Below are 60,948 nucleotides of genomic sequence, written 5' to 3' on the forward strand. Positions count from 1 at the left end.
TTCAAACTATTCTGTTACAATTCCTGTAGAAAGCATTTAACATTCCCTAACAAAATTCTCTTGATGAGTATTGATATTTCACATATGTTCATTATGCATATAACACAAACTTACCAGCCCTATGGAAATGAATATAGAGACAGGCAAATCTGACTGTCCTGTTGCATCAGTAATTCTCAAATTTTGGTCTATAGCTATCTCTAGGATCCATAAATTGCATAGGAATTTTGTTTAAATCTCTTAAAGAGAAACATCAGTAGTGTTTTTACTTAAATATGCAATAGCAATGGCAAGTTATTTTGACAGCTGGTATTGGCCCATTGGTCAATGATCCACTTTGCCAGGGTGTGGAAGTTTTAGCCTTTCAGTGCCTTTCTATTTCTAAAGTTTGGAATTAATAAAATAGACAAAAGATAATAACTGAGTTTCTTTGAATATAGTCAACTCTCTGGTCAGATAATTTATGAAGTCTGGAAGGTAACAGGTAAGTACTGCATATTGCAGGTGGATAAAATAGGTACTATGTCTCATGAAAAATAAAAGTTTTTTCCCTAAGAAAATCTTTAACAGAAATGTTATCATGAGTGAAAATTTCACCCTAAGACAATATACATTTTGGTAAAGGCATACTCAGGAAAATAGAGTAAAATCTGAAGGCTGGATGTCACTGCAGGACACACTGTGAACCTCCTTAGAATTTATTGTGGTTTGAAACTGTTAGGTGAAAGGAATCCAGAAACCAAAACATGAAGCCAAGCTCACTTTGTACTCCACTGTTTCATTTCTCTGCACATTTCCAAGTATTCCAATGAACAAAGAGCTGCATTTTAGCATAAGAAATGTTACTTGCATTATTTAAAAGTGCAAAACAGCAATATCGACATAAAAAATCCGGTTCAATCTTGCACTATCAAGCACTCCATTACAAGGGTCATGAACTCCAAAGCAGCTGCTGAGGACTGCTCCTCCAAACATCAAATGCTGGTTTAAGAGCTGAAATGTTGTTTAACCTTTAACTGTGTGACATTATTTACAGGGCAAAGTACTTTGGGGTCCCAATGTGGTTATCCCTTGCTGTGTGTAATGTAGATGTTAAAGAAAATACCATACAGAAGTACAACACAAGACTTCCTTAGCCAGGTTTCACAAACACAAACAATTAAACCATTGCTTAAAGAATTCCTTTGAAAGCTTTTATGGCTTCCACATTCAAATTATAGACTTTAAAAATATTATTTTAATTTCTGTTTTTTCAGCAATGTTTTTTATTCTGTTCTGATCGTTAATTGCTAGTTGTGCAGGATTTGGGCAGAAGTAATGGCAAGTTTGTAGCACTAGAAAGGAAATTTAAAAGTGTTGAAAAAATAGACATATCTAGAAAAACAATAGCATTATTTTATAAAACTGCAGCATCAAATAATAGTGTCATTATAAACAAGAAACACATGGTTTTTTCATTTACTTGCTTGCTATGCTTTTGCAGAAAATGAAAATACATTTTTCTGCTTTGCCAGCAGCAAAACTTGAAATGAAAACCTTTCTGTCCTCTCTGTTTATCCTATCTCCAAGTCCATTTAGAAGTGTTTTATCCTGAGCAAGGGTCTCTGGAGAAGTATTATTGTGCTTGGAGACCACTAGGGTAAATAAAGACAGTTTATTAAGAGCATCTTCATTGTTTGGGGAAGAAAATTTGATTGTGCTGTCATACAAAGGTAAAAAGTAGAAGCATTCCACTCATTATCAGCTCTCCTACTTCTAGCTATTCACCTGTTGAAGAATTTTAAAAAATAATTCAATTTTTTAAAATACTGTTAGATAGAAGTAAAACTTGGCGTTAAACTTCTTCCAAGCCATCCACAGCTGACCTTAACGTCCCTAAGTTTCTTTATATTTCTCCATGCCTGCAGTAGTGAAAAGTTGAGGGGTGTTCTTTTTCTGTTGGCCCAGCCAGTCTTCTCAGTCCTTTTTCTACGTTTTCACTACAAACTGTTCCACTTTGAAGAACAGTCTGCATTGAATCAAGTTCTACTTTTATATTTGCTTCTTGGAAGTCCATTATCTCAGTTCCTTTCAGTAATTCAGTATCCTTCTCCTCGGAAGTAGTCCCAGTGGGAGGAAAAGTTCCACAAAGGCATATCCTGCTGATCCATATGCAAGCAGAAGTTTATTTTGGAATTCCATTCTCTCCCTTTTGCAAACTTTTCAAAAAACTAACAAACAAGAGATGCTGGGGCTCTGATAATGTTTGATTGCTGAAACCACTTTGGTATTGAATTTATTGTGAATAGGAAGCCTCCCTAGAGACACAGATGTAATGAAAAATATATTAAAATTAACTAAAGGTTCTCAGACATATTAACAATATCAAACTGCAATCTGCCAGTCAGTAAACATCCACAAATGTTAGTTTTCTTGTTAATGACAATATTTTAAATTCTCAGCCGTTTATCAAAACCATTATGGAAGCTGCAAGAAAGCAGAATTTTTTGGTTCATGATTCACATCCCCCAAACATTCAGCACTTACTCACAGTTGTCGGCTTATTTCCTCCTAAGGTTTTAACTGAGGTTTACAAGGACAGTGCTAAACCTAAGACAGGATAGTATTTCAGAGTGGACAATTACCAACTTGGCTAAATGATCGTAAATCCTAGACAGATGAATGTATCAAAGATAAATCCCAGTGTTAGTAGGAAGAAGCCATGAGAATAGAAACAGAAGCAGCACCACCCAGAGGTGGGAAAAATAGCTCTTCAATTTACAATGATGTTTCCAAAAGGGTTCTCTGGAATAAATCCAACATGAGAACCTTCAGATATGTTGAGTTTCAATATCTACTTTGAGATGTCAAAGTGAAAGGAACAAAAGTCTTTTACAGAAACAATCTTTGACACAAAAAATACTAACCCTTCTAATACAAAATGATAGCAGAAGGGAATAGAGAGAAAATATTTTACACATATATATATTTAGAATGCTATGTACTTAATTTATAATATTTTATACAAAAAGGTTCCACTAGGAAAAAAAAAGGAAAATTAAATAGAAAATACAGCAGGGTCATGAAGAAATTACATACAAAATAGTACAAAGATGAAATCCCCTTGGTTTAGCAAAGCTTATATGAAAGCTTTAAACAGCAAGGAACATACAGTATTCCAGTATAAAACAAGACCTTGGGAAAAGGTCTCCTCTCTTAGCCACAACTCACCATAGCAGTATACTTACTATGTAACTTTTCATAAAAATAAATCTGCTGAAAGGTGCCTAAAAGCAGAAAAAATGAGAGGCTGAATGGAAAAGTGGCCTGAAGAACCAGGCCTGAGGATCAGAGTAAGTACAATACATACACATGTAACTGTACACAAAACCAGATAATATCGGGGGATTTTTTTTCAGGTCACACTTAGAACATAAGTATTTAAGTAATACCAAAAACCTAGCAAGAACATTACTTTCCCCCTCATCTTTCAGAGGAAAAAGTTTGACCATTTTAACAATGCATTTGTACTTAGATAAAACTTTTTGCGTCATGTCATGAAGCAATGCTATTTCCATTTAAATTGCAGTACATACTAAATGTCCTAAAGATAACTGAGCATTATGTATTTTTTTCTTTGCATTAAAAAATATATAATTTCTAAAGAAATAAACTTTTGTTGCTCAATTTCTGGGAAGTTTTAATATTAAAAAATATAAAATTACCTGTAATTAGGTAATATAGTTAGCAATTACAATCTAGTTTTAAAAAGGCAATGCACATTAATTAAAAAACATCTTTTAAGAATCTTTGAGGCATGACTTAATTTTTTTAACCACAGCTTGTAATTTTCTAGGGTTTATTATTTTCTTTTATTTCCTTGTTTTCTTTCTTCTTTGGAAAGAAATACACTTCTTCAGTGTATTTAATCCCAGCCTTTTGAGATCATTTCACTAGAACAATGTCATTCTCACCATCCTCTTGTCCAGTCAAAGTAGGTGTTTTTTCTACATCTGTCTGTGTTCTCTGAGGATAACCATAGTAGATGCTTGATTCAGGAGATGCTTGGTAGAGGAGCTTTTCCTGATCTCTGTCTCAACCTCTGACTCAGCTATCCATTTCTTCATAACCTTCAATTCTTTCATGCTGGTTTTGAAATTAGCTGACATATTTCAAGTAGTTTCATCTTTGAAAGTATTCATCTCTAGAGCCGAGACTAATCTTTTAATCAAACTTGTCTGTTAAAAAAAGGAAACTTAATTTATTTAGATGTTCATTTGAAATAAGATTTTTATATCACGCTCCCTTAGTTTTAATGGACTGGATTTTATTTTATATAAAGTTGTAAAGGGAAAAAAAAAGAGTGACATGGGGACTACGCTGGTGGAAAAAAAAATATATTATTTAATGGGAAGAAAGATCTGCATATCTCAGAATATGTGCCAAAACAAAGGGATCTGAAAAATTAATTCAAAGTTATTTGAAGCTCATAGAGGGCTAAAATCAATCTTCCCTAAAAATTGTCCCAAGAAATTTCAATTAAATTACCCTAGTCATTGTAGAAAAGTTACATTTTTAAAATAAAATATATTTGCCACTGGTGGGACATTTACAAAAAAAAAAAATGAATTGAGGCATATTCAGAAAGCAGAAGAAAAGACAGGAGGACTCTGTATAATGTTTAGAAGTACACACGTATTATATGGAAATACAGTCAATATCTGAATGGAATTATCCACCCTTGTACTTTGTGCCCCCATCCCTGAATTGCCTGATGAAATAAAAAATGAAAGAATAACTGTTATCCCCTGGTATTTAATTGTTATTAATTGTTAAGCAAGTATTATTTGCAAAAACAAATTTATCCCTTCTCAGTCTTTTTGTGATTTCCAGTTCACTAAATTGCACTTTAATACTAGGCATAAAACATCTTTGTTAAAGAAATTAAAATGCAACTGCCTGAAATTTATGGGGGGAAACACTTCTTACTAATAATTGACAGAAATTTAAAAATAAATGAAGCATCAAATAATTTTGAAAATTTTTTAATTAGACTCTGAGAGAGCATGGGAAACCGAAAGATCCTTGATTTAGAGCAAGCACTACTTAGTAAAAACGAAAATATCAATGATTTATCAGAACAAGAAAAAAGTCAGCTTAATGCATTCAGCTATCTGCACATGTATGCAAATTAAATGCATGCTAAATGGAACGCTTGACTTTTCTCAACACATTGGAATATGCCAACACTGACATCTACTGGTGTTAGCCAGGTTTGGGGTAGTTTTTCTGCAAACACTAAATTGGTAATGAAGATTTTTGTGCATTCATGGAACTAAAGAGTTGTACTTCTGTTAGTTGCAATTTCACTGTCAGAGGTATATTTTAGAGAATTTATATATTCTCATTTCTGCTGATTGCAAAGAATTTCTATTTAAAGACCTATTTAAATGATCAGAATATTAAGTGGCAGAGGGGAGAGGGTGTCTCAACATAATTGAGAACCAGCCACTTGATTTAACAAACAAAATGCATTCTGAAGTGCATTTGGGCATTAAAAAGGAATTCTTAAAATGTAGTACTAACCCATAAATTGTAGATCTTACACAGAAAAAAAAATGTAGGTCTAGTTTGTTAACTCTTTCTGGAAGGTTCTGTTTTTCAAATGGAAGTTTTTACCTATTTCTTAAGGAAAAGAGAAACAACAACTGAAATTCTAACTTCTGACAAGCACTTTTCTGACAAGTTTTTCTTTATATCTAAACATTTGGTGTTTTATTGGGTTTTAGTGGCAAGGTTTTGGTAGCAGAGCAGCTGCACTGTGACTTCTGTGAGAAGCTTCCAGAAGCTTTCTCCAGGTCTGACAGAGCCAATGCCACCTGCTCCAAGATGGACCCACCACTGGCCAAAGCCAACACCATCAGCAACAGTAGGATAACTTCTGGGATAACTTATTTAAGAAGATGGAGGAAAAACATTGAGCAGAAACAACTGAAGGCAAAGACGAGAGGAGTGAGAATATGCGACAGAAACAGCTGCAGAAACTGCACACACCAAGGTCAGTGAAGAAGGAGCAGAAGGAGGTGCTCCAGGTGCTGGAGCTGAGATTCCCTGCAGCCTGTGGTGCAGATCATAGTGAGGCACGATGAGCCCCTGCAGCCCACGGCGGATCACAGGGCAGCAGTGACCTACCTGGAGCAGGAGCCCCACACACTGGTGGGGAGGCCCAAAGGAGGCTGTGATCCCGTGGAAAGCCCACACTGCACCAGGCTCCTGGCAGGAACTGTGGTGCTGTGGAGAGGAGCCCATGCTGGAGCAGGACTTGTGACTCAATGGGGAAGCCATGCTGGAGCAGTACACAAAGTAGCCTGTGGGATGGACTCCTTTTGGAGAAATTCATGGAAGACTGTCTCCCATGGGAATGACCCCATGCTGGAGCAGGGGAAGAGTGTGAGGACTCTTCCTCTTGAGGAGGGACCAGCAGACACAACAAGTAATGAACTGACCTCAATCTGTGCTACACGTCCCTCTGTGCCACTGGGGTGGAAGAAAAACGTGATTCCAGAGTAAAATTAAACCCAAAATGAGGGAGGGGTGGGGAGAGGGTGATTTTAAATTTTGGGAACTTTTCTTAATGTCCTATTCTGATTTGACTGGTAATAAGTTAAACTTTTCTATCTCCAGCTCAGTTCTATTTTGCTCATGATGCTAAATGGGGCGATCTCTTCCAGTCTTTATCTCAACCCATGAGCCTTTCATTGTATTTTCTCTCCTCTGCCCAGCTGAGAAAGAGAGGGATCAGGCAGCTTTTGTGGGCACCCAGAATCCAGCCAGGGTCAGCCCACCACAGGTGGTTCTGACTCTTCAAAATGTGTGTCTGCACAAAAGGAATGTCAAGTAAAGCTATACAAGATACAAAAAGGTATAAAACAATCAAAACATTCCTTATAACTTGATGGTTAAAAGTGATTTTTGAGGCAACAATGCAAAAGAGCTGGGCTTCTTTTAGGGCACTTTTGTCATAAATAATTTTTCAATTCAAGGAGTTTATCCTAAATAATCAAGTGTGAGTTAATGTAAAACAACAATCAGACTTTTCATTTCTGAAAGAGGGAAACAACGTGGGGGAAAATTCCAGGTAATAATAATACTGATCTAATATTTTTCCATCTGCTAGTAAAAAAATGTTAAATCAGAAGTTTCAGGGAGATGCAGGCGTTCCCGTATGAATGAATCTTAATAAACATAACATGAAGATACAAATCCTGTTAAAATTTTTGTAGGGTATCTGTGAGAAACTAGTTTGACAATCATATATAGCCTTATTAAAAATATGTTTTGCTTAATACTGGTTTTCATAGCTTAAAAAGTCACTTTTTAACTCTCAACTAAGTCCTGTAGAGCATGCAGGCATGCCAAGATTAAACAGGAGCACAAAAACAAAACACCTTTGCTATCTGATTAATTAAACTTAATACAGTCAGTCTCAGGAGAGAATTGTAGCTGACCTTGGGAAGCTTAAATCTTGATAAATTGATATATCCTGGTCTTGAAGGCATTTTTTTTCAGGTATGAATGAAAAGTTAAATGCATTTTTAAGCCTGTGGATCTCTTTCATAGGGAAGAAAGACTTTACAGCAAGAAAATTATTGCTTTCTTGATCTGAATTACCATAAAATCCTACAGCTGTAGGTGTCTTTGGACTTTGTTACAGTCAGAAAAGATTCTTTCACAGAAGAGCTCAGAATTAGGGAAAAAGAATAGATCTGTTGCTGTTTAAACTTTTAACGAAGTCATTTGAATTTTACTATCTGCTACATGGAAACCATGCATACCCCCATGCATACAGATCATTTGCATTTGTGAGATTATGTAATTTCAGGGAATTGTTCAGTTATGAAACGTGAACAACTTTAACGGAATTAAATTAGTGTCAGGTAAATGACCCCTTTGACCTTCAAGGCTGGCCCGAGACAACCGGCATTTAAAAAGAGAACAGGTGATTGTAGCAGGTGCCACTAGATGGCAGTGCTCCAAAGAAATTGGTTCTGTGGATTTCAAGGATTAAACGAATTCAGCAAAGAATTTTAGTATGAGCTCCTTTTTAAACTTTAGTTCTCTTCCTTTCTAGGGAATGTAGCTCTCAAAGTAAAACTTTTTTCCCCAGAATTTTCACTAATTTATAAATTTTAAACTCACCTCCTTTTCCTCAACCTGTTGACTACTTGAAAAATCAAACCACTCTCATCTTCAAATCCCATCCTCCTATAGATTCTACAATTCATCTCTTCTAGTTCTACTCCCATCTAACTCCTTCAACTTCCTGCTTATTTTAAGGGGTTCTGTCCTTCACTCTTCTCTTCTTCTTCTATTCAGTATCTAGTAATTTCTAGTTGAAGACCATATACAGGTGCCCTGTCCATGGTAATCAATTATGGTATGATTAATCACCGCTCTGTACCAACAAAAATGTCACATGATCTTTCTCTTAGGGGTGTGAAGCTGCCACTTTTAGCTCAGCAAGGCTGACAGACAAGAATCTAATGAGCCTTTGCCTTTTCAACCTTCATGACCTCCTCACTACTTTATTTCTTTATTCACTTTGGGTAGCACAGACTCAGAACACAGCTATCATTCACAACATTCTCAAATCAAACTCTTTTTCTATTGTCTCCACAAAGCTAATAGTCAGATATCTCATTTCTTATCCTGCTTGCTGCAGCATCAGTTTCTTTAGCCTAGACAAAAATCATCTTGCTGTGTTCAGGGTCATTCAAAGTGCTACCACAAAGATCATAGTGCTTCCTTGGACAGTTATCCCATTATTTAAAGTAACAAAAAGAAAAAAAATATTAAAAAAAAAATGCTTCTTTGCTTTCAAAACCTTCATAGCCTTTTTTTTTTTTTTTTTTTTTTTTTTTTTTCATCTCTAGAACTGTAAAATGATAATGTCTACATCTGTGACTTCTAAGTCCATCAGTGAAGTCCTATGTTTGGGGGATTCCTTTCTGAACACATTTTTGCCCACCCTTATACTGCCTCTCACACTCAATAAGTGCTGACAAAAGCCATTGATTCTCACAAGAATTTCCTTAATTCCTGTCCCACCATGCCCTGCAAAATAATTAGTGACTGGGTTATTGGTATGCTGAGACTCCTGTTTACGATGCTGAGCAGAGTCCTTATTCTCATGGAGTCTGTATATTCTATGAATATATCTGTCCAACAGACAGAAAATGCTGCTGAATCAAAAACAAACACTCTAACAAAGGCCATAAATTATATTTATATGGTACCCAAATTGCTGACAAAAGCAGAACCTCACAAAAACCAAAGGGAAACATCAAGGCCTAATCCTGTGCCCTGAAATAATGCCATCCTTGATGCTTAACATAATCTTGACTACATCAGAAGAATTCAATTACTAAAAACATCAATAAAGCAATTTGTCAATTCATATTTTAAAAGCAGAGAGAAGCATCATTATTAAAAAACATGACCTTCTAAATAATACAGATAATAAAATTTCATCAGTATACATGCACCGAGCTCAAAATTGGCTGGATGAGGCTCAGGTTATACCTCAGAAAGAAATCTAGTTTTGATGTGAAGGCTGTAAATAACAGATCACTGCAGAATATGCTACTTTCATTGCCATACATTGAAATATTACAGCCACTCTCAATTTGCCTAGACTGAAGCTTCAACTACTGAATCGCTTATGTTTTTGTTTAGCAAATCCTGTTGCATCAGGAAATATGCCATACAGATAACATATTCAGCTCAACTCTGTCTCTCTCTCTGTCTCTGTAAAACCTACATAATGCTCTTTTAAGTCTTAATACAGAACTGGTAGTCGTGAAATAGAACACACAGAGGAACTGACACTTCTGCTTGCTTCCCTGGAACACTATTTGAATGCTCTGTTAGGTGCACAACATTCCTGAAAACATTCCTATAGAAGGGGAATCACAGATTTAGTCAACAGGAAATCAGCTGCCCCTCTCTAGAGCTTAGGTCCTCCAGGAGCTGCAGGCAGCTATTTCCCTCCAATTCAAATCCAAAACATGGAGTCCTCTTCTAATGGTTGATGCATCCATACTTTCCAGAAAGGGCACAGTGATTTTTCTTTCTTTTATAAGAGGAAAAAGGGCAGAGATGTGATTTCCACCTCTTTATGATATTATTGAAACAGAGTCAGGGTAAGAGAATTCATTGCTTATCTGAGGATTCAAAACTCACCACTAGATTATTTGACCATTCTGGCTACAGGAAGTTGTGTTGTTGAGCAGAAAAGAATGCAAAAGTCATGCAGCCAAGAGAGAGAACAAGTGCTGACTTGACTATCTCACTTATTAGAGCGCTTACCTGGAGCAGAAAAGCTCTGTATAATTTTTCTAATCCCAAAACTTCTTTTCTATATTATTGGTAATGTCTCACTGTCCTATTTTAAGATAAACATGTTTAATTTAAAATTCAGAGATTGTTACAGAGACGTCTTCTGTTGCTTATCTTTCAAGACTGTAAAGCTCCTTTCAGAATTACTCCTTTTCAGGATACAATCTCCCCTCCTACAAAGTATGACCCTAATTCCCTATTCTTGTCCTTATGACCTTGCATTTGGCTGCACTAAAGTGTGTGTTTTTCAAGAGAACCCAAGTTAACAAGCTACACAAATTGCCCTGTAAAACTGACCAAGCCTTATCCTTATTTACCACTCTACCATTCTTTAGTCACTACAGATTTTATTAGCAATAATTTGGTATTTTTGGAGCTGGTCATACATAGAAACTCAAAGTAGCTAACTTCCAGTCTCAAAAACCATCAAGAAAAACTTGAGAGCATTAAGGCTCCAATTCTGAATTTTTTGATAATACTATCTATACAAACAAAAAAAAACACAAAAAAGAAAAAAGTAATAAACAATGAAAACAAGAATATGCTTCATATTAATTCATATGCACATTATTGAATACAAAACACATTAAATAATAAAAAGAAATATTTAGGAATGCACTATCATCAAAGATAGAGCTTGGTATATAATAACATGATAAAATGGGGTAGGGTTATTCCAAAATTAATTTATGTCTCATCACTTTTTGTAGAACAAATTGTTTGACAAATCCCTTCTTACATGTTATCTCAGCCTTAGAAAAATTAACTATGGTGCATTTTGTTCTACTTCAGCTTCTCATTCATTAAGCATTCTGCAGTTATCGCATGACTACCTATTATATATGCAATTAATATTTTGAATACAAGTTTATCTAGGTCCCAGTTCCATATGTGCTTCATTTTGTGCATGTGGGAGCTCAAGAGAGCTACACTCATTTAGTTAAAGTTATGCTTGTTCCTAAGTGTTTGTAGAGTCAGGACTGAGGTAGGACTGTGTCTGTGATAAAGAGCTGGTGCGTGTGTACTTTAAACCTTTAACTACTGCAGAATTTTACATTCACAGAAGGCCTACTGTATTTGTTTAGTATTTCTTCTCATTTCAATGGGACCTCATGTGAGTAGAATATATTAATAACCTAAATTGTGGCATATAAATTATATGTCGACAAATTACAATTTATTTTTAAAAACAAACAGTACGTTTTACATTCTAAGCAAGACACAAGTCGTTTAGTACCCTTCTTCTAGTTATTTTAGAACACATCTACCAAATAAGGGAAATTTTTCAAATCTTCTTCTTTGTCATTTTAAAATTACAAAATCCTGAAACACCAACAATGTTATTTTTCAACATGTAATCCTGTACATTAATAAAGTAATTAAATCACAGAAACTCTAAAAATAAGTAAGTTCATACCTTTTCCTTTCAACTGGCTCCTTCAGTTAAGGTTCTTCCTCCTTCATGTCCTCTGCTGTAAATAACATATGACTTCTTCTCTCTAAAACATGATAAAGCTGTTGCAAATAAGGAGGCAATATGAAAGTAAGAAACTTTCAGACAGATGATGAATGCCTGTATAATTTTGACCTCTAAAAATAAAAATAAATAAATCAAGAATCTTAATCTCTAGATTCTTATGTATGTTGTTTGATCAAATATTGCATCATGACATACATCAGACTGTATGTATGTAATATATGTATGTATACTAATATATGTATTAGTATATAAACTGCAAACAAAAAAACTTGGTATAAAGTGACTGGTAATTTTTATTTGAAGTAGAGGCCATATTATTTAGAAAAGAAAGGCAGGTAAAAGCTAAATTATTGGTAATAAATCTAAAACAAAAAAAATAAGTGCAGTAGTCAATATTTTCCTGTCTCAGCTTAAGAAGGTCTTTCCTTTGTTGCATTGAAAATTTAAACCAAGTAACACAGATTTACAGCCTAAATTGGGTATGTGAATTAATGTTCTGTGAAAACATTAAATATACATTAATCTTTAAATACTCTCTCAGGACAGAGTACCTCGTAAATACACTTAAAATTTTGAATTATTTCTATGATATGCTATCACTTGGACTTCTTCCTAGATTTTCAATTCAGCTGTTGATTTTAGAGGAAATATGGGGTCTTTGACTATCTTTGAGAAGTTAATAACTGAAAAATTCTGCTATTTAACTCTTCAATCTGTTATACTAAAGGTGATGAAAGTTTATTGACTTCCACAGGCCATGGATCAAATTCTAAAAACAGTCTCTGGCTACTGTATGGGCTCTACAAAGTTAATAAATGTCTAATGTGCAGACAGCTACAATGTGAAGAGCAGTATATGAAAAATGCCTGAAATGTAAAAAAAAAAATCAGAAATGGTTCCAGAAATATATGATACTTTAATTCAAGTTCAGAAGTGCCTTCATATTTTAGGAGCAGATCCCAGACTTAAAAGGTTGAAATTCCATTTTGAAATTACAGTGAACTGTTTTTAGGTTTTACTATGTTTCTGTGGTTCTCCTGGGACAATGATATTTTCAACAACTTGTTTTTTTGTTATAAAGACCCATGCCTTATGCTATAAACAGATATTATAAGAAGGAAATCAGCAACAAGTACAAAATTAAGTAAAAAAAAAACACAAGATGGATTTATCATGCATCATATATTCATGTCATAAAAATATTTTATATTTCCTTACATTAAAAAGCCCAGCAAGAAAAGGAGTCACACATGTAAAGAAAAAAATCAGTGTAATACAGTAGAACTTTGACTTATCATCAAAAAATTATGATGTGAAGTATATATAGGCACATGACCACCCCACAGGAAAGACTGTGAATAAATCTCTTTATTTTAATTAAAACTGCTCAAAATATTTTTTTCAAGTCATTCAACTTTAATATATAGAAAAGTGCCTAGTTACCTTATACTTCAATACAACAGTTTCACAGATTTTACAATCCAAAGCCTCTACTGAAATCACTGGCTTTTTTGCCTGAATGGAAATAGCATCAGGATTGTGAAATAAAATGTGAAAGTTAAACATAAAAATGAAATATCCAGGTGGAAAAGCAAGTCAATCATATAATTCATTAGATTGATTAGGATTTAAGACATTCTTACAGCAACTCCATATGATGCAAAGGATTTTTTTTTTAATAATTGAACAGTTTAGCAGCATGACTAGAAATAAGAAAATAACTGTTATAATAGAATACCTGTTCTGGTGTGTGAGATCAGAGATCAATGCTTTAATAAGTAGATTCTATTAATTTAAAAATAGAAAGAAATATTTCCCACTGCTTTTTTAACTCGCTAGCAAGCATATAATCTTCATAAGTGTTTGTAGTAGTTTAGGATGCTCTAACACAGTTCACTTTCCCTACAATGTAATTATCACACAGTTAAAATTTAAAAATAAAGATGTCAAAAAATTTAACTTTGAAATTACAACATTTAGAATGATTTCTGTAAACAGTGGCTGGCAAAATAATTTTTAGATTAAATTTTTAAATTTCTAGGGATTTTTTTCACTAAGTTTTATCATTTACTTTAAATAAATACAACCAAAACCAATTTGAACGCTATTTTAATTGCATTACCATTGCTGCTCTTGTGTAGAAGTTATCGTTTCATTGAATGAACTAAATGAATGCTTTATCAATGTAAACTGAAATATTTGGGGCATGCTGCAGGTAAAGGTGAATGTTTTTACAGCACACACTCTCCTAAAACAGACTATTTATCATTCTTTGGAAAAGGGGACATGAAAAAACAATACGATGTGTGTGGCCTACATTACCTTCACTTAATGCACTAAATACAGGTTTTTTAGAAAATTGTGCAGTTTCTGCACCATTGATAATCTGACAGTAAGTATTTATTGAAGGTAAAACACTCATTGTCTGTTGACACTATTTGTTTTAATATATAATCTTGCTAACCAAATGATCTTTAAGCAATGCAGATAAGCAATGGCATGCAAAGGGTCACTTAAATGCCAATTTGACTGTTTCATAAACGTAAGCATTCTTTTCCCATGACTATTCTCAGCTACTTAATTGAAAGTATTATCCATTTACAAACTTAAGACCTGCCATAAAAAGGCTCTCTTCTGTATCCAATAGACCTTTCAGGACCCTAAGAACAACAAAATCTAATAAATAAAGGTTCTTTTTCTTTTCCTCTTTTCTTTTAGAGAAGCGAAGAAGTAACCTATGGTACATCTAAACAAAGCTATCTGTAAAGATCTTATTAGCAGTGGGGACCATAAAACTGAAGAGTCTGACTTGGCATGAGATGGACAGGATCAGGTAAATTAGGACACAGTCTGTACTGCTTTTGTAATCCGCCCTCCTACAAGAGAATGAGAGATGCACCCTATGACAAGAGCAAGGTAATAAGCAGTTGTCCTTAAATTACAGCTCTCCATGTAAAATCTCCTGAATTTCAGACAAGCACTGACTGTAATACAAATTCAAGTTAATGAATTTTTAATACATCTTCTCTATTTAAAGATGATGACTTACAGCTGGCATTGCTTATATTAAATTTGTGGTATTTTCCATTGTTTGTTTTTAATTATTTTGATTAGATTATTCTTGGAATTGTATGGACAAATGCAAACCCCACATAAGCAACTTCAGTTTCTGCTGCAGTCAAGAGAAGTTTCATCTGCATATAACAGGACTGGATGGCTCCTATGTATTTTAAAAAACATATCACAACTATTTCAAGGAGATAAACAGAAAATTAAACTAGAGATACCAAACTAAATCTGATCATTTAGATCAGGAATTGTAAGTGTTCAGATCCAAACTTGAAGGGTGGCATTGTTTCTTCTCTAAACATGGCAATATTGCTATGCACCAATAACTTCATATATTTTCAGTATTTTTTTTATAATTATGTAGTTAGTTTTAAAAATTACTTGACATTTGAAGCCTAAGGAGCCAAAGATTATTGCAGGTCATACTCTTGTAGCTCTTTCTGAACTTCGTCTGGTTTAATTTTTTACATTGCTTTTCTTTCTATATATAGCACATCCAAGGATGGAGCTAAAATGTTCATGAACAGCAGATAAACACAGTATTACCAACTGCTGAGTTACATGGATATTTTCACACCCCTCTGGAGTAGTACAAGGAGCAATGGCACACAAACAGCTCTGACCATCAGAAAAATGTAAATAAACTAAACTACAGTGGTTTACAACTGCTGTCATTACACATATCACAGCAGTGCCCACAGCTATTCAGTACAAGGAATAAACAGAAAAGTATAATAAAACTAAATTTCCAGTGTGCTCTTCATAGATTGCTTTTTTCCTGAAAAGTATATAAGATTGGTGTATTTCAAAATATTACAATGTGAATAATCAAATTAGCATCAAAATAATATTATTATGCAGAACTATTAAACTCAGAAGACTATGAACACATCTGCAATTTTTGTTGTGTTTTTAAGCAAATTCAAACATACATATAGTTTAAAGGATAATACTTCTTGAAAGTTTCTTCAAGGTTGCATTTACTAAATAAAGGAACTCCAGTAGCAATATGTAAGGAATTCCTACTGTTTTCATCCACAGCTGCTCATTCCTAATTCTTAGTTGTGCTTAGTTTCACCAAAACTGTTTTTTCACACAGCAAAATAAATAACAGGTACATGTTGAAAAAATAATAATAAAAAAGAGTTGTAAAGACAGAAATTAATCTAGATCTCTGATTCTCTTTGTAGAATCAAAGGAATTTTGTCTAGGACAGCTCATAGTAATGCAGGAGCAAAAGCAAACAGCAAGGAAAAGGAACGACTGAAATCATCACTGCTGCCAAAGTGTCTGCATCTGTTTCACAAAACCAAGCCTCAGAATCTCCACCCTTGTGCTGCTTTTGCCATGTTGTGATGACCTCCAGAGGTCTAGTCCAACCTCAGCGATTTCAGAGCTCTGTTTCCTGCAACCTCTTAAATATCTTAAAAACAGACTGGCAGTGCCATCAATAGAAGATTCTGCTGAACTCCACCTAAAAGCTTGTATATGTAACAAAACAAAACAGGTTCAAGAAAATAAAGAAGTATAATCATAGCATCAAAAAGAAACACAACAACACAGTGGGGAAAATGAAATTTGCAGTGCTTTGTTTTGGAAAAAATTCTATCTTAATATGAAAAGTAGGTCCACTTTTGAGCCCAGCTCTTCCTGCTACACCATGGTAATTACTTCTGCAAGTCTGGGAAGGCTATCTTAATCTATAGAAACCCAAAGAACCCAATTATTTTCTTAAAAATTGCCTTTCTAATTTAGATTTCAGCCACATATCTGGTTAAATGAATCATAAAACTATAGAATTTTATTATTCTTTGTCCATTCACGAGCTTTATTTATCCTAGAACATAACTGAGCACTATATTTATTGACAACTTCAACATTTAAGTTCTTAGAAGCAATCACTTCAGGGAAAAATTGTGGCATCTCATATTTAATAAACAAGAACATAAATAACAAAGTAAAAAGATACTAAGAATAGTAGAAGATACCTAAATGAGTCACTACTCTGTGAAAAGTCTTATTTAAAATTAAAATTGCTTCATATGTTGTCAGTTTATTTTTGAAACAAACAACAATGTTTATGTCAGTACATCCATGAAAAAAAGACAAAGGAACAAGGTCAGATGTTTAAGCTTATCAGAGAAACTGAAAACTGATCAAAATTTTACACAGACTGAATAAGCTAACAAAATTCTACACTACAGAAAAGCCTTAAATTAATATGTTTACCTGAAAATGTATCAATAAAATGCACCAAATATAAGACTATGATATTTTAATTTGAATGTCACATAAGTTTCCATCATGATCTCCTGTCAGATTTAAAGGAAAAAAAACTAACCCAGTTAGATTCATTGCCATTTCCAGCTTTTGAAATGTCTAGATACTAAATAATTTTTTTAAAAGCTATGCAAGTGACATCCAAAGAAACAGAAGATACTCAAAAACATCTGGTGTCTTAGACACCAATATAGCTATTTGAAACAGCTATAAAACTAAAACTACAGCAGCTGCTACTTTGAAATTGTGATTCAAAGTTCTGTGATCTCACCTGTTTTGTGAAACAAACCATGGAGGGGGACTTCAACACTCTCTTGTTAATGAATAATGGAGGCTATACTAAGCAGAGGGGAATTCCCTTGAAACTAAAGTCAGAGAACATAACCCAACACACTTACTATTACATGGCCTCTTTAAATTTATATAATCTCATATTCTATTCAATTTTCTTTGTAGAAACACCAGTGAACTAGCACACAACCTTTTAAATCAAAACATTTATGCAATTCAGTTGCAAATGTAACATAAAATAACAGCGACTAAAGCAAATAGCGGCATTTTCATCTGACTGCTCTGTGTATAATCAAATTTGCAAGTTCATCTACACACTCAATCAATTTTTCTTGAAATTGCATGGGCTCTACAGCCCACCAAGCAAAGCAAAATAATGTTGAAATTATACATCACAACAACATGCCAATTAATAGTCTTCTACGGAAATACTAATATATAGTACATTGTCATTGTTTTCTTTAAAAAAAGTTCTGCCAAGGATGCATTAGAGCATTTAGCTAGTTCATATGAGTTTTTAAAACCATTTCTCTTTTTTTTTTTTTTTCTAAAAATTTATCTCCATTCATCTTTCTGTGTGTAAAAGTGAAAGCATGAGTCACTTTCATATTGAATAATAGATTTGAATTATGTAGTACTTGGGTTAAATACAACCAAATGTATGTTATCTTGTCAGGTGCCAATCTTGTAAATTACTTTCTCTTCTAAGATCACTGAACACACATTGGTGAGCATTGTTGCAACAATAACATCCATATATTACCAAAATGTCAAGCTGCCCAAAATATTTAATACTGTCTAAGAAACATCATCACAGTATCCCAGTACTGTTAAATGACTAGGAAAGTGTTTTGCTGTCAAATATTACCATATAATTTAGAATTAATAAGTAATCTTATTATATTCTTTAATATTGTAAAAATTACCATCAATGACACTGTAATATGTATTTTTAATACATCATTTGGCATATTTAGATTAGTAACCAGCAGATCAACAGATGTTGCACAGTATGCTCTTCAAACTACCTGCAAACATCGTTATTAATGCCTTTTTTGGCTCAGTCTTTGACAGTAAGACTATCTCCTCTCCAGATACCAAGCCTCCTAATATGAAAGAAAAAATGAAGCCCCCATAATCCAAGGGAAGAACATTAGTGACCTGATACATGACTTAGACACATAAAAGTTTATGAGAACACATGGGGTCCACCCAAAAGTACTGAAGGAACTGATGGAAGTGCTCACCAGGCGGCTTGTAATCATTTACCAGCAGCCCTGGCTAATCAGGGAGATCCCAGTTGACTGAAAGGTAGTAAATGTTATGCTCTTCTACAAGAAGGAACTGAAGAAGGATCCAGGGAACTACAGGCCTGTCAGCCTCAGTGCCCAGAAAGGTCATGGAGAAAATCACCTTAAATGCCATCATGTGGCATATACAACCAGGGGATCAAGCTCAGCCAGCACGGGTTTGTGAAAGGCAGGTCCTGTTTGACTCATCTAATCTCCTGTGACAATAAGTCCTGTTTGGTGTGAAGTAAAGGTGGTTAATGTTGTGTTCCTGGACTTTAGTCAAGTTTTTAACACCATTTCCCACAGCAGATTCATGAAGAAACTGGCTGCTCATGATTTGGACAGATGCATTTTTCACTGGTTAAAAACTGACTTAATGGCCAAGCCCAGAGACTGGTGGTGACTGCAGTTGCACACACCTGGTGGCACACATGCTGTTCACCTGGGCTTACTATTAATGTCAGTCCTGTTAAATATCTTTATTGATGATCTTGATGAGGGGACAGAGTACACCTTCAGCAAGTTCTCAGACAACACCAAGTTGGCCAGGAGTGATCTAGGTAGGAAGGTTTTAGAGAGAGATCTGGACAGGCTGGATCAATGGGCCAGTATCAGTTGTGTGAAGTTCCATAAGGCAAATTGCCTTAAATTTCAGTCAACAGTCCTGCCCTTGTGTCACAATTACCCTAGGCAGTGCTAGAGGCTAGGGGCAGAGCAGCTAGAAATCTGCCCAGTCGAAAAGGGCCTGGAGGTGCCAGTCGGCAGTGGCAGGACATGATCCAGTGTGTGACCAGGTAGCCGAGAAGGCCAATGGCACCTGGTCTGTATCAGTAGGGCCAGCAGGACCAGGGCAGGGATTGTCCCCCTACACTGGACACTGGTGAGGCCACACCTCAAGTTGGGGCCCCTCACTGCAAGAAAGACTTGGAGGTCCTGGAGCATGTCCAGAGAAGGACAGCAGAGCTCATGAACCATCTGGAGCACAAGTCTTGTGACAAGTGGCTGAGGGAGCTGGAGGTGATTACTCTGGGGATACGGGGCTGAGAGGAGACCTCATCACTCTCTACAGCTACCTGAAAAGAGGTTGTACTTAGGTGGGAGTCAGTCTCTTCTCCCAGGTAATAAGCATTAGGACAAAAGGAAATGGCCTCAGGTTGCACTAGGGGAGGTTTACATTGGATATTAGGAAAAATGTCTTCACAGATAGGTTTGTCAATCTTTGGAACAGGCTGCCCAGGGAAGGGGCATTCTTGGAGGCATTTGAAAGAGGTGGCACTCAGGGACATGGTTTACTGGAAGTACTGGAAACATTTCTGACATGTAAACAGACAAATACTGTAAGGAAAATTTCAAAATGCAATTGCAATTTTTTTCTAATTAGGAATTTTTTTTTAAGTAATATAATTTATTTTTCATCCATTTTCTTCAACACAATTCTAACCCATTTAACAGGAGTAATTTTGCTACCACAAAAGCTGCTAGGAAATATTAATCCTTCTCTGTAGAATAATGCCTGCCAGCTGAAACTGCTCAGGTGACTTAGGGCTCAACAGCATGTCCAGTGTAGACCCATGGCAGAATGCAGTGCAAGGACTGATGGAGAATTTCTGTCATCTTCCTGTGACTCACTCCTAGAGATTCCCTGTCTCTTACTCTTCAGAATAAACTGTGTGCATCTTTGGCTCTTGGCTGACCAGGAAAGTTGGCTGCCAATGCCCTGGAATTCTGGACACATGCCTACCTCTCTCAATTTTCCGTTCAGCTTGAGGAGACAAAATCAGGGCCCAACTACAAACAGGGGAAGGAGCTAAAAGGCAGCTGAAACAAGGCCCTTAGACATCCAAATGTTTTCTCATTTTGACTAGACCTCTGCTTTATGATAACTAGACCTTGAAACAACAAACTCATTAATATCGGGCCATCAAAAAGTATTCCATGTGTGTCTGTCTTGTCCTCTTTTCATTCTGATCTTCTGTCTCTTTCCTCTCAACACCTGAATCTGTAGCTTTTCCAGCCTTGTTCATCTCATTTATTTAAGTTTAGGCCAAAGCTATCTGGTACCTCTGCACATAACACTGCCTGGTAGAAATATATCCCATTCTTGGTTGTCCTTCTAATTATATTGTCAGCATAATAAGTAGTGGTATTTGTTTCACAGTAAGTGTAAATAGCAATTTTAAGGCAAAGTAATCATTTACATGAAAGCTGCAGGAGGAATTAAGTTAGGGTTTTATTTTAGCGTCTTGTTATAGTTTTGGAATACTAGAATGCTAAAAACTGACAACATATGAGAAAAGATACTATTCCATCTTGGCAACAAATGTGTCCTACTGTCTGTGTACACTTGATACGTGCTCTCTACCGAAAACTAAGCTTTATAGGATTGATATACTAATGACAGTTTTTGTCATGTGAAATATCACAAAACTTAAAGGATATTGAGCATTAAATTTTTTTCTAGGTAGGCATCCACTTGTTAAATGTAGATTAGGGTTCTATTTATACATTGTTCCATGTATAATCTTCTTTCCAATCTCATAAAGAAAAGCCTAACCCAACATCTGACCGAATGAACCTTAATTGGTTTTTTCCTCTTACCTTAAGCTGCAAGACCAGTATGAAGACCTGTTTTATAGAAAATCTTTTTTTAAAGAGCAGGTGGTAAGGAAACAGCTTGCAGACCTCTGCTATAAAGTATCTGAACCCTAAGCATGGGAAAAACAATACCATCTCACAATAGTACTAAACCTGCTTCACCCACTTATTATATGTTAACAGCTCGACTTCAGGCCAAGATTTATTTTCTGCTGCTTGAGATTCTTTCTGAACTTCTGAGGGAAAGAGAAAAAAAATTGTGTAAAAGATTAATGAAAAAAAGAATTTTATTTTTTTTTCCTTCCCTGACAGGTAATTCAGTACAGAATTTGTTATATGCAATTATTATTTCAAAATCTACAAAATACCTAGAACATTGTATCAACTTTATCTTAAGCCAAACATTTCCTCAGTATTTCCTCAGCTAATTAGATTTTCAAAAATAAACACAGTAATAGGAAAAGGACCTACAATGATTAACACTAAATAATAGCACTTATAAAATTTCTTATCAAAGGTCTGGTCTGTTCCTCCTACAGACTGCACTGGTAAGAAATACAGCTAAATATAAGAAGAAACATATATCAGAAATTTCTATGAACAGATGTATGATCCTTTAAAGCAAATAAGTCAGTAATGCCTCTAAACAATAAGCAATTCCCCAAACATATCTAAGTTCAAATATTTGAATTTTGAAAACAGTTTGAATGACAAGAATAGAATGATGGGCACTAATACATATGAATATAGATGGATATCATATGATTCCATTTCTATAATCAGCATGCTACTTAATAAAAGCCAAATTCTTTATATCCAGCAGTTGGAAAATCAAACCCCATATGAAAAGGAAAGAACAAGAAACGCAAAAAAGAAAGAGAGAAAAATAAGCGTATACTTGGGATTTATGAAGTACCTAAATGTTTTCAAGGAGTGTTGAATTTCCTTTCCATTTTTATCAATCTAAAATATGAACTACCTATCTTAACAACTCACAAGTAAATAGAAGCACTATAAACTTATTATATTTTAACATTCCTAGATAATTCAGAATGTTACCAAGCTGGCTTGGTGAAAACTTGGCAAGACTTGAGGTCCATCTTTTATTTCCTCATGTTCTATTGGTGCTAATTGTATAAGCAAGAGAAGAAAACTAGTGTCAAACAAGAACACTAAAATAAAATTATATTACTGCCTTACAGAAAAAAAAACAACATCAAAAGAAAATATATGTGTAAATCAAAATTTGAGCCTTCATTACACAAATTAGTTTGAAAGAAACAAGTGCATTCAGAGACAAATGATCCTAGGCTCATCTTTTGCAAACATTTACATACATGTTTAACACTTTACTATAAATGAATCTTCCATGGAACTGCTCATAGTAGAGAAGTTTACAGGCTGAGTGCAATTCTCAGTTAATCATTTTCTTCAGAGGAGAAAATTATAATTCCTGCACCAGCAGGAGAGCAATTACAAAATTTAAAGTTGTTTTTAGTTCACAAACATACTATTCTTGCTCGTCAAAGCAGTGGTTCAGTAATTACCCTTTCTGGATGAAAAAAAAAATTAAAATGCAGCAGCAGCTCTCAGCACAGGTGGTAGTTTTAAGGACAGTGTGTGTTCTGAGCTCCTGGTTAGCACACACAGACTTTACCCATTGAGCCACACACTGCCTTGAGTATCCTGGAGCTAAAGATAGCAATAACAAACAAGTATCACACCTAAGCTATATTTCATTTGAGAGTACAGATCTTTAAAACTGCTACTGAAACATTAAATATTTCTGGGGAAAGAAGCCACAAGCTAATGCAAGAATGAAATAAAGCTACTGGTTTAACTTGTATTAGAAACAGTCTGATACATCATAGTTTACTGACACTATAAATGTCCACTTGATTTTTAATTTAAGAATCTTCTACACAGTAGAATTTTTATCCACTGAGTGTATTGTCCACCCATCAATTTAAAAATACTGGTTTCTAAGGCCTAGGTTTTTTTGCAAAACTTTAATACCATATAAGAAGAATGGTTTGAACTGTAACATTTTTCTTGTATATTAGAAAATGAAAAGGAAAATGGAGTCTGTGGGCTTACAAAAAGTGATAGATGCATATAGTACCACAAAAAATGTAAACTAGAGAGCAATAAAAAGCTATGGCCTTGCATGTATATGTTGTACTTGTTGGTGCCTTGCTTTTAACCAAAGCCTTAGTAATTTATCTACCTTTGACAGAATAGACAGCTTAAGAAAAAAACAATTCATGTTATTTGTCTTTTTCATCATCATAAGAACAACACACTAGAATAGAAGAGTGGAGAAACAACTCAGACTAAAAGAAAGAGATTCAGCATTGTCTTCTCAAGCTATACCAACCAACCTCCCTCTTCTTTGCAATGCATGCATGTTTTCAAGCATGGTGATTACCAAGGACTATTAATTATTACAGTCTGTCTAAGCCAATTGTGATTCTTTCCCTATGCAATTTATCCAATTTATGGAATCAAAGGGAAATTTTCACAAAGTCCTTCGCTCAACCTGGCTGGATCAGCTTATGTTTCTAAAGTATTGCATAATATGCAAATTTTACATATTAATTTTCCTGCTCTGTCAAAACCAACAGAATTATATGAGCAAATATTATCTTAATTTCATTTTAGACACCTGTACATGGTATGTGATTGCTTTCCTTTGTTGGGCGTGGTGTTTTCTCTTTCGTCCATTCACCCTGGTTGAATCACAGGCACAACGCTATTGTGTTATTTTAATAAAATTATGTGTACTGTCAATATACATACTATGGGCCATGTGTTTGCATTAACAAAAACAAGGCCAAAGAGGTGTGATATGAACTTTGGGAGATAAAAGGACTGTGGCAACTCTTAATTCCTGTGGGAATCTGTTCTTGAGTGTTCTGCCCATCCTTGAGGAAGATGTTTCCTGCACCAGTATTTTAACCTAAGAAATGATGGAAACTTCTCCTGTGCCTTTTAAAAAAGTCTTTAATTAGACATAGCATTCCTCCTAGAGGTGTAGAAAATTATTTAAGTAGCCCAACACCCTGATAACTTAATATAAACCATTTTAACATTTTCAGCCATTTTGCTATGTTTGTGGTATCCTTTGTGGCTGAAAAGTCTTTTATGAAGTTTATGAACCCTTACATAAGAAAACTAAGGATTTATTATTGTTGTTGTTTGGGTTTGGGTTTTGTTTGTTTTTTAATAATTATTTGTAAAAATATCTGATTATATATTTTAATCTGGTAATTCTTTGATTCCTCATTTGGTAATTACATACTATTATAGGAAATTATTTTCCTCTCTATTTTGAAAAAAAAGTGCAGGAATGACCCTGATAAATGGCAAAACAAAGTCATTGAGATGTGTGAGTATGTAAATATGTTTTAACATGGTGAATTTATACAAGTTGTTTATACACAAACATAGCTAATGAACCTTTGACAAAGCTTTAAACTCTGGGAGACGACAATCTATCTGATTAAAATAAATTTGTTTTCATATTATAATAGCAGCTTACTGACCTAATTAGGCTTAATCTCCAATTTTGTTAGACTCAAGTGTAAAAAGATACTCCCCGCACCATAAAGTCTGTAGCATTTTTAAGACACCCATAAATTATGTGGGCCTAATGATGATAAGGAACTGTAAAATGATTGTTGATAAAATGTAACAAACTGAACTGGTTACTTTGAGAAAATAAGCAGATAGATTTCAGATGTTCGCATTCATAAACCATCTACCCAAGATCTGTCCCTATGTAGTTTCAAACAATTTTATGAAAATATTTTTTTTTAAGTAAAATGTGTTAACTATTCCAGGAAAAAGAAAATCTCCAAGTGTCCAGGAGTGGTAGAGCACACCCCTGAAGAGTAAGCAGCTCCCTTCAGCAAGTGGCAGAAAATCCCACAGCCTTTGCCATGATTAACCATATTGACTGTACTCAATACTGTGTTCTTTCTGAATTTAAAATGTATTGCAAACTCATAATAAAAAGCATCATAGTCTTGATTTAGGTACATTTTAACAGATGCTAAGACTGTTATAAGCAAATATCTGTTTGTTTATAAAGCAAATACAAGTCTATATCTTGTTGAATTTTTCTCCATCAAACCAATTTTGTATTAATGTATTACAGAGAAAGTTTCAAGGCCGCATTACTGAGATTAACTGAAAAGAGCAAGAGATGTTTTAAAATACTAAAGTATATTATATGATGCCTTGCTGATAGTACAGTGGACTCTATAGTCCTTGTTTAATAGAAACATTCAAATTTTATGTTATTTTTGGAGAACAAAAATGTTAATTTACTTACCACCCTCACGAGCTCATCTGAGTAACCAGCTAAAGAGGAGCTGCAGGTCCTTCACCAAGAAAGTGCATTTCTGAGACAAACATAAATACCTTCCTATGGATACTAAACCAAATATATACTTAGTATCTCAATATACTTCAGAGTTAGTAATAAGCGTCAAAGCAAAAAAATTACTCAGTTATTGGAAATTCTATGTTCTCACAGAAAATATGATAGGAAACATATCTGATAACCAATTTCCTTCAGAGGATAGAGGGCTAAGTAATGATCTCCCACTGAGTCGGCATTATATTCCCAGATAATGCTATTTCACTGTAGGGGGAAATCCAGCACACAGCCCTCTCAGCAGCACCATAAGGTATCAATGCTAACCAGTCATTAATACAAGATGGAGAATAAGATAGAGAATTTTTTTTTTTTTGTGTAAGGAATGAAAAAAAAACCATTTAATTCTGAGAGTAGGTTTTCATTTAGCAGTTCCATTCTTTTCTTTATTCATTTAAAACAATACATTTCTTACTTTATTTGAGACTATATGCTATGAAGTTCAGTGTAAAGTAAATAATCCATGCATCATCATCATAATAACAACAATAAAAATAAAGAATTGCTAAAGTCTTCAACCTTATTATAAGGTCACTTCAGTTCAAAAGACACCTGCTGCAAAAGCCTTTGAATTCAAATAAAAGGTAATCAACAAGAAGGGTCTTATTCATCCTCACTAATGTTTGTATGTCCATACCTAAAAACATTAAACAACAAAAAACTGGAACAAAAAGCCATCATCACTAGGTTCAAATTTTAATTTTATTTTTAACCAGATTGATCAAATATTAGAAATAAAGAACTAAATATCACATTATCCTGGGTCAGATTTTCAAAACTCAGAGCCCAACAGCTTACACTACAAAAAACAAAAAATCAGTTCACATATCAGGATTTGGCAGAGGTCAAATTTTGAAAATCTTCCCTAGAACATAAGACAATTTCATAAAAAAAGTAATAAAACCATACAACTCCGCACACATTACCAATCACTACAAATTATTTCTGGTAAGTTAAAAAACAGTTTTCCAGGTCTAACAATTCTTTAATCCTCTTCACATCTGTCTGAAGAATTTTTGTAATCAACTGACAAATTCCAACCAAACAGTCCCAAATTATTACGTCCCTAAAATATAAGTCAAGCAGTGAAAAGGCATCGTCCCAATGCTGCCTCACTGAGAAAAGTCTTCTCTGATTTCAGTGCCAATGGAAATACACCATAAAATAGACAGAAAGTGGAGACACAGAATGTCTCAACTGCACAAAATAGCTCTCAGAAGAAAATCAAATAAGAGGATATAAATCAACTGGAAATGCAGTTCTTTCTGCTGAACTTCTGCTCGTGGACTTTCAAATTTAAATTATCTTAGTTCAGGTGGGCTTTTTGCTCTTCTAGTTTTTGTACTAAATCAAAAAAAGAGTCAGTCTCACATTTAGGGAATGTAAAGTACTGTACATTTTAGCTGTCTTAGAACTGAAACAAAACTATCAGCCTTGCCTAGAGAGGACAAAAAAACATCTGATACTAAGTCAATAGTTTAGTTAACAAATTAATTAGCAAACTTCTGGTGAAAATCTAGGAAAGTTTTCTCTAACATCTACCTGATGCCTAGTATTACTGATATCACCTGTTGAAATTAATTGAAGGAACTCTATTACAGCAGCTTAAATGATTTATATAACTATGACAATAAAAGAAATTATCTTACAAAGACTTCACAAGCTAAACAATAACTAAAAGAAGCAACACTTCCAATGATATTCCAAATGCATATAATGCACTTTTTCACCTGTCACATTGGAATATGTCAACTTAAAAAGGGAAAGGAGAATAAAGAAATATATGATTTAAACTATAAGTAATATAATAAAAAATAACATCCCCAAAGAGGTAATGTTTTAATGTGTTTTGATATTGGCTTGTTTTCATGTTAAGGGACATAAAAAAGCTAGCAGAAGAAAGAGTGGAGAATATTCTATGATACATTAATGTTTTTATCCATTTGTTTTGTCTGGCTTCTGTGTTGTAACACATTATAGGAGCTGGAAGAAAAATATACAACTCTTATAAAAGTAATATTTACCCAAGAGAAAAATATTGCTCTTGTTCTGGTTCATCTAGTTCCATTTTTATGTTGTATTTCTGGCCAAGAACACTCTCCAGGAGTTCTTTGATCATCTGGTCTGAGGGAGATGGAGAAGTAGACTGCAGGGAAGCAATTATTTCATCAATAGACATTGCAACCACTTTCACAGGCAGCACTGGGGTGGAAGTAGACTCTTCAGATTTGCTCTGCTGGAAGTTCTTCTCATATATTTTTGAAATGTCTGGTCTAGTTACATCCCTTGCCTCTTCTAACTCTTCTTGAACAGACCTCACACTTGGCTACTTACTTCCTTTTCCCAGAATCCTTCTCAGTTCAACATCTAAATCTTGTTGTTTTGCTTTTGAAATCACTCTGTATCTCTTCTTACAGCTTTCTGTAGTTATTTTTGCTTTTCTTGAAATGTTTTTACTTTTACCAGAATCTGTAGAGCTAAATTCAATGTTATCTTTAATGACTGTACCTGTTTCTTGAGTTGTATCTCTTTTTAAATTCTGAAGGTCCATCTGTAGTATACTCACTCAATCCTTAACTTTATTAACAACTTTTGTCTTTTCTAACGAGATAAGGGAGCTATTAACATGAAAATTAAATCCAGAGTAATGACTTCTAAGGTGGTGCTAGGTGTTTGACTGTTACATTTTTTTTACGTGGTACCTGCAAATTATGCTATTACTGGAAGAGTTACAACTGTAATTTCATGAATAAAGTTGCATTTTTCCTGTTGACTTTTCCAGAGCAACTCCCCTGATTTTTTTTCAGCACTGTCTTCTTCTATAGATTTATTTCTTCTCATCACTCTGAGTCAGGAGTTTGTTTTTTCATGTCTCTTGCTTCAGAAGACACCCTTACTTTCTGTGAACTTCAGAACACCCATTGAATTAATTAAGAATATTTTTATTTATATTCATGACAGGCTCATGTAGACTCTTCGACCTCTGGAGAGGATAATGTTCTTAACTGAGGCAATTGATCTGGTGTTAAATCTTCTAAAAAGGGCTAAATGCTCATGTTTCTGAGAGCAGTAACTATTGCTTGTGTAATCTTCAGACTATTCCACTGAGATTCCTTGTATATAGTACCATGTTCCTTAACCATATTCAATGCCTCCACATAATTCAGTCCTGAGTACTGATGTTTCTAGCAATTTTCTCTTACTGTATGCAGTCTGTAAACTCAAGCAGAAATAAGGATTCATATTTTATGCACATACAGAGGTACCAGCTTGCAAGGGCTACTCCATTTTGCTAAGGGTGCCATTGGTGTTAACAAGACTGTTCCAAACAAGTGTTATGAAGCACCAGCAATGGCTATCAACGTTTTACATCAGGAAACAATTGAATCTTTTCTAATTTTGGGAGTACAAGTTGGAAGTTGGAAGGAAACCTCAAACACAAAAAAAAAAAAAAAAAAGAAAAAAGAAAAAACACTTTCTCGAAGGAACCACAAAGAGCTTTCCACCTACAAAACAAACAAACGAACAAACAATAAAACCAGCGACCACTGGGCCCCTCCAAGTTCCAGTCCTGCCTGTCCCTCGCTGGGGGCCTCGCGGTCCCGAGGCGGAGCCGCCGCCGCTCCCCCTTGAGCCGGCTCAGGGCAAGGACGAGCAGCGCGCTCCCGATCGGGGAGAGGGCAGCGCCCGCTGCCGCCCCAGCGAGCGCCGTGCCCCGGCGGGAACGGCCGCGGACACGCCGCACTGGGAGACCGGGACGTGAGGCATTTTGTGAGTCCGGCACTGGTGAGACATTCCTCTCCTAAGTGAGCTGAAACGCACCAGCTTCATCTGGGGATGTCATTAGAAACGTGTTCCTTCCAGTTTACCCGCGGGATCCTGAAAGGCGCGGGATGGGCAAGGGATTTGTACCTTTTTAGCCTCATTTCTCTCCTGTGTATAGCAACCCTTGCTCTGCTGTCTGCTTTGCCCTGGGAACCAAACATAAGAACGGCACTTCTGGGAACTTGTGCACCATGCATTGCAGTTGCTTCCTGGGTGCAATTGTAGTCACAGTTTTCTTACAAAACTAATTTTTGTTATTGTCAAAGTCTCAGCTTGAAGATGAAAGCCCCAGTCAGCTGTGTGTGGTTCATTCATCATCATCAATAAAGTTTCTGTTATTAGGATTTTATTTTCAGTACTAGCAGTTGTGCAAAAGTAGAGACTCCATCTCAGAGTCCATAAACCAAACAGCTTTGCAGTACTAAATGAGCAAAAAGTCTGAAACAGTTCTCTGAGAGGAGTCCTGACACCATGTCTTGCAGTTTTACTAGCCAATCCTTCAGAGAACAGGGATGTCGAACATATTTGATAGCTGTCTGGTAAAAGTTAAATTTTAACAGTAGTTCTTTTTACACATGAAGTATGTACTATAAGTGGACAAAAAAAAAAAGTGTTTCGATGTCAAAAAATACAGGGAAGATGGCAAATGCCAAAAATTAAAGAAAATGTGGAAAGTCAAACTGAATACTGAATCTATCAAGATGGTCATAACCATGGCCTACAAAACCTACAAGGTCACATTGATCAGGTTCCCAAGAAGGCTGATGGTCTAGAACACATGCAAAGCAAAGCAGATTATAGCAGTAAGGGGAAAAAGTAGTTTCCTGCATTTAATATGAATGCAAAGTGCTGGAATTTCCATGAATCTCTGGATTGTAACGATTCACAGAATTATGCTTGTCATCCACTTAAGTGTGTTATGGTGAGTAAAAATAAAGCCTTTTTTTTTTCTTTTTCCCCTTTGGAACCTCCAACACCCATGTGATCACAAGGAACTGTAGGGACTAACTGCAGATATTGGATTCAAATATGGCATTAAACTGTTTGAAAACCTCCACTGGTCTAACAGACAAATGTCTCCTATTATCTTCTCCTTTCTTTGTAGCTTTCAGCTACATTTGTGGGGGTTTTTTTCTCCTGCCTAATTGTATTCCTGGAGTTTAAGGAACTTTTTCTTGCAAAGAATGAAACTTATACTAGGCTAGATGGCTAACTTTTAGCTTGATAATGCAAGTGAAAACATGTTGAAGATGAAAAAGTTATTAGCCAGTCATTACATGCCAATTAATAGCAAGTTTTCTCTTCTGATAATGAGATAACTGATTAAAGCCCTGTAATATGCCCAAGAAAGTCTCTCTATTTGGTGCCTAATTTGCTTCTCTGTCTGTCTAGCAAGAATCCCAGAGTAGCTGGAGAAGCAGTAGCCAGAATATCAAACAGCTGTTTTGTGCTGAAGGATTCCTGTTAGCAGTCCAGGCCATTAAAGCAGCTGAGAACAGGAATGAAGTGTTCGATTGCCACATTGAAGATGAATCCTATTAGCAGTTTAATGCAGATGTAAGCCTAGAGAACAGATTCATTTCAAACTAGTTAAACAGTAAGTAAAGCTTCAATGATTTCGTTTACCTAGAACAGTTCCTCTCTGCAGGAGTCACAGTGGGATGTGGAAGAAAAAGCCCTGCATGTGAAGAGGTATTTGCATCAGGAAGTTCCAGTAAGAATCTGCTGAATGACAAGAAGGATTTGCATTTAAAAAAAAAAAAAGTCTCAGAAGGAAGGAAAAAACTTTAGACACAAATTTCCTCTTTACCTCTTTAGGTTAATAGTGGTGATAAAATGGCAAATGAGTGTGCTGTGTTATCTTACTATATCTGTTGGCTGTCAGTTCTGCTTGCAGAAGAGCAGTGGCCAGTTCCTGGGGAATGCAGTTAGCTTGTGAGAAAGGTTCAAGCCTTGGTTCATAAACATGTCCTGTGTTAATGGTCCCTAGGCCTTGTATGCAAAGCAAGTAAACACCCAAGGGGATCTGATGTCAAGTCCCAAATGATACATTTTTTTGCCCTACTAAGCTACATATGATGCTCAGCAGCCATTCCTGGAGAAATTGTTGCCAGTATATCATCTAGATCCTTTAGCTTGAACTCCAGAGAGGACAGCTGCACAGATTCTCATCTCTGATACACAGGAAAACAGAGATAGCTTTTTTCCCCTTTCCCCAGGTATTATTATTATCATCCCTTAATGATCACAGCGATGCTTGAAGCCTGAGGGTGGAGGTTTTTATTAACATTAAGTATTTAGTTAAACAGGTTAAGCCCTATCTCTGAAGATTGCAAAATCCAAAATTTAATCAGTAGATGAATCTTTATAGTTAGCAAATGGATCTAGATTTGGAAAGCCTTCTGCAAGTTCAGTCCCTGGGTACACATTATTATTTTTCATAATTAGACCTCACCAGATCACTAAGCTTTTTAATGTCACATAAATTGTGTTATCTAAGTTATTAGTCTATTAATGTTATAAGGAAGGTTTTTTTTATTCTTAGGAAGAAAAGCAATCATGAAAAACTTGTTCAGATGGTTGGATAAATTTAAAAATGCAATTCCTCATCTCTGAAATTGTCTGAGCCCATGTCATGTAGGAAGTCCCACTCCCAGTGCACATCGCTTTGATGATCCAAGCCCATGATGGACTGAGATGCACCTAGTGCCCACAGACAGACAGACACTGGGAGGCAGCTGGAGTTAATCATGCTTCCAATAGCCACCTTCATCTAGGCAACCAGAAATCAGGACAGCATGTTGCATATGAAATACCTACAGCCTGCTATGGGCTCTTGAGAAAATACCACAGAGAGTCCTTGGAGAGATGAGTAGTTATTGTTTAAAAGAAAAAAGAAAGAGCATAACTACTTTGCCAGCTCTGTGGCTCACACCATTTAGTTTGACACTAAATGCTAAGCATCACTTTGGTATCCTTTTCCAGCTGGCTGTGACAATCTCTGCACATGTCATAGTCCAAAGGCTCCCGAGCCCTGCTGGGGGGTGCTGCATTCTCCCTTCTGCTGTGCTACAGCCAAAGCACCGATCTAGTCTGCATCAGAATGGCAGTACACAGGCTCAAAACTATTCCCCAATGCAATAACAGAAAGGATAAGAGCATATCTAGAAATACTTTTTCACCATGATGTCAAAGTAGCATTATTCCATTTTAGAAACCAGAACAAAGAGAGACTGAATGACTGTCTAAAGTCCCCTAGTAGAACCAGTAGTAAATTCATAACTGAATCTGTTCTTCTGACTGATAATAAATAGAAAATCAGAGGTGTGTATACTCCGGGTACAGGCTACTCTTTGCTTTTCCAGGACATCAACATCTTTAACATTTCTGTCAGGTATATATATATATATAATGGCCATAAATAATCAGAATAAATGGATTAATTATAAGCTAAAATTCTGAACTGTGATGTATTGAGAATGTAGCACAAGAAGTTCTCTGACAGTTACACTGTGGCAGTAATCTGTAGCAGAAGAGTAGAGTAAAAGGCAGAGGCGTTATCTCTTAAATCAGACAGTGTCAATACTGAAAAGACTTTTTGTTAGTTGCATCCAACTGAGCTGAAGGAAATACTTTTTTTTTTCCAGTGATCAATCTATATTGAATCCCTTGTGCAGTAAGCAGTGATGGAGAGGTTTTGTGGAATTAGTAATATAAATCACACATTCAATCCCTTTGTGAGTGTTGAAAGCATTGTCATTCTTCTAATCACTATATCCTATCTTTGATCCATAACAAATGTGCACACCCAGCTCTACTAATCTCCATTATAATTGTAAGATATCTGTATTTGCCAGTGCCATGCCAGCAGAAATAGTTAAAATTTTTTCTTCCTCCTAGGATTTTGGGCTTTGTCTTTATTTTTCTTCTCTCCCCATTTAAGAACATTGGTATTTCCTAATATAATATAATGTAATTCAAAATAGATACAAATAAAAAAGTTGAGAACCAGATGAAGCTCTTTTATTATAAACAGTATTTATAATGAGAAGATCAATACAATGAGAAAATCACTTGGTCATTTTGAGCGATAATGATTCACAGATTTATTTTTAGTATGACATGACGGTAATGTTTCCAAGTACATGCTATTTTATTATATGAGACATTACATGAGTTACTTCTGGAAGTCCATCAAACATGGCTGTTATTATAGGCACAAGGTCAGAGACATTCCTGGCTTTGAATAAGGCTGTAAGCAATAAACAGAGAAATTACAGCTAAACACCTGACAAAGTCTTTTCTGGGATTGGGCCTTTGCTTGCTTTAGTTTTAAAATTTGATTATATTTGATCATATCAAAAATATATCATATCTCTACTCTCCGTTGTATTTCAGTTAATACAGCCGATTGGCTATTCCAGTCCAGCTCTTGTGTTCTCTTAGGACAACAGCTTGATATTGAATACATAGGTGTAGTTATATATGTTTATAGATCTCAGGTTTCACATAGCTGAAGACTCAGCTTTGGTGGACATAACAATCTCACTTAATCATAAGAAAAGTCTTCACATCACAGCAACAAAAAGAAATGCCCCTCAAAGGGCAGGGAGAGTTGTTTGCAGAGGCTGAAGTTCCAGCATCCTCTAAGGATAATATTCGAAAAGATTTAAAGGATTTCTAGGAATGGATGGATTTTGGAGCAAATATTCATAGATCCTGAAAAGGGAAAAATGGTTTGTTCAATGGGTAATGGCAAAGCCAACTGATGACCTATGAAATTGTTTGGATGGAAGAGAGGAGTTTTCTCTTTAGGAGGAAAAGAAGGAAAGTTCAGATGTTAGATTCCCTCAATCATCCCACATTAACACGTAAAAAGGAGTAAACCTGAAGCTACAGAAACACTTAGGCAGCTGCCTTGTTGGCTAGAAAGGGATGGAGGAGGAAAGAATTAAATCTGATTCTTACCTTGTCTCACCTCTAGCTGCACAGAGAACTGAACCCAAGTGACAGAAGCCATGTGGTGATCTAAATAATCTTCATGATGTCAGTCTCTTTAAACTATTCAGCAGTTTTCAAATTCACACTTGAAGTACTTGAAGCAGCAGCAGAAGCTTAGACCAGCTGCTGGAATGATGAACCACTCTTCAAAATACTGAACATCTTCTTCCCCTGGGAAGTCCTAACATTTTACTAAATCCAGACCTTCCTCTACTTTCCCATAGGCACTGGTTGACTATACTATTTTATGGATCACATGCCTTTAGGGTGTTACCAGTTGATACTTACATTCTCATATTTCAGAGTAAAACCTGACTGTGTTAGGGTCTCTGGTCATCCTTTTCCAGGGCAAGCATCATTTTTGCTGTACATAGGTTAGTTATGTCCTATAATGGAGTAAATGAACAGTGTTTGTATATCTGTGAAAATGCTGCTACACACCCCACAATTGCTCATTGTCCTTGTTAATACAGGACAAGGAAATGAGCTCAAGAAAACGAGCAGTGAATGCAGCTTGAATTAATTTATGCTCTAGGAACTGCAAGCTGTATAACACTGTGGAACTGCTCCCTGAGGAGGAGTTTAAATAAGCCAGTCTTTATTTTGAACATTTAATTCTTCAGAGCTGTCAGACAAGAAAGCCCTCTAGAATGGATACTGGTATCTCCCATGGTTTTTCTGCAGAACTACTGTAGAGACAGAGACAGTGAAATGAATACTTTTTGCAGGTAAAGTAGAAGATAGGAAACAATTTGAAAATATGTTGATATGCAGTGAAAGAAAGTAGCATTCCTTCACTCTCCATCACTCAAAGGTATCAAACCAAGTCTACTTTCTGCATAGGAAAGTCAGTTTGCAAAGGAACTGGAGTAGTATATTAAGATGAATATTACAAAGAGGTGATCAGCTCTGAATCTACAGTCCAATACATAGATATTGGTTTTTATCAGTAAAGCAGATATTCTCAAAGACAACTCACTGCAGGTTTTAGAGAAGCAAGGCTATCAGAGAGTGGAAATACCTTTGATTCCAACAGCAGATATTGTTGGGTCAGGGGAGGAAGATTTTGGTCCATTAAATTACTGGGGCAACTTTAACAAATAAGTAATTCTAGAATTCATGCATAGGTGCATCTCCTATCAAGTGTTATTTCTTATACCAGTTTATTTAGATTAACTGCACTCACTGCCTTAGTTTGCTTTCTTTGCTTCTTGCAAAAATCCATATATATCCTGAAATACCATTTTTGGAACCTGGGTGAGATTCTACAAAGTGGGTGTCATCTAAGTACTTGTGTTTACCTGTGCATAATCATATTCCCATCTCTTCTGATAATGTTTCTTCCATGCCATAGTAAGCCATGCCAGAAGCATACCACAGCAGCACTGTGGCTGCTTCAAAACAAAACACCCTTTAAAACAAAATAAACCAAGGAAGATTTTCAAAAATATATCAAGTAATTGAACAAGAATAGACACACTGATTGAAATACACGACAGAAGCATTTACATTTATGTTTCAGTATATCATAACATAAGTAAAGCAAACTATAAGTGAAATAAAAACCTACATGGCCGCTCTTGAATCAAACTATAATTATCAACAGACTTTATTCTTGTAAAAGTAAAGTAAAACACACTTGGTCAATCACATGCTGAAGTGTGGGCATCCTGCCAACTGGAGTTCTGGAAATGGCATACATACATCTAATCATATTAGCAAAAATAAACTGGTTGTTTATGATAGGTAATGATTTACATAGTTAAGAACTCTTTTATTACACTGTAGAAAAAAACCCAAAAGAACACAAAACAGAAGCTCCCTTATTCTCTGTAACCATTGGATATCAACATTCATAATTTTTCATTTCATTATTTTTTCCTCTTTCTCCTTTAATTAGTCAGATACATGAGTACTTTCAGAATATTATTTGTTACATTGTTCAAGTCTTATGATATCGGTTCTGCAGGATTCCTAGAAAATTAAATGCAATGAATTGCACTGAAAAAAAAAAAAAAAAAAAAAAAAAATCCTGCAACGGAACATCACTGTTATAACGAGCGACATAATAATGTCTGCAGGGCCTGGCAGAGCGGCCATGAAAGGAGCACGGCCCTGAGCGTGACCCGCGGGAGCCCGCGGGCCCGGCGCCGCCGGGAGCGCTGCCCGGAGCCCCGAGGGCGCGGCCGCGGCCGGACTGGGCCTCGGAGGGGCCGCACTCCCGCGGGCCCCCGGGCGGCACTGCCCGGGTCCCGCAGCCCCTGCGCCCTGCGGCGGCGGCCGAGGGGGCTGGAAACCCGCGGCCGAGGGCCCGGCAGAGGGCAGGCACGCCGCCAAGAGGGGTGAGACACCCGGCCCTCCCTGCCGTGGATGGTGCAGCGGAGCGGGCACGTCTAGTCTGCCCAGGAGAACCAGACCACGGCTCCTGGGGACGAAAAGGTGCTGTAGGAAAGGGAGGTGCCCTACCTTGGGCCGGTCGCAGGAAGGAGGCCGCTTGATGGTCACGGTCGAAGACTGGAAGAGTACTCTCACTTAGCTAAAGCTCAGAAGCAAATGATGACCCCATGCAGTGCCCTCTCTGCCTGGGCCCTGCTCTCCAGCAGAGGAGGGTGAAAAGCCGCCTTCTCGTCCGTGAGCTCCGGGGGCAGGGGCGCGGGAGCGACCGCCCCGACGGGGGCTCCTCCGGGCATGTCTGAGGGGACCTCCACGGGCTCTTCTAAATGAGAACAGGAGCACAGAACCGGGGCGGCTGTGCCTGCATGAGGGGCGGAGGGAGGGAGGCAAAACAGCCCCCCGATTCGGCGCCTTCTCTGTGGGCTCCCCCCGGAAGGAGAGGCGCTACCGGCAGTCACGTACCCCTGCTCCCGGAGCACCCACGATCCTTCCCCGTCCAAAGCTCTGGGCACAGGCACGTTCCCAGACGGTTACTGTTTGCCCTCTTGAATGGGGAAGGATTTCAGGTTGGAAATAGACGGGAAGAGAGATTTCCCATGGTGGAGAGAAGGTGGGGGAGGCTGACGGGGTCTCCCGATGTTTTCGGCGACCTGATGCACAGGCTTGGACCAGTCTGGAAAGCCGGGTATGAGGGACCCTCTGAAGGAGACAGATCCGCGCAAACGAAAAGAAGGATGTACAGTATAGGGCAGGGAATGAATACCGATGCGGAGATAACCTCACAGCTCCTTCCCGAGCTAAACGCCTGGCCCGCGCAAGCACTGCCGAGAGAATCTTTTTCAAAAGACGATGGTATTTTGGATAAAATATAGTAAAGCCCTTGCAAGTCAAACCGAAGGGCCGGCAGATGCTGCTGCTGCCAGGGGAAACTTAGACCGGAACGAACTGAAACAGCGCTCCACGTTAAAATTAAAGCTCGGCCCACGCGTGGGAGAGAGCCTGCGGGCGGCGCTCCCGGGCGGCTCTGGACGACCGGCGCCAAGGAGCTCCGGTCCCCGTGGGCAGCGCCGTGCCGGGGCCAGCTCTGGTCCTCGAGCACCTGCGGGAAGCCCCTTCTCAGGGGCGAGGCCGCTCGGCCCGGCCAGAAGGCGACGAGATTCCCAAAACCCAGACGCTTGCTGAGTGGCCTTTGCGGTGCCCACCTCTTCCTGACAGCGCTGGTAACACGGTCTCCCCTGAAAGTCCTGCCCCCGCTCCACACACCTATTTCCGCAATTTTTGGTCAGGTTTTATGTTTGCACCCTTGGTGCAAACAGAGCACACTGGTGGAGCCAAGAGCTGAGACCCTGATCCCATCTAGCCGGGTAAAGCAGAACTCACCTCAGCTTGCAGTTTCTCCAGGTTGCACTAAATTTAGGAATCAAAGAAAGAAAAAAAGAAGAAAGAAACAAACAAAAAGTGTACAGAAACTGGTGCTACTCGAGCCAGAGCTGGGAAAAGGTGCTGTGTAACTGGGGCTAGTGCTACTAACCTGACTCCTGAAAAACGCATCAGCTAGGCGCGACTGGAGAGCTCCTGGCTACTACACAGCGTCCCGCATCCTGGGAGAGTGCTTCTCTGCTGAGCCTGCTGCAAAGGGTACTGATAAATCCTGCTGGACTCGCAGAGCATCCTACATAGGGCTTCACTACATAAAAGCTCAAATGCAGGGCAAGGGCAGCTACTGAAATAATCGCTTTTTTTCTGTGGCCGTGGGCAGAGGCGTCCTGACCCTCTGCTGGACTTAAGGGAGGATTTTCTCCACCAGGGCTGCACCACAGCAACCGGGCTGAAGAGAATTTCCAGCAGCGGCTGGCTCTGACTAGGGCTTGCTTATTATACGGCAAGTCGAGAGGCTCTAAGCTGATTAAGAGAAGATCCTGCCTGTGCTCTCACCTCTGGGAGCAACCTCAGGAGGGCGGTAAACCCGCAGCCGGACAACAGGAGGCGCTGAGGCTTTGCACAACCCCCGGCTCCCCTCCCCTCCCGGGCCGCGGGCATCCCAGCCGGGGCGGCCTGGGGGAGGCCGGCCCGCAGAGAGGCTTTGCCGGCTCCACGTTTGCTCCGCCCGATGAAACGCCTCCGTGGTTTGTAGCAGCATCCGATGAGCGTGGCCGGCTTTGTGCCTGCCCTTTTTTCCAGGTACAGAGTGACCCAGCATGGGGTGCCCGGCGTCCCGTCGGGTGTTGCTCCCGCGGGGCTGGGCTCTGGAAAGCGAGGCAGCACCGCCCCGAGGTCACCCAGCGGGGGGGTGCCGACAGCGGGGTCTCGGGGGCAGCTACACTCCTGCCAGCATGTCCGCATGCGGCTGTGCTGCCAGGGGAGAGCCATACTCCACAGACCTCAAATACTGAAATGGACAAGCCACCACCGAAGGGTCTCTGTTTTCAGACATATACACCGCTTCCATTAGGAAAAGAGGGAGGGTGCATACATGAAGACCACAATTTTAATATTTTTTAGATATTCTGCTGGGGTTTGTCCCAGTTTCCATGGGTGTAGTTGGACCATTTGAGAAAGCAGGGGTTTAATCCACTGCTTTTATATATTTTATTTCCTTCAAGAGATATTTTCATATGTTGCTCTCCTCTGCTGATTCCAGAGTTTTATTTGTTTCGAGGATTTGACTTAATTCTGTTGCCATATTTAAAAAAAAAAAAAAAGGATGAGGAGAGAAAGAACAAAGAAAGGGGTAACAGAAAATGCATTTAGAGAACAAGTTAAAACGTATTTGTTGTGGCAGAGATATGCTATATCTCGCCATTTGAATCCTGTGTCTCTATAAGAAATTTTGAAATCCTGTTTCTGGGGCTGACATTTCCACAGATCACTCGAGAACAAATCACTGCAGAAGAAACTATGGCCATGCTGAATGATAAACACATCAAGCTGAAATTCAGACCCAGGTGTGTATTATAGTTATGTGATATGATGTACAAGCCTTTTTCAAAATCCCAAGACGCTTTATTTCCCTTCAAATTCCCACTGTTGGAAAAGTTGTATGGGTTTGGGGGGGAAGGGTTAGTAGCTGATGGTTGGTGATGTAGATTTTTTGTTTGTTTGTTTGTTTGGACTTTTTGGTTTTTGTTTTCTACTATGAGGTAATAAAAGTTCTAGTAGCTAGGTGGGAACGAATTCACAAGGGATAGGATAGACAAACCTAAGAGAAGTCCGTGGTGTTGACATAGGCTCGAAGAGCCGGACAGGACAGAAAATGTTTGATCTCTCTGCAAAGACTGAGAGATTCCTTCCATAATAATAAAAAAGCTTTTTCCAGTGTAAGTTTGTTTTATCGGTGTTTTTTGCCTTTTACCAGCCTGTGTAGAATCCTCCTCCCCAGTTCGCTGTGAGAAATCAGGTCAATAAGCAAGAAGTTGGAAATGAGATATACCCGCTACCTATTATTGTTGCTCCTGGGCGTCTGGCATCAGAGAAAGCTTCCAAATGAGCCTTCTGGGCTGAAGGCTTTCCAGAGTAAGGATATAAAATGGTTCTAGTGACTCACCTGATGTTTGCCAAGCGGAGGTTAATATCAGTGGATCCGCATTCAGGCCTCTGTCCGTATTTATTGGGAACCTGTAGTATTATATCTCAGCACGGTGACTCACATGGTTTCTGCACATAAGGCACCCGAAAAAGCAATATCATCACCATCTACATAGGACGGCACCCCGTTTGAAGGGCTAGTTTAGCCCGGTGGAAGAGGGGGGTGCGGTGGGGGGTTGGGAGGGCTTTGGGGGGCGCGGAGCCGAGCCTCCTGCTCACAGCCCGGAGCGCCTAATCCGATCCCCTGCCCCGAGGGCGATGGGAACGTGGGGACGCCGCGTCAGGGCCTGGAGGTACCTACGCGGTAACCAGCTGTGAAGTGACGAGCGGGAGAGGGGGGAACCTGTGGACTTCAGGACTCGGGACTTTGAAGCACGTCCCGGCCATCAAGTTAAAGGAGCATCTACCGGCCTTTAGTAAATATTGCCTCTAATCTCAGGGGTTTAAGGCTGGATGGCCTTTTGCGTTCTCTTCAAATAGAGGGGGCTGCCCTTCCTTCATCTACCTCGTTTCATTTCCCCCTATCCCTCCTAGCATTTGTCCTGTCCACCTGAAAGGGTGGTCGTGCCTGTCCCCCGTCCCATCCCGTCCCGCCCCCCGCCCCCCTCTGTCCCCCTCTCCCACCTCTGTCTCTCCTTTTTCCCCACAAGCTTAAACCAATTACGCAGCTTTGCAAATAAAGTGCCGCCCCGGGGGGAGTTGCAGGCGAGGGGGACTGCCTTGTTTGCAGGTGCATCTCCGGCTTTGTAGGTGCGAACGCCTTTGTGCGGCGGACAAATGGGGAAAGGAGGAGGAGGAGGTGGGTACTTCTGCGACGTAAGATCCACATCAGCTCAACTCCACTCACATCCCAGCCGCACTTCCTCACTTTCTCAACTGTCTCGCCCCACACCGCTCCCTGCCTCCTTTTTGGCCGGTTATAGAGCAGAATTCAGCACCCCTCGCCCCTCCTGAGAGCTGGCTTCCTGCTAGGTCGGGTTTTCGGGCTCTTTTCCTACTGCCCGTCGCTCGCTTGCAAGAAGGCTGGATGGTTACACCGGGCAGGTTGGCTCCATAATGTTAGGGACTGTGAAAATGGAAGGGCATGAAACCAGCGACTGGAACAGCTACTACGCCGACACTCAGGAGGTGAGTAAATCCCAGGGTCTGGCTTCTCTGCTGCCCCTATGCAGGGGAGGGGAGGACCTGGGGGTGGTTAGGGGTCTGGAGGGGGCAGCAATCGGAAGAATCGGTTTGCAGTCCAGATCCTGCCAACGCAAACGTACCTCCCCCTCCCTCCGGCGCCGAAACTGGCTAGGCTTCCCCAAGGAAAACACAGCTTCCAGGAGCCCTGGAGGCGTTTGGGGAAGACACGGGGCGGCTGCGAGCCCGCCAGGAGGGCCGGGGGGCCGGGGGCAGCGCTTGAGCTCATCTAAGAGGCATAATCTTCTCTCACGGCGGGCACAAAAGCACCCCGTAAACTCTTGGCTCGGGGCAGAGCGCTCGCCGCGCCGCCGGCGCCCGATTCCTTCCCGGCAGATGGCAGGGGCCGAGGGAGACAGACGCCAGCGCGTCCTGGTCGGGAGCAGCACCTTCCCCGAGCTTCTCAGCGGGACCTCCGGCCTCTCTGCTCGCCAGCGCCGGGCCCTCACCTGTTAAAGCCGGGGGAAAGGAAAGGAGGGGGAAGACCAGCCGTTTGTCCGTACTTTGCAGACGGGCTGCCCGCGGCGTGCGCTGCTGCCGCGGGCCGGCTGGCGGCGCTGCCGAGAGCCGGGCCGGGAGGGGGCCCGCACCCGGACCCACCGCCCCCCACCCGGACCCGGTCCGGACCGCGGCAGCCGCTTCCGCCCCCCGCGCCCGTTTGACAGCGACGTCCATAAGGCGGAGGAGAACCGGCCTAAGCTCCCACAACTGCGGCGGAGGAGAGGGCCGCGGCAGAGCCCGGAGCGTACCACCGGCGCGCCTCGGCCCTCTGGGGCCTGGGGTCCGCGCTGTGCCGCTGAGGCTCTGCAACGGGGGTCCCGGGGAAGCCAGCGCTCGGCAGCACGGCCAGCAGCACTGCGGATTCCCGCCCTGGAAGGAGCCGTTTTGAGGAAGTTCGGCAGCGAGGCAGGCACCTGGGTGTGCGCACCCGGGCATTGCATCAGCATACCCGGACACACGGCTTCACAGTCCCCACGCCTCGTCCCGCACCCGAAGCTGGCACACGCGCCCATAGGGCCACGCGGACAGAGGCCGATACGTGTCACCCGGCTGGCATCTCCTTTAATACAGGAAAGTCGGCTAAGGGCAAACAAGGGTCATCCTAATTACGTGCCGTTTCCAGACTCGTTTTTCCTCGCTTATACGCATTGTCCACAAACATAAAGTTAAGGGAACTTCGCTTTTGCTATTTTTTTAAACTTCAGTCTTTCCTCACCTCTTGCCATTTAATTTGAATAACTGCATGAATGCAACATGGGAAACCCAGCCGCGTTCTACCATCTCAAATATTTAATGAGATCCTCTAAATCAAAAGTGCGTTTATAAGTTCGTGAAATTTGTGGGGATCAGAAATGAGTTTTAAATATTTAACCGTTGCTTAAGCCTCCTTTTCTTAGCCATATTAGCCGTAGTTCGAGTAAACTGGGAACGTCTTTCTCTCTCCTGTTAAATCAGATGCTGTAGTGGAAAGCACAAATTCAAGCTCTCCCGCTCTGCCTTTTTTAAGAGTTGTGTTATGTATGTTAGGGTGCTTCAATTTTTTTCCACGTCGTGCAATTGTAGAAAATCTCAGAGAGGAGAAGTTCAAGCTTTTAATGCTTTGGGAAAGTTTTGGTATTTGATTGGTTAGTTGATTTTTTTTTTTAAACTTTAATTTAAAGACTAATTTGATAGAAAATGTAGACCGGGGAAGTTTTCCACAGATAAAACAGGCCAACAAGACCTGTTTGGTTTGGGTGGGGGTTTTTATATTATTTTGCAACAAGACATTATTCCGTCTTGTATGTTTCTTAGAAAAGAAATTTAAATTATTGCGGGAAGGGAGACATGTGTGAGATTTTTCTTAGAAAATACAAGCAAACAATGTACACCCACCAATTTCAATACTCTGATGAGTTTAAGTATTTAACTAGCGAGACAAGGCACATAAACAACTAAATATAGGAATGCGCTAGAGAGAACACGTCCTGCCGGGGCAGTCTGAGCCCGCAGCCCGGCTCCGTCAGGGCTTGGAGCGGCTCAGGGAAGACGGTCGGTCCGTGCGCCCCGCTGATCCCGGTGCAGTCCGCACAAGCTGCGACACGCCGGTAAGCCGGGAGTGCGTCCGGAAAGAGCACCCCCGCTCCGTGTTTATTTATAAATGTATATAGATATGAAATAGACCTTTTCATGGAAGCAGCTGCCTTTCCGTGCGGCTTTGGGGGAGCTTTTTCCCTGGTGTCGGGGAAGCGGCCGGTGTCCCGCAGCAGGACGTTTGCACGGCTGGCTGGGCCAGGCGGGCGGATCCGGCCCCTACGGGGTCCTGCCACACCTCTCTCCTCTCTAACTCCGTCTCTTTGTCTCGCTGCCCTAGGCCTATTCTTCGGTGCCCGTGAGCAACATGAACTCGGGGCTGGGCTCCATGAACACCATGAACACCTACATGACCATGAACACCATGACGACGAGCGGCAACATGACCTCCAGCTCCTTCAACATGTCCTACGCCAACACGGGGCTGGGGGCTGGGCTGAGTCCCGGCGCCGTGGCCGGCATGCCGGCAGGCTCGGCGGGGCCCGTGAACGGCATGCCGGCCGGCGTAGCCGCCATGGGCACGGCGCTGAGCCCCGGTGGCATCAATGCCATGTCTGCCCAGCCGGCCCCCATGAACGGGCTAAGCCCCTACGGCGGCATGAACCCCTGCATGAGCCCCATGGCCTACACCCAGTCCAACCTCGGCAGGACACGGGACGCTAAGTCCTTCAAGCGGACTTATCCCCACGCGAAGCCGCCCTACTCCTACATCTCCCTCATCACCATGGCCATCCAGCAGGCACCCAGCAAGATGCTGACGCTGAGCGAGATCTACCAGTGGATCATGGACCTTTTCCCCTACTACCGACAGAACCAGCAGCGTTGGCAGAACAGCATCCGCCACTCGCTCTCTTTCAATGACTGTTTTGTCAAGGTGGCCCGGTCCCCCGACAAGCCCGGCAAGGGCTCCTATTGGACCCTGCACCCCGACTCTGGCAATATGTTTGAAAACGGCTGTTACCTCCGCCGGCAAAAGCGCTTCAAGTGCGAGAAGCCGGCGAACAGTAAAGCCACTCAGGAGGGCAGGAAAGATCAGGCCGGGGCCTCTAATTCAAGCTCCAACTCCCCTCTGCACAGAGGCCACAACAAACCTGCGCAGCTGGATACGGCCACCTCTCTCTCCAGCTCCAACCCGTCCACCAGCCCTCAGTCTATGGACCACAGTGGATCAAGCACGGAGCTAAAGACCTCGGCCTCGGCCGCCTCCTCCACCATCAGCTCTGTACCCACCTTGGCCTCCGTCCCACACCCCCCTCACTCATTAGCCCACGAACCCCAGCTCCACCTCAAGGGTGATCCCCACTACTCCTTCAACCACCCGTTTTCCATCAACAACCTCATGTCCTCCTCGGAGCAGCAGCACAAGCTGGACTTCAAAGCCTACGAGCAGGCGCTGCAATATTCTTCCTACGGGGCCAGCATCCCCGGTGGGCTGCCCCTTGGCAGCGCCTCCATGGCTGGCCGGAGCAGCATCGAGCCCTCGGCCCTAGAGCCCTCCTACTACCAAGGTGTGTATTCCAGACCCGTGCTAAACACCTCCTAGCTGTGCAACCCCCGCCACCGGGGCCGAGACCCCTCCTCCCCTTCCTGGCTTCTCTCCCGCTTTCCCTGAGACAGACCAAGGTGTTTCCGCACGCTGCGTGCAAAGGACTGTTACTTTTTAAGTGTCTCGCAACGCGTTGTGTGTTGTTATGATCCACCACGACCTCCTGCAAAGCCGGTCGCGTCCCGCTTGTACATACTCCCTCTGGCCCCTGCCGCCCAGCCCCTCTCCCCGGAGACTTCCCCAGCCTATGCAGGGTGTTATTAAAAAGAAGAAAAAAATGTTGAGAGTGTAAACTACTTGTTTGTGCTTTCCGCCCCCTCGCCCCCTCGTCTCCCTCCCTTATGTGTTCTATAATCTCATGTAAGTTTACAGGTATGTGGCAATACTTTAACAATACGGAGATGAAGAAGCGAGTAGACATTTAAGACTTTTTTTTTTTTTTTTAATTAAGAAGGCTTTGAAGGACAATACTGCTGTGAAGTAGCAAAACACTAAGAGAATCTCTAAGCAACAAGAGAACTATTTACTTTCTCGGATCATCCTTTTGATACTTGCAAAATAAACCTTCGGCTACTACAACCCACATAAAACCCAGATGCTGCGGGCCGGATCCTGCACTCCCGAGGGGACCAACTGGAGATTTGGAGTGCAGGATGTGACCCTTATCTTTTTCCAAGTGTTACCTGTTTTGGGATGTAATATAAAGTTACAAGAGGTCACAACCAGTTGGATTTTTTTCCCTTCCCATCTGTTACTGAAGATTCTAGTTCATCAGGAACGCTCATCAACATTTGGATGACATACTTATTTAATTTAAGTGTATTCATTGTGTACCAGCTAGAACTGTGTATCTATAACCAGTTTATTTTCCCCCTCCTCTAGGAAACATTGACTACTACACTGATGCGAGGAAAAGAGGACATCTCTGTCTCTCCCCCCTTTTCAAACTTATCTAATAATTCTTTTTTGTGGCCGTTTAATTATCGCCATCGTTAGCTTATATCATCCAGTGTTATTGCACTTTCCACAGTTTTACACGGTGTTAGTATAGCCAGACGGGTTTTATTATTATTCCTGTTCGCTGTTTCAATGTTCTTAATTTATTGCATGGTTTATATTGTTTTCTTTCTTTACAGCTGAAAATTGCTTTAAATGACGGTAAAAAATAATTACACGTGAATTTAAGAAATTTTGTTAATTTTATAAATGTGATTGTAATTGAAAAAATATTTTGATTTAAAACGATAACTGAGAATTTAATGCGTGAAGTATGTTTTTGATCATTTGCAGTTAAGGACTTTAAATAAATCAAATGTTATCAATTAAATACTTCTGCTATTTTCTTACAACATTCCTGGGGCGGGTTACGGAGGATGGAGCCGTGTGCAAGAAAATCAAAACGTAGTGCCTAAGTGTGGATGCGAAGAGGAAAGATTTGTTCGGCCAGGCTTGTGCAGAGGGAAGGCGGGGGACGCTCCCGCAGGGTATGCTTGTGGGGCGCTGCGATGCCACCGGCCTGTGAAACTGAGTGTGTGGTAATGTCCTTTTTTTTTTTTTTTTTTTTTTTTTTCCCTCCCTAATTCACGGTTCTGGGATATGTTGAGGGATGGCAGGAAAAAGCCTCCCGAGGCGATGTAACCTCCTGGGTGTTTTGCGGCCAGGGCTGTAGGGGCGGCGGCAGCCAGGCTCGGCGTTTCCCGCCGAACGGGACGACGCCCACGGGGAGCATCCCCAGGGCGGCTCCACGCCGCTCCGGGCCTCTGGAAAGGCCCAGATCCCGCTTTGTAGTTCCGCCTCGGAACCATCCGTCGGAACGACACCAACAGCCGCGCTGGAGAGCTCTGGTCCCCAGCAATAGACTTTGTCGGGGGAGGGGAGTTTAAGTGTGAACGGATTTCGCTGTGCCGAGCCCTGTTCGTGCACGGCCGCCAGATGAAAGAACTGTGTAATTCTCGTAATTATCACATAATTGCCCCCTGACGGGTTAGGGACAGCGGCGACAAACTAATTTAAGGTTCGACTTAGAAAAGAAAAGCCAAGCCAGCGTCCTAGAAATCTCACTACCTTCCTCCAACACTACTACCCAGCTAAAAACAGGAGGGAAAAAAGAGTCTTGGGAAAGCCCCTCTGCTTTGCAAATGTGGCCGGATCAGCGGTGATCCCGGTCGGAGACGCGCTCACGGCTCTCCCGGTGACACGGAGCTGTCTCCGTCGTCGTGCTGTGCGGGTGCTCTTGGTCGGGCGGGCATTTGCCGCAGGTCCTCCCCCGGCTGCCGAATGCGAGTCCTGCAGCGGGGGGAGGGGGTTCTGTCCCCGTCGCCGTGTGCGGCCGGTTACCCCATGGCCCGACTGTGTGGCACCTTCGCTTCTGAATATCCCGAAATAGCAAACATCAGCAGACCCCCCGCAGCCGGGGGCAGCTCGGGGCTGCTCGGCACCGGGTCTGGGCAGGCGGATCCTATTTAAAGCCCCGCTTCTTCTGCCAAAAGGAGCTTCGTGAGAATCGAGACAGGATGAAGCTAATTTTCAGCAGGACTTCACTTGTCTCCCACAGACTAGTCTATAGAGAATATGCCATTGCAGAGTGGAGACATTGATTTAATGCCTTGGGCTTAAACACGGAAAATATCAATCGACTGACAGCGATAAGGCAGCAAGTTTCACATATCAGCTGAGGAGCACAGACCGTGTGTAATGGAAATATTTGGGGCGTGGGTAATAAAAGGGTTTAAGCGGACCGACGCGGCTCCAAACCTCTCAGAGATAAGGAGCGGAGCCTGTCACGGATGCAGCGTGTGCCCTTTCGCCACTCGCCATCAAGATTATATTCCTCCCCTTTCTTCTCGTAAGCAAATGGTGTCTGCGGTGGAGAACGAGCCACTGACAAGACAGGGATGCAGCTCGTGTTAAAAACGCGGGTCCCCGGCGCAAAGCACGCAGCATTCTGTGATCAGTTTAAGACTTGGAAATCAACAGCGGGAAGAAATGTCCCGTTTTACGTTCCGCTCCTAGCTGCCCTGCTGCTGCTGCTTTAATCCTGTGCTGCTCAGGGAACCCCGAGCCAGAGGGCAAATATAAGCTAAAAATGGGATGCACAAGAAGAGGGTGCATCCCCCCGGCCCGCAATGTGTAGAGAGGATTTTGCGAGTGTCTCCTTCCAGCCGGACCGGTCGCTCTGTGCTAAAAGGGAAGGAGTTAGCAGGTGCGGGGCTTTTGATCCTGTCAGAGATGGTGTCTTAGCCCTGCGTCCGGGACAGAGGCAAAGCTGGAGACCGCCAGGCTTCAGGTTCCCGGCTCCGACCGACGCCTCAATTTATAGGGGAACTTCGTCTTTTCCTGTTCGGCAAATTACCTCCGGCCGGCCACGTGCGGGGGAGCAAAAACGGCTTATTTAGCGTCATTAAATACAAGCGGGGAGTAAATCGGGGCGGCGGGGGATCCCTGTAAAGATTTACGCGGAGTTTGGGCGGTGAGGAGGCCCCTGGCCCGGGACGAGGGGGAGATGTTGGGTGCGCCGGCGGGGCAGAGGCTCTCGAGGCGACGCAGCGGGAACCCTGCAGCCGGGGGCGAGGGGACGCGGAAGGGTCCCCTGGCGCAGCGGAGCCCTCTGCCGCGGGGTCCGACAGTCCTGTGCCCCACGGAAAGAGGGCACGATGTCCCTGAGCCCCCACCCGTGGCACCTCCTCGGAGCACCTGCGAGCAGCACCTGCCCTTCGTAGAAGGGAAGAGTCGGTGGAATAAAAGCAACTTCAGCCTCCCAAGTCAAGTGGGAGAAATAAAATCACAAGAGGCGATTTCCTGAGTGTGAATGGACAACACTGACATCTATATCGGCAAACAATCGGAGGATATACATTATTTGGTAGGAATAATTCCAAATGTTCGGGACTACGGAAAGACGAGAAAGAAAAAAATTGCCGGACAGTTTTTCATTTGAATCGTATTAGTGTCAATAAACCATAAGTAAATCGTGAGAGAACGGTGCAAGAAAACACTTCAGTCATTGGCATAGCTTCAAAAATTGTTTTGAAATGGGTTGAGTAGGTATTGAAATTGGTCCCTCAGCATAAACACAAAATAAATTAATTCCCTTGCTATAACGCCAACTAGTCTTTAAAAGAGCAATTGTCTCGGCTTTTTACAGAAATATTATAGATAAAACACATGATTACGATAACAATGCACTTCGTATGGTTTCTTTCCTCTTTTGATGAAACGGAATCTAGGCATATATGTGTGAGCATATGTGATTAATCACTCTGAAAGTAACATTTTAAAACCAGAGACTTAATAAAGAAATAGATTTTGTGTGCATTTTCGTGACAAATTTAATTCATGGAGAAGCAAATTATCCCCATATAAACATGGGGTATAAACTTCTCTCGAGAGGAATATAGATGCATATATTGTATATATTAACATACATATAATTAGTATGTATTTGTTTCCAGGGGAGACAAGTGGAAATATACATAACACACAATGACCAGGCAAAAATTACACCACAATAGGGCACAGAGTGTGACCGGAGTAAACAATGTAACTCCCCGCAAAACTCCCACGCTGCAATATAATTTGGGAAATATAGGAGAATGGTTAATAGCTAAAATCAAAATGCAATTGGTTTGATTATTTACATGTCAAGGGGTGTGCAGCAAAATGACTCGTCTTTTTCTTCTTAATGCGAATCCAGCCTTCTGAGCTCCTAGCAAAGGCAGACTAATAATATTTTTTTAAATAGTTGGTACATTTTCTGCAATTTGTAGTTTCGAAAGGTCTGTTTCAGCGGGAGAAAATAATTGGGGGAAGAGAAGAGTGGAAAACGGGAGGCGGTAAGAAGAAAACCTGCCTTTGTTCCCTCTGGTCATTTTCTAATAATTATTCTGACCATTGTGACAAAGTAGCAGTTAAGGATAGATTATTGTAAATAGCGTCGCATTTCACTTGCAAACCTTGCAACTTTCTGGCCCAAGCCTTGCCATGGTGTTTGTTTCTCCCCTTCACCTCAAACAGAAACTCATTGAGATTTCAGATCTTTGAACTTTGGACAGCTCAAACTGCCAGCGCTCACCTTTGTCTCCAGTCATTAGGATTTAAGGCATATGCAGCCTCATGGCAGAATCCATTTGTCTCTACAAGGGAAAATATATGTGGCGTCCTCTCTTTCCCCGCACCCCAAAACCCCTGCATTTAGTTGAATTCCTAGAAAGGATAATTTTCCGGAATGGCGTCTCTGCTGCGGTAGCATTGCTCGAACGGGCTTTGCTCAGGCGAGTTACTTTAGGGGAAGTTCGTAGTTGCTTTGATATTATTATTGTACAACTGGTAATCTAATTTTTCCCATTAAATATTCCTACACCTGCTCGTTATTCCAAGGGTGAACTACCAGCAGACAGGGGATTATTATTATTATTATTATTATTATTATTATTATTATTATTATTCCAGCCAGCAGGCGGAACACGCGCTGAACCGGAGCGTTGCTGCGTTCCCCTCTGCCCTGCGCTCGCCCAGGCTGTCCCCCCCAGTAGGGGAAGCTCAGCAGCGGCGCGGAGGCGACACCGGAGCGGGCGGGACGGGGCCCCGGTGTGCGCGGGATGCGGATGCCACTGACCTCCCTGCCCGTCCGGGTCTCCCACCCGGCGTCGGTAGCCCAAGCCCCAGCGGACGGCGTTGCCCTCTTTTGGTTCAGCCTAGCTCAGGATTTGGGAACCCCGCCTGCCTTCACTGAGTCGCCCGAGGGAATAGAGAGGAGCGGGGATCCCCAGGTGGGCATGTTTCTGGGGACCGCATTTCTGCTCCCGAAATCGGGCCCGTTCACACACCACTTGGCAGTGAAAGAGTGTCGAGTCCGCCGCCGTCCGGTAGAAAAGCTCATCCATGAACTGGAGCGGGGGCATCCCCTTCACGGTCGGGTAGCCCCTTGGCCACGAGCGGTCAGGGGGAGGTGCCCTGTGCCCCCGGGGCTGGCACCCGCTTCGGTGAAGGGAGGGCTCCGGAACTACCCCATGCCGCTGAGAGGGACCCGCGTGATTCCACTCCCCGCAAGGCTATCAGAGCACGGAGGTGCAGGCGCGCTCCCGGGAGCTCTCACTTCACTCCGAGCCTGGCTGGGCACCGAGGCGCAGGGCTGCCTGCCCCGCGAGTGGGATCTGGCCCTCTCCAGCAACCTTGTCTACGGCGAATACCGTCTTTGTGCCCGATGCCTCTAAGTGCTCCCTAATCGTCTACATTTGCCGTCTACTGCGCAATAGCTGAAATATATTTCCCCCTTGAATCCTTCTATTTCCCAAGCCTGCCCGGCGGGTTGCTAACACACATTTCCTCCGCTTATGACCGACAGAAAATGTAAACATGTTGGTAACTAGGAGGTGGGCCTCATTCTGCAAACCGGGATCTCTCCATAGTGACTCTCAGTAATGACCTCTTTAGCATAATAAAGCCCGGGGGGCGGGGAATCTTTGAACTGCAGGGCAGGAGATTGGAATAAGAGCATGTCTGAACTTATTCAAATGTATGCAACAAGTTTTCTAGTTCTAAGGTTATCGGATGTGAACAACAGACGTTTTACCTCTTCTTGTTTTTCCTTGCCTGGTTGCTCTATCTAAGGAAGTACTTCACAGACTTCAGGTATGTCATTAACTTACATGAAATGGAAAGGAAATAACAAGTGACAAAACCAAGTCCCGACCCTACATTTAGTCCGGAAAAAAAACAAAACCACCCCCCCCCCCCCGCTTCAAATCGCCCGCAAACTAGTAATACAGATTCTTGTTTAGAAAGGGGGGGTGCCCTCCAGACACACGGCAGCAGACCTAACATCACGACCACCAGGAGCCCTGTCAGAACGAAACGGTGCGCAGAGGTGACCCAGCATCTCACAAGAGGTCCCCCTTTTCTCCCTCAGCAGAGTCCATGATCGGTGCACACCGTTTGCCCGTGGACACACGAGCAAACCAAGAGCCAGGGAGAATACCTTCGTGTCTCCCTTAAAAACACTCCCATCAGGGCATCGGTGTCCAGAGGACGGGAAAAAAAAGGAGCTGCTGGACGGTGCCGAGCAGAGCTCTCCCCACCCCACCCCCCGAGCAATTGTTCCCTTGAGCCCCTATTAATGCGGGACATATGTTATCCACAGGCAGTAGGCAGCGGGAAGACTTCGCCATCTAACTTGTTGCTCAACTGACGAGGCGGTTCTCATCTTCTCATCAAAAGCCGCCGGTCTTTCTTCTGCCGTATGGACAAAAATGTGAACAACAATGCCCGCCTCCCTTCACTTCAAAAGCTGCCAGCGCAGAGGCTACCCAGAGAATTTTCTCTCTGCCTTTCATTCCCGGTTTGAAAAAAGGCACTACAGGGCCAAGGCGCTCCTAATACTCTTTGATGGGGATTGAATTCATTATCTCCAATAACACAATTGTGCTTGGCCAACGAAAAGAGCAAAGTAATACTCATCTAGAATTAGAGAGCAGGGCTCAGAAGAAAGGGAGCGGGAGGGTGGTGAGGGGGTGCATTTCAAAGGAAAGGGGGGGGAGGAGTGTAATGAGAAAACACCTATAACACAAATCGGCTTGAAAGGAGGGGGTCCCCAGAAGTTTAAATTGCAGGAGTGTATTAAGTGGCGGATTGTACGGCTCCAGGCATGTTGGTGGTCTGACTACGCATTCCCTCTCCGCCGACCGAGCCGGCAGCAGTGGGCTTGGAGGTTCTTGACATTTCCCTCCAGGGACGCCCCCGGGTCCGGAGGGTTCCGCCGCTCCTCTCCCTCCGCGGCGCACCCCGACGCCCGGCCCCGTGTCAGCCGGGCCGCGGGCGGAGGTCGCCGGCTCGGACTTTGCCCAGTTGCAGCGCAGTGCCCGCCGTCCCTCGCTGCTCGCCCTGACTTGCGGAGACCCAGCGGCGGTAGGAGCCGCCGCAGGCACAGAGCAGCCAAGCAGGCAAACAGTCCTTTACTCCGGCGTCCTCCGCCTCTTCCAGGGACCGCAGGGATGCCCAGGAGCCTGTCCTGGGGGTCAGGGTGGGGTGTCTCAGCACCATCACACCGTCCAGGGCTGCGGGAATGCAATAAACCGAGGGCCACTTGCGAGGGCGGCGGGCGCAGCCCGGGCTACCGCTGTCCCAGATGGAGGAATGAATGAATGACGGAGCAGATGAATGAATGAACGAATGGAGAGAATGAATGAATAACGCATACACAAATAAATAAATAATAGAGCAGAAAAATCAACCGATTGGAAAACCCCTGTGTTAATATGAGAGATTAAAATATTTGCCTGTTTGGCTTCCAGCGTAAATGTTTTCTATCGGGTGTTTTCCAAACAGGCTAATTTTCAAGGCCAAGTAAAATACGGCAATGAGAGGCTAAAGTCATTGCACGTACGAAGGGTGGTGATGGGGCCCTGGGCGGGTGCATTGCACGCGTGTCAGCGGGCACAAGGAGCGGCGGCGAGATGGGCTAGAGATGCAGACCCCCGTGTCTGACGCGTTTTTGCGTCAGACCGACAAACACGCATCCATCTCACTACCGATCCAGTTTGTGTTTCCAAACTTCCCAGCGCCAACTGCAGGAGGCCCATAAGAGCTTATGCAAGTGCAGAAGTGGGAGCCGCCAGAACCCCCAGAGACGCTTTTCCGAGGCAATGCCCTCTAGGCGTTGGCAGTCACACGGAAAGGGCCCAGCAAATCGCATTGGTCACCCAGAAACTTCCTGCCTTCTCTGCAGGCTCGGAGGGACGCCACACTTCCCAAAAGTCAAATTGCACCCTGGGGAACAGTTCTTACACCCCACCCTAAATGGGGAGCTTGGAACCTTAAGATGGCCAGACGAATGTTTCTCTCTGGCAAAAAGGAATCTCATCACCTTCCTTAGCAGGTTTGCCCCCAGAAGGGACACACTGGCCAAACGAGGGGACAGGAGAGATGACCTCTTCCAGCCCCCGTGGGGGTTTCATCATGTGCAATAATGCTGACCCTGTCACCTTTCCTCTTACAAGACAAAGCTGACCTTCACAGGACTGATTTCAGTGGATCCAAACTCATCCTTTTAAACACTCCCTGGGCAGGGGGTAGATTTTTTCTTTTTTCTTTTCCTAATGAGTGTGACCGAGATTACATGGACCTCAGCAAAGTCCGAAGTTCAAGGATTTAGAATATTTCCCACTATGTAAAGTGTCATAGAGGTGGGTGGTTGTTTATTTTTGTTTTGTTTTGGTTTTTTTTTTTTTAGTTTGTTTGGTTTTTTTTTTTTTTTTGGTGTTTTTTTTTTTTTTTTAATTTGAGGGGAAGGGGGTCGTTATGTCTTTAAAACATTTAAATATATTTAGAATAAGGTGTTTGGTCCCAGGGAAAGCAGTATTAAAATACTTGTGCTTTCTGCAAAAGTAGGACATTGTTTTTTCTAGCGTCTGTTTAGACCAAACATACACGTTAACTGGCTAACTAAGCATTTTACAGTTTGTAATTTACCTCCCCATGCATAATGACTTCTCCAAAGTGTAGATTAAAAGACCGTATAGTTCATGTCCAAGAATTACTCTTTACAAGTCTGCTTACCTTAAAGATCAATGTGCCATTTATACTTTTACACAATAGACTTTAATTGTCACAAGGCTGTCCTTTGGTCTATGTGAAATAATTTGTTTTGTGCCATAGCACAAACAGGGGATTAGGAGTTCAGGTAAGGAATAAGCAGCAGCAACAACTTAATTCCTAGGCAACAAAGATCCTGCTTTCACGCCAGATTTCTTTCTAGTAAAAAGCAGGACACAGTACCATCTCCAGCTCCCTGGACCACTCAGCTATTAGTTAGGCTGCATTTCTTTCTGGTTAAATCTCTTCAGGGTTTCATGCCCTTCATCTCTTCCAGAGCAAAAAGTTGCATAAAATGCTATGCAGTGCTAAGTAAAAATAAACACAAGAGGTCTGCCAAATTAAACAGAATTCAATTTTTTTTAAAAAATGGTGATTTAATAGGCAGAGGTCAAAGGCAGCTCTGCAGATCTAATTTTTAGTATTCTAATTTTCCAGTGAGATCAGTAAAAAGGGTACTGTATTTTAAACTATCACTTTCATTTGGAATCACAGCTGAATTCCCCACCCCCCCTCCTGCAATTACCAGCATATCCCAATTTCAGATAAAAACCTGACAGGTTTAGGACAAAGACCCTCTTTATTTCCCAGTGTCCGGGCACTGGCAGAGCATTGTGGTGGCCCAACCCTCGCCCCTCTCCTCTGCCAAGCAGTGGGTGGCTGGGGGACACACACACCTGAGTTTCCTTGGGTGTTTCAGCAGAATGAACAACCTGCCTACACATGGCAGGCAAAGCTACTAAGAACATTTCCATCTTTGAAAATGAACCCAACAACAAATAGATCCTGAGCTTCAACACTTTTGTGATGGCTTTAGCCTGTCACAAAACTGGCCTGAGCATTATCAGTGATAGATGAAATGGGGCTGGGGGCCTGAGGGTGTGTGTGTCCCGTGGGATCCCACCATCCCCTCAGGCGTGGGGCACCATGGGGAGAGACATGGGCAGTCTTAGCCTGGCTCCTTCACTCTCAGATGCCCATGCTCATCCCCTTACCTTTCCAGGCTGCTGGTGCCCTTTGACAACAGAGAAGGTGGGAATGACTTGCTCAGACCATGATCTCCTCAAAAATTAAAAAAAAACACAAATGAGGAACATACAAGTTGATGCAGTAAACATCTTTTGTGTGCCCATATGAGTGCAAACCACTTGGTCAAACCCACTCAAGATCCAGAATGGATAGGTGAGACAACCAAGAGGTACATAGCAATGCTCTGCTGATTGTAATCTCAAAATGCTTCTTCTTTCCTCGACACAGTCCTTAGAACAAGGCCATTCGAGATCACCCTCTCAATACCAATAACCAAGGGAAAGAGGTGTTTAAGATTCCTGAAGGATGGCTGGAGGCCTCTGGGATGCAGATGGTTTCTTCTCTTCCACTACCAGCAGCATAGTTCAGTGGGGTTCCTTCTGTTGCTTTTTGGAATCAGGGGGAGACCAACCTTCTGATGAGTTTCTTCCCCACTGGGACAGTCTCACATACCAGCACACATACACAAACAAGCACAAACACACACACAGAACTGGACTCAAACATTCCCCAGGGGAGGGATGCACTGAGAGGTCACCTGCTTCATGCAGGCTCCTGAGGAGACAAGTGCGTGGGCCTCTGCCATGCTTAAGACAAATGAAGGCTGGAAATACCTTAGTGCCAGGAACAAGAAGTCTTCAGAGCTACTTGCAGCCTTTGGTCATCAGCTCTGTAACAGGGACTGTGGTTTCACTCTGTTACAGAGAACGTTACAACCTATGGGTTACTGGAATGTAATAAGTAAATAAGACCTAATTAAATAATAGCTGTTCTAAGTGCCTCTAAGAGATACAGAGCACTTTAAAGGATGGAACTTTCACGTATTGTCAGATAATAGGTTTATCTGCACAGTAGTTCTCAGGTTTTTGGCAGATGCATATTCAACTGAGAAGCTGGAACATTTCAGCTTACTGTGCTGGCTCAAAGGTTGTCAACTTAAAGGATTAAGTTTCTGGTAACATGAAAGACTTAATACATATTAATATGCTTTCTAAATCATAAATATGTTTTCATTGTATATATTGCCTTCATAGTAGAAATGCTGGAATAGAATAAAAGTTTTGGTATATATTAATCAGATAAGATATTCATGGAAAGGAATAATACTTTTTAAAATTTGTAATTTCAGAAGAAGGGAACTCACTGTACTTAACCAGGTGATTTGTTTGTGACTGGGAAATACAAGAACAAATAATCAAAATAAATGCATTTGGGATTGAATAATTCTTAGCAGTCAGATCCTCCAGACTACAAAAAACACACAGCATACGTTGATGAGGTGAAGTATGTCAGTGCTGCTCCCATGCCAGCAACATTAGTAAGGAAAAAAATTAAGAAGAGGGAAAACCACAGAGAAAACATTAAAAAAGGAAAAAAAAAATTCTCAAATTTTCCCTCGAAGTATCAATAACGCCTTTCAATATTGAGCTGCAAACCACAGCTAAATCCCTATGAAAATACTCAATACACAGACACACGAGGACACAGAGCTCTTTAATTTCCTGAAGACACAGGCTAGAGCTCTCCTCAGCTGCAAGGACCTGTGCTCTATAGGCTTTGCGGTTTGGCACAGGTTCAGCCTGAGCCAGAATGAGGGAGCGGGACACTTAGAAAATTGAAGATCTACGTAGGGGAAAAAAAGTTTTTCCAATATAACACCGCTTTAATTACAAATTTATTGCTCGGCTTACAAAACACAGGGGCGCCTCGAAATGCTCAGAGGAGGAATTAAAGCCGAGGCGGACCAGACGCTTGCCATCGCGGCGGGCACCGGGCTGCGCTGCCCGGCGCCCTCCCCTCTCCGCCTCGCCGGTGTCCGAGCGGCTGCTGCGGCCGCGGCCCCTCCCGAGGCGGGGCGGCTCCGGGCGGCTGCTGCGGCCTCGCCGCCGGCTTCGGCGCCCCGAGCGGAGCGCGCTGGGCGGGGGACCCCGCACACCGCCCAAGGGGGATTTCCCCCTCCCCGCCCCGCGGGCACTCACGGCCCCAGGTGTGTGGGGCTTCCGAGGACGGCGGGGGATTATCGGCCGCGGGGCTGCGGCCGGGACTGCGGGCAGGGCGAGCGGCGGGCCGAGGAGCGATCCCCGGCACGGCGGGGCTGCTCCCTCCAGCCCTCCCGCTGCAGAGCGAGGGGGGTTCGGCATAGGTGTCAGCCCGTGACTGTCTTGGAAGCCACACGCACACAGCTCCCACAAGCACGGGTTCAGTGCCCCCGCCCCGCCAGATCCGGCTGCCGAGCCAGCTCCGGCCCAGGGCTGCAGGCAGCGCCCGGTCAGGGACTCCCCTCACGGCGGGCAGCGGCTGGAGCGCGTCCGCACGCCGGAGATTTACTCTTCCTCTTCCTCCTCCTCCTCTTCCCGCTGCCAGCCGAACCCCGGAGCGAGCTGGAGGCACCCGGCGGCGGCCCCGGGGCGCGGAGCCGCCTCCCCCGCGCTCCCCCTGCGGGGCTGCAGCAGCCGTCACTCCCCCGTGGGGCCACTTGCGCTCCCAGCCACAGCTGAGGCGGCGGGGATGCAGTTTTCTGGCGGGTGGGTATCCACTAAAACTGCCTACCTACCTGGAAGGTTATTTATTTATTTTTTAACTGTTCTTCTGGTCAGTGGTTTCTTAAAATAAATGGAAGACTGCCCCATCCCCCAGTACCCCTTATCTAAGTCGGGCTTAAATATATGCCAATGGCCCCTGAAATAATCATGAAATCAAGCCACCTCCATGCCAACGGGTTTGTCGTGTGTGTGAAAATGCCAGCCCCGTCGAGGGTGGATGTGAAATCTGATCTTGCTTCAGTCTCAACCGAAAGAAATGATTCATGCTTGACCGTGTCTCCTTGATATTTCTTATTTCTACTTTTCCTGCTTCCTCTGTCCTGTCTCCTGGTTGACACTCTTTCCAAGGGGTCTTTCAAACACTCGAGGATTGCAATAACAGTGCTATAGTCAAGTATTTCCTTGAAGGGTTTTATTACTGGGCTATCTAGAACAAAAACAAAGGGCATTTTCCAAAACAGCTCTTTAAAAGAAAAGCAGACAGCAGTTGTTAAAACAAGGGAGGTTACATGGCAAGCCACTGGTGCATCTAACAGTATCCTCTCCTTCTGAGCTGCACAGTATTTGGTCTTTATTTCAAGAAGCCATTGTGAAAGCCTGATTCCTGCCTTCAGTTTTAAGGAGTTTGCTCCCTAGAAGATGAACACTATTTTGCTAGCACAAATGTCCTCAGCCAGATGTCTCTGCCACATCTGCAGGCAGGTGAAGGGAGGCAGCACTTAGCACAAAGGGTTGTAAAGTGTGGGGAATTCAGGGCTGTGAGTGTTGGGAATTCAGGCTCACACAAGACCCTGGATTACCAGGCAGGTAGCCTGTGACTGGAGAGAATGACAGAAGCAGGGATGAGAGTAATGAGCAATGAGGGTTTGGAAGAAAGATTGAGGACGTGGAAGGAAGGGATATAAAGGGGAGTGGACCACGTGTGGAAAAGTCAGGAGAACTGAGGGGTGCCAGGAAAGGGAGATGATTGCAGGTAGCAGATGGCTGATAGGGGTTAGGGGACAACATGAAGGTGAACCACACCTGGAGCAGCTGTCTGCCTTTTCTAGGAAGTAAAAAGTAATAGGAAAGCAATCTACTGGCTGTTGCCCCCAGTGCAGACAACAGGAGACATACAGTGGAAGTCCGCCTCTGAACAGCAAACAAGGAAGCTTGACTTTTTTATGTGTGTGTTTAAGGCTGAATTTGACCTCGAGCTGATGTCATGCAAATCAAGGGCTGTCTGCTTCCCTCTAAAAGGCAAAAGAAGTCCAAGGAATCGGCTTGAAATGAAGAGCTACTTATATTTAAACATCTCGTGGTTTGGGGAGTGAAGAGAGGCTGACTCAGGGGCTTCAGAAGCTGCTGTCACCTTTGTCAGGGGTCAGAAATAGCCACTGCTGTTTATTTGCAATGCACACTAGGCCCTTTATAAACCTGTGTGAGGACAGTCCCTGCTGCTGCACTGTGCAGTCTAAGGATTTGCAAAATGGAATCAATAGTGTTTCTTGGTATTATAATGTCACAGTGTCTCCAGGTTGGTTTCAAAGCATGTAAGAGCATGTGGAGAGCACTACTGCAAAAGTTACAAAGCTATAGGCAATAGAGACTCAGGTTAGATAAGGGGCTGGCTGGGTGGAGCTGGTGAACAATGCACGAAAGTGCTTTTCTTTCACTGATCTTGGTTCAAATTAAGGTTAAATTCCAAAAGGGGAGTGTATTTTTTTTCCTTCTCTCAATCTCTCTCTCTCTCTCTCCAGGAAGAGGTTTAAAAGGCCATCATTTTCAGTTAAAAAAAAAAATCACAAAGAAAGATACATGTTAATACAAATGTAGCATTCCATAGAGGGGAGCCAAGAGCGGCGGCTGTCGCACCCACAGCTTTTATTCAGCCAGAGCAAGTTCAGCAGTTTCAGCACCTGGCAGGAGCAGGATTGATCCTGCTGTCAAGAAATGGCTATAGCAAAAGCAAGACCACTTACATGTCACAGAGTCTATACAGAAAAAATGCTGATATACAGGAGTGGGAAAAGGGATTATGGAAATAATACGCAGAATTCAAGTAATTTTTACTAAAATGACATGCTTAATTTGTGTGGCTCAGAAATCATTACCTTTACCCTTGTAAAAAAGGTATATTAACATCTAATCTATGCAAGTATGTAACAGAAGGAACTAGAATATGAATTTTTCTACTAAATCTATGAAGCCTGGTCCTGTAACTAAAGGAAAATGCAATAAGGCTTTCAGGTAGCTACTCTTAGATCTGCTTTTGTTTGAGTCGGAGGAGAAAAGTAAAAAGGAAAAAAAAAGCTGGATCAACTTCTTCACAAAACAGACTTCATAGAATTTATTTTGTAATCTGTTCATCATTACTT

The 60,948-nt window shown here is 41.8% G+C and overlaps 1 protein-coding gene and 3 long non-coding RNA genes across 5 annotated transcripts; 1 reads left to right on the forward strand and 3 right to left on the reverse strand.

Annotated features, from left to right (window-relative positions):
• Positions 1-3,941: 3,941 nt before the first annotated feature.
• Positions 3,942-28,321, reverse strand: LOC137475522 (uncharacterized). The gene is made up of 4 exons (XR_010999933.1): positions 27,850-28,321; positions 25,721-25,813; positions 11,795-11,892; positions 3,942-4,217 (listed from the first exon to the last, which is right to left on the reverse strand). It is a non-coding gene; the product is annotated as an uncharacterized lncRNA (long non-coding RNA).
• Positions 28,322-29,604: 1,283 nt separating this feature from the next.
• Positions 29,605-37,373, reverse strand: LOC137475523 (uncharacterized). Of its 2 annotated transcripts, none has more exons than XR_010999934.1 (3): positions 37,118-37,373; positions 31,277-31,372; positions 29,605-30,237 (listed from the first exon to the last, which is right to left on the reverse strand). It is a non-coding gene; the product is annotated as an uncharacterized lncRNA (long non-coding RNA). The 2 variants fall into 2 exon arrangements; XR_010999935.1 differs by having other exon boundaries at positions 31,277-31,375.
• Positions 33,661-34,955, reverse strand: LOC137476633 (uncharacterized). Its single transcript, XR_011000480.1, has 2 exons — positions 34,619-34,955; positions 33,661-33,902 (listed from the first exon to the last, which is right to left on the reverse strand). It is a non-coding gene; the product is annotated as an uncharacterized lncRNA (long non-coding RNA).
• Positions 37,374-41,316: 3,943 nt separating the features above from the next.
• Positions 41,317-46,758, forward strand: FOXA1 (forkhead box A1). Its single transcript, XM_068192882.1, has 2 exons — positions 41,317-41,758; positions 44,166-46,758. Exons 1-2 carry the CDS (start codon positions 41,687-41,689, stop codon positions 45,426-45,428), a joined length of 1,335 nt encoding a protein of 444 aa, XP_068048983.1. The 5' UTR covers positions 41,317-41,686; the 3' UTR covers positions 45,429-46,758.
• Positions 46,759-60,948: the final 14,190 nt, after the last annotated feature.

The sequence above is a fragment of the Anomalospiza imberbis genome, chromosome 6, assembly GCF_031753505.1.
Source record: "Anomalospiza imberbis isolate Cuckoo-Finch-1a 21T00152 chromosome 6, ASM3175350v1, whole genome shotgun sequence".
In the NCBI taxonomy this organism is placed as follows: Eukaryota; Metazoa; Chordata; class Aves; order Passeriformes; family Viduidae; genus Anomalospiza; species Anomalospiza imberbis.

Excerpts from the sequence above, each read along its gene's own strand:
- FOXA1 (XM_068192882.1), top strand. The coding sequence starts at position 41,687 with ATGTTAGGGACTGTGAAAATGGAAGGGCATGAAACCAGCGACTGGAAC. Across the intron at positions 41,759-44,165 it reads ACTACGCCGACACTCAGGAG|GCCTATTCTTCGGTGCCCGT; the intron begins GTGAGTAAATCC and ends TCGCTGCCCTAG.